The 71053-nt window shown below is 47.0% G+C and overlaps 2 protein-coding genes across 7 annotated transcripts in view; one reads left to right on the top strand and one right to left on the bottom strand.

The window, feature by feature from the left end:
- ELP4 (elongator acetyltransferase complex subunit 4) overlaps nt 1–8286 on the top strand; it is a 230047-nt gene extending 221761 nt beyond the window's left edge. For all 3 annotated transcript variants that reach the window (XM_057750211.1, XM_057750210.1, XM_057750214.1), the window contains one exon: nt 7877–8286. In XM_057750211.1, the coding sequence (XP_057606194.1) occupies nt 7877–8008 (132 nt within the window). In that variant the 3' untranslated portion in view covers nt 8009–8286. The remainder of the gene's footprint in view (nt 1–7876) is intronic.
- Nucleotides 8287–13585: 5299 nt separating this feature from the next.
- Nucleotides 13586–42541, bottom strand: PAX6 (paired box 6). 4 transcript variants are annotated; one of them, XM_057748629.1, is made up of 14 exons: nt 42402–42460; nt 35430–35637; nt 31475–31551; nt 31053–31113; nt 27329–27459; nt 26502–26543; nt 26192–26407; nt 25266–25431; nt 19262–19420; nt 18677–18759; nt 18301–18451; nt 18085–18200; nt 15307–15457; nt 14496–14581 (listed from the first exon to the last, which is right to left on the bottom strand). In XM_057748629.1, exons 4-14 carry the CDS (start codon nt 31060–31062, stop codon nt 14496–14498), a joined length of 1311 nt encoding a protein of 436 aa, XP_057604612.1. In that variant the 5' UTR covers nt 31063–31113; nt 31475–31551; nt 35430–35637; nt 42402–42460. The 4 variants fall into 4 exon arrangements, with proteins under 4 accessions (XP_057604613.1, XP_057604612.1, XP_057604611.1 ...); XM_057748628.1 differs by lacking the exon at nt 42402–42460 and adding an exon at nt 35737–35883; XM_057748630.1 differs by lacking the exon at nt 26502–26543 and having other exon boundaries at nt 13586–14581; nt 42402–42541.
- Nucleotides 42542–71053: the final 28512 nt, after the last annotated feature.

Raw genomic sequence — 71053 nt, 5'->3', positions numbered from 1 at the left:
CAGCCTCTTAATGAGGTATTTCACCAAGGCTTAGGGGCACAGACACCTGTGAAGGTTGCCTGCATCAGCGTGCAGTTGCAGAGATAGCTGGGTTTTTTCAGTCCTCTGAAGCCCCAAATTACCAAGCTTTTAGTCACTTTAGGTTGTGAGCTGCAGGCATGGCACCTCCTTTAATAGAGCTGTAGTCCCTCTACCTCTCCTCGCAAATTCTATAGCTCGAGCCTAAGTTCATTTCTCTTTTGTAAATAACTTTGCTGAAAGTGGCAAGAAGCCACTAACATACCAATATTCTGAACTTCTCTGACATTTCAACTAGAGCCACTGACTAAGAGGTGTGAGATTTGCCTTCCAAGTTATCACAGGCCTAACAAAGGTCATCAGCTTTCCCATCTGTGATACTGACCTCACTGCCCACCTTCCAGTCACTAAGCCAACCTAGATTTTGAGGCTACAACTCGATCCATTTTTCAGGTACCAAATTCTCTATAAACAGGATATGCATTAGGCTGTTATTAAAGAAATTCAAAAAAGCAGTTGCTTAAATAATGTAGAATACATACCACATGAAAGCCCAATTCAGTGACCCAGGGCTCTTTTGGTGGCCAGGTGGCGTCAGGAGACCCTAAACTAATTCTGTGGTTTTGCTATCCCCTGCTCAGCCCATAGCTTCCATTTGATGGCCCAGGATGGCTGCTTCAGCACCTACCCTCAAGTCCATATTCCAGCGTGTGGGAAAAGGGAAGTTTGGCTTGTCCCTAACGTTGTGGATCCTGGAGCAAGAATGCAAATGAAGGACCATATTATTATATGCCTCAATATTTAAACGTTATCAAGCCAACAAATCATTAAATATGCTTTATCCTCCTTCCTTCATACATATACCTTCCCGGAAAGCCAAGTTTAAATTTAGGATCAGGGTTCCACTCCAGAACAAGGAGACATAGGAAGAACTGACCTACAGCCCACCTCCTTTCTCTCCCCACCCCTGCCTCCTTCCCACACACCTCGGGTGATGTAATGTGCTTGGGGACACCCAGCCAGCACGTCCAAACTCTGTCCACACTCCCCACAAGCCTTCCCTTGGCTCCTCCTGGGGCCCCAGGGTGCACACACAGACAACACAGTTCACCCACGAGGAACAGACCTGGGGAAGAGATCTGTGCAGGCTTTGTGGCCATTTGCACAGGGAGTTCTGAGGTTCTGAGTACCTGGAGTGTGTCCTATAAAGAAGGGTACAGGCTCTAGATAGGCACATCCCCTTCGCCCTGTTAATTCCTCACCCCAAGAGGAGGGGTGGGTCAGGGCCCATGGCGGGGGCCCTCTTGCTGGGGTCTAATAGCGATGCCAAGGGAAAAGGGAAGTAATTGGCACCTCCCCCTCTCTACGGATCTGACCTTGAACTTAACCATAGCACTTGTGCTCAAGATGAAGTAACCAGAGCTTAATCACTCAGCCTCATCTATTGGCAAGGGAAGCTGGGAAGCGTGGCCTTTATTCTGGGAGGCCGTGTGTCCCACTAATACTCAGAGATTCTTTTACCCACTGCGAAGAAAGAGAATAGATATTGGGAGTAAGCTCGCAATCTCTGCCACAGACACATGCCTTTTCACAAATCACACTTTTGTTTAGACAAGTGAGTTCTTCACAATCTGCTTTCAGAGAGGTGAGTTTGGAGGCAAGAGAATACTGTCAGTTATAATTGACGGTCAAAATAATTGCACACCTGAGCATTTTTCAATGGGCAGCCAGTGTGCAATGTTCCAGCTCTGAAATTTTGTCTAATTTTCAGATCAATCAAGAAGAACCAAATGAATTTTTTTCAATTCAGATGATATAGTATGATTTTGACATTCAGTCAAACAATCTTAATCCAAAACCCTGAGGATGCATTGGATCTTAAACAAACAAAACTGAAACCTAAAACCTGACCGTGTTCTGCCAGCATTTCTTCCAGAAATATTCGGCCACTATCATATGTACACTTATCAATCCAAAAAGAGCAAAAATATGGTTCTGGCATGATTTTCACTGCGCTATTCATATATAAGAGTAACACAAAATTCACCAAAATTAGGCAAATTCATCTTCCACATTGTAAAATTTTAACCAGATGTAGACGGATTACAATATAACATTGCGCTGTAATAATGTAATGATTATGGAATAATATAAATGTAATAAAAATATAATAATTATATGATGGCATATAACATTGTGGGGTTTTTTGCAAGTTGAAACAACACTCTGAAATCTCGTGAAGAAATAATAGTGATGATAAAGTATATATCAAAGCCTGTTTCATCTGTTTCCTTCCCTCTACCCTCCTCCTAGTGCCCCCAGAAAGAAAGCAGTCTTTCCACAAATATCTTTTTATGATATAAAAGAAACTTTGTGCATTACCCTAACTAACCACTGCCCTCTGGGCTGGCGGGGGCATCAAGTGTGCATTTCCTTGATCAGAAGCTAAGTACGCAGCTCCCGGCCGTCATCAGGAGCTCACACACAGAGTGAATGCTTCTGGAGTGCAATGGTTTTGCTGCAGCCCTTCTCGAAACTGTAGCTGACCAGTATCTGTTTGCTCCTTCTTCCATAGTAATAGATTTGCTGAACATTTTAACCCATTCTAAAACGTTTCCCAGCCTCCTTCACAACCAGGTGTGGCCAAGTCTGTTCTGGATGTGACTGGAAGTGGTGTGTCCAGCTTCCAAGTCTTACCTTCATGGCCTCTGCTTCCCACCAGCTGAGAGAGAGCAAAAACGTCGGCCTTGGAGCCGCAAGTGGGAGCCACTTGTTGAGAACTGGCAGACCAGTCCTTCCAGCTCAGAATTGCCTATTTCTGGCCTGTAAAGTGGGACAGAATAACTTCTGTCTTTTTTCAGCCGTTTTTTCAAGCGGCTCAGATGTCTCTCTATTACAGCTGCTTAGCCTATACTCTCATTCACTCCCTACCATCCAGAGCCGTGCCTCCTAACACAGGATACAGCTACAGAGATCAGCACATCCTGCTCCAGTGGGGACCTCATTCCGCTCTTGGAAGAATCTGGAATGGAGTAGGATGGCAAGTCTTTTGTTTCCTCCCCATTATATAAAAAGGGGAAAATGCTTTTACAACTTGAGTGGAGCAGCTTCCTTTTCTGACATTTCCTTTATTAGTTATTGTGTCAGCATTAAAGACATGTGCAAGATAGTTTTTTAAAAAATAAATGGACCCCAAATTGCCTTCTTAATACAGCCATGCATATTTCCACTGGCCCAGAAGCCATGCACCTGACGTTTTCACTACTGTCTTACTAAGAATGAGGGAAATTGTTTAGACTTTTTAAATCTTTCCAGAAATAAGGACTGTGATTGCGGTTGCCTTTTATATGTATATTTCCTCACAGCATCGCAGTAGAAGACAATGTATAATAAATGCTCAGACGTAGTGATCAGACCTGCTGGCCGAGTCCGATATTCTCTTGCTGTTGTTTATAAATATATGTTTTTCATTAAGTTTGTAGATTCATTTCCTTGCCCTAATACAGGCACTTATTTTTATCTTGTCCCATATGTATTTTTATGAGCCATCTCAAATGCCTTTTTGGAGCAAGAAGAAGTATAAATAGTGTCATAGTTAATAATTCACAAAACACTTCGTATCTCATGTGATCCTGATAACAGTCTTATGAGGGGAGAATTACTCACTTGTGATAGATGAGGATACTGAAGCTAGACAGGTGAAGTGAGGTCACACTGGGAACGAGTGACAGAGGGAGGTGTTAAACTGTCACTGGCTGCCTCTGTGAAGGGACCATATAGAACCTATATGGCCCTAAGGTGTTTACAAGTTTTAATTTAAATTGATTTTGCTCTAAAGAAAAAGGAAAAAGTCTATTAGGAAGTATTTTGAAATATTATCCCCTCTTTCTGTGATTGTGAGTAATGCAAAGTTTGACTTTTCAGGAAATGTCATAAATTTTAAAAGGATTAAAACAAATCTCTATTCATTTGCTAAGGGTTAAAATGTACCACCTCAACTGTTTTCAGAAAACAAAGAGTGCCTGGTGGTTTGGTCTTCGCAAAATATGAAAAATAGAAATTGATTAAACTTATTTTAATGTGTATTTACCTGCAGTTTGTCCCAAATCCAGGTGTAATCTAGATTCATTATCTTGCTCCCTCTGTCTGGGAACTGAGTGCTGAGCACAGGTCTGGCAGTAGGAGAAAAGGAATTAGGAAGAGAACTGTGGAGCCAGGAAACCCAATCCTAGGTATGATCAGTAGAGTAGCTGACTCAAGAAGGAACAAAATACAGTCAGTGGCTCAGCCCAACAAAGGGACAAAGAGGTAGGCAGAGGCGGAAGAATCTCAGTCCGGCTCTCCTTGGTACCCCCTGCAGCCACAGAGCAAAGCACTTCTGCTGCTGCTTCTTTATTATGACCCCAGGCTTCCTGTGGGCCTAAGGGTGCCTCTTGGCAGGAACTCCCCTCATCCGCCGGAGCATTTTGTCAGCTTCACTCTTTCCTACCTTGTAGCACTCAAGAAAAGGGACCCATGAATCCGGTGGGATGAATCGCTGTAAAGCACGCAGGCCTCTGCGGAAACTTGGGAGTTGTCACACCTTTCCCAGACCCCTTTGCCTACATAGAAATCATCACTCTAGACGAGACATTCATGGAAAAAATAGGCAGGCAGCCAGCCAGATAGGCATCTCCTGCCTCAGCGGCACAATCCCTTCCTTCCAGAATCCAGGAAAAGAAAACCAGGTGGAAAAATTTTAGCTCAAGATGTAAGGTATGTTTTTGGCCCTGGCCTCAGAACCCCAGGTATAAAATGAGAAAGATGAATACCTTTATTTGGTTTACAAGGTTGAATCTATACAAGTGTTTTCTTATAGTCTTGATTTTTATTGAAACCATTACTCAGTGAAACTTCAAGGTCTGAAAGTTTATATCCCACCCCCACCCTGCGCCACAGCCTTGCAGCTTTAGTCTAAAGGAGTTCACCATACTGTGTAGAGCATCTTACACACATTTTCTCAGAAGACAGATCTGGGGTACAGCAGCATCTGAACGTTTACATGTCAAGTGTGTAAATGCTTTGGAAGCCTCAAAGGGAAAGTGCCTGACACACCTGGCAAGCCTGGAATCTGATCTCTCCCTCTTCCTTGCAGCTTCACATCGCACTGACATGGTGCACAGGGGGAGGCTTAGAGAGGGAGAAAACAAAACCCACTGCTTGAGAATTTAGGCTGCATGGTTAGCTCGTTCAAGTAATAATCAACAAAAGCTGGCAAAATCACACGTAGATTTACATGTTTCCAAGAGCCATCCTTAGGCTTTTTTCAAAGGGCATGGGTGTGCAACTAGCTTTCACAGTGTAACATTTGGTTAGAAGTATTTAACCACATCACCCCCAATTTTTGTACTCAGAAGTTACACACAAATGGTATTTGACTTTTCTTCAAAGCCATTCAACCTGAAAGATTTCCAAGCATGTCACACGTCACATTTAGCTACTTTTGCTAGGAAGGGCTTTCAGCCAACTGGCTCACGCTCATTGCCTAGAGAAGCAAAGGAAGAGAAATTTTCAGCAAATAGGTGAGCTCCTGAAATAAATTGTATTACGCTGGTGCTGAATAAACGACACTAGTTTCCTCATTTGGATTGTCAGAGCAGTAGGACCCTTCCACCAAATGCATCTTAAAGATGTATCCATTCTACCATTAAGCAAATCATCATTTCAACATGTCAGAATCCAATTCATTATTTAACACCTAGCCCATCTCCGTGAAGCTTTTTCCAGCCCCGCTTCCCCCACCACGACTTCTGCTTTGTCTCTGCCATTCTTGTAGCCATAATTTGGACGGCTGACTATGAGGGTTACCTGTGTGCTTGCCTCATGCCTGGTACTGGATTGCAAGACAGCATGGAGCATGGAGGGTGCTCTGTTCACATATCTTTTCAGAATGCCTTGCTTTGAGTAGATTCTAAATATTTGTTGACTCCAGTTGATTTCCTAAACAGCCTAATCACCATCTGACCTCATCCTTGTGAGGTCGCAACCAAAAGTATACACACACACACACACATACACACACACATGGTTTTTAGTGGTGACTTTTCTTTAAATTTCAGAGAGCCTTCAGGTCACGCATGTCCCCTAGTCATTTTTCCTTTGCTCATTAGCAATAACTGTGAGATCTTAAAGAAAAACTCAGACATGTAATTAAATGTCTCTTCTCCTGCTGCTTCACGTGAACACTGATAGAGTTAACATTACAAAGACATTCGTGGCCTCAGACTTTAGAGCCATGCATGTCTTTTAGATTCCTAAGCCTTTCACACTTTCATTTCTACCTGAAATCCTTTCTGAAACTAAGGTATGAAGAAATGAAAGAATTGTTTAAAACAAAGGAACAAGTATGTCTTTATTTGAGTTCTTTTTTTATTATTTAAGAAAGACATTTAATGACTTAATAAGTGACAGGCTGGGTGCTAAGGATACAGATGAATAATACTATATTTATATTACTGTATGGATATTATAGCTTTTCTGGACCTTTCTGACATCTTTGTTGATCATGTATCTATATAATAGTGTCTTTCATCCTAGATATATTTCTACCAGCAAACAAATCAAGGAAGAATATTTTCATAAATTATTTTTAATGTTTTAATATGTTTTGATCCTTGCACACAGCTTGTGTTTACATAACAATAAACAAGCCTTTTATCGGGAAAGAAACTAGCCAGAACATATGCTGGTGGATCACAATATTTTGACTCCAAAAAATCGTTTTTCCCTTTTTCATCTTGAATTTTCTTTTCATATTGAAGGGCGTTTTCAAACGAAGGGTTTCAGGTAGGTTGTCTACAGGTCATTTCACCTGGTCAAGGCTTTGCTTAGTCATCAGGGGATGATCCCATCCTGCTCTACTTACCTTTAGCCTCCCACGCCCACTCTGCCTCACACAACAAATATGTTCGAGTCTGGATTTTTATGAAACAAATCATGTGGTCTCGGAGCACTGATAGTTGAAGGATTTGATAGAGATCCTTTTGAAAACCAAAAACGTTCTTTTGAAATATTCATATTTCTCCCTAATTACAGTAACTGTTCCCATAATTATGGTTGGTTACTGGGTCCCCTTAAATCAACCTGTATCTGCAGAAAAACAGTTAGGATGGGGAGATGTTCAAAGCTACACTGTACTTTTGAAAACAGGACCCAACATCATGCATAGAAACAAACTTACCAAAACCTATAGCAGATGTTACAGCGGACTTATCTGAGCATTCGAAAAATAGTGACCCTTTGGTATCATTTTTTTTCATTATGTCAGTAAGACATTTGTCTATGAAAACTGTAAGTTCCTTAAAGAAAGTATACCCTCGAAATAAAAATCATTAGGTCAACTTAATAGACAAAGGGAAATAAGCATTTGTGGGAATCCATAAGTGCTGAAAAGCTTCATTCAATTGAAAAATAATACCATCTTGGAGCTCTAGCAAAAAAAAAAAAAAAAAAAAAGCCAAAAAACAACCCTGCCATTATTATGTGATATTTTTCAATTATGCTTTTATTTATGCACTTACATGTTTTCATTTCTACCTAAATAAGAAAAATCTTAATACATTTAGGTTTGGACTCTGGAAATGTGCCACTAAGATTCCTGGTCCAGTTTCTGTAATGGCTACAATTTGTAAAATCTAGTAGGAATAGGATGTGATTATATTGGGCTTCAGTCTGAAGGATTGTTTTAGCAGGAATTTTATATGCAAGACTAAATGCTGATCAACAGAGCATAATATTGTATTCTGAAGTGTGCTGGCAAAAGCAAAATTAATTATTTTTTTTCTTCTTTCTTTCCTTCCCCTGAAATCTTCTGCCATAGCGACTGCATTTGCCTCCAGACTTGTCAGACACAGTGAGCCGCTCAAGCAAACAGGATCTGGCAGAATCCGCCAAGCTGCTGGGTCCAGGCTGTGGCATGACGGCCGGAGGCAAGAAGCACCTGGACTTCTAGTGATTCCTCCTTAGTCATTGCATGCAGAATTATATGACACTCTAATTATGATTGCTAATAGCTTATGTAAATATTTTTCTCAATGATTTGACCCTCCAATCCTTGAAAAACACAGGATTGCAAAATGAGGCCACCATTCTTCATTATTTTAACCAACTTTTTATACAGAAATAGTACAGCAGAAATACTTTGACTTGAAAATTTTGTTTTATGCTATATCTAGAGAAAATAGGTCATTTTATTTTTAAATAAAAGCAAATAAAATGTCCAAACTTCAAGATGCCTTACAGTGGTCATTAGTGTATGTGGATTTAAGGCACTTAGTTCATGGTAAAAGTGCATGTTACAGCAGGTAGCACATAAAACATTACAAAATTCAAAATTGTATATGAAAAATGTATTTTCTCTTCATTTCTGAAAAAGCACCTCCCACCAAAAATGCTAAGGTCTTTTTAAGAAATGAAAAAATTTGTTTGCTAATATATGAAGACTAAAATAAAATGAATTTGTGCTTATGCATCCTGTTATGAAATTGGTGAAGCCAAGGTAATATTTTGGATTAAGACTAAAAAATAGTCTGCCATAGTAGTTAATAAATATAAAGAACCTGAGTGATAGAAAACTTAGACAAAGAAGTAGATGGTCTCTGTTTAAACAATTAAAGTCCACTCTATGAAACTATGTCAGTAGACATAATTCAGGATTGAAATTCAAACTGACAGCTACATTGATGCTAGGATACTGGGGAAAAACATGTATTGAAGCTTGGTGAGAGATTTTTACAAAACACAGGTCTGAGACAAAGTATAAAACTGAAGCTAGCTCAGATTTCCACTGCATCAGGTAAAACCCTTTGTTAATTATGAACATTGGTAGGTGTGTACATTTATAACTATCTAAACATGTCTTTGGGGATATATTGAACTTGTTTTCATATGAAACACTAGTTTTTTGATTCATAGTTCCATATTCTCAAAGCTTTTGACAAAAAGTAGACAAAAAAGTAAAAGTTTAAAAAGCAACTTGCATATGTAAGTAAAGAGTCTCCGTTTTCAAAAAGCTGTTTAACGTCTCTTAGGAGAAACTGAATTTTCAAAATACATTTCCAAATATATTAGACTACCTTGAAGGAGTTATATCTAGCATTTTTAAGCAGTTTGCTTTTAATATACCACAAATTATACTTTATTTGTTCTTGACAACATTGCAGAAAACAAAGACTAGGTTTTTAAAACTGTCTAACCAGTATGATGAATGTCAGTCACTTAAAAAAAACCCACTGTAGCATAAACACATACTGTATACAGCTTTTATTCAGAATTAGAATAATTGAATCAATGACAGTGATTTGCCAGGATGTCAAATCTCTCCATCATATCCTGTCACTACCAGTTTATTTTTTGTGATCGAAATCAAAAAGACAACTATTTTGTCACCCGCTATTTCATTAGTACTAAAAATCAGGTTCCTTCTTCTATTTTTTTAGAATGTCTGGTTTATTTTTTTCACTTCTTTTAATTCGAAAGACACAAATCTTCCCCATTTTCTTTTCAAAATAAAGTTTAAGAATTGATCTGTCAGTTAAAATTAAAGGGCTTTTATATTAAGCAAAGGTGCTTTTAAAATTTAAAGCAACTTCAAAAAAATCAGTTTAGTCCATAGATAATAAATAATATGCAGATACTCCACAAAAGCTTTGCTATGTCCTTTGAAAGCATTATGAACAATCTGAATAAACTCAAGTGAATATTTTAGTCGGGTTATTATTTTAATAAGGCTAACCTTTTTCTTACCGTGTTGTGATTCCTTTTATACAAACACACAACGGAACAATTACATAGCATTTGACTCTGAAAAGGAAATGTGAGGTCATCGGATATGAAAATCGCTTGTCAAAAATACTTAGTAGGTCATTGATTTACTACCCTAGCTACCATGTCTACAAAATTAACAGCCAATTACTAGTTAATATATGCTTTGCAAATAAATACTATAAAAATTGAATGTGCATATTTGATCCCTTATTTTAAACATACAAGAGACTTAAAACTCAGTAAAAGTGCATTTTGAACAATAATAGTACCTGGGCTTTCCAAAAATCAGATCGAAGTGCTTTGTTGTTCTGATTCATTAGGCAAGCTTTGTATAAATAAGCTACTGGAGAGAGATGTATATTTTCATTTTGCTCTGACAAAAACCCACTCAAAAAATGTGTTTTCCTTCCTTCTGGAAACATTAGTTATCCATATGCTAATAACTTACTACATAACAATATTCATCCTCATTAATGCTACTGTAGGTATACAAACCATTTTGGTATATTATGAAATATATACTCTATTAACAGATTTTTTTTTTCAGTTATCAACTTGTCTTAAAGATTTTAAGAAACAATGCCAAACAGTGTTTGAAACGTCCTCATATCTTTTTAATGTTTCTAAAACTTCTAAACCCTCTATGGCATTCATTTCTTACGCTAGATTTGCCTTTCTTTAACATGAGGTAAATATTTTGACTGCTAGAGTCTGCTCAGGTGCTGGGGTTCTAAGACCTTCTGAATTTCTTTTTAGTAGCCACCATTTCCACTGTTCTCTTGCATTTATTCTTTATCTGCACCTCCAGGATCTGCAAATACTGACACTAGACAAAATAAAACTACTTCCAAAGGAAGCAACACTCTGCAATCAATTCCCTGTCTATCTTTTAAAGAATCAGACACGAATGCTCATACAAAGCAAAAGTGGGGGGAGAGCCCTATTCATTTGTTTAAGCCCATTATGAATGTCATTTCTAAAGCATCATGTTAATGCCTTCCAAAGATAGTCACCATCAACACCACCAAATTTAACCCATACTAACCCTAAGTACTTACACTTTGAACTCTAAAACTGAGCTGTGAAGTCATTCAGAACAGAGGAAAAATAATTTTTTTTTAATAAAAAACAGATGAGGCTTATTCTTGAGGAAGAGAAAAGGGAAGAATTTGTGTTTGGCCTTAGTGAGCCAAGCATTATACAAAGAAGAAAACCCTTTTAAAAACAAAAACAAAAAACAAAAAAACACCTCATTAAGGCCCAGAGCAAAAAGAAATAAGCAGAAGAATACGGACACCATCCTAAGATGACAAAAATTCACAAAACAAAGCTGAATCTTAGAATACTACTGTATGAATGGCTCTTAGGAAGCCTAGTTATGATCTTTTTTTAAAAAGGAGGAAGAAATGATTCTGTGAGCCATATCAAGAAGCCAGTTGCTTTCCATTTAAGAGGAGCAGAGCTTCGAGGTGGGGGAGGAGGGATATTCTGGGAATTCATTATAGTAAAAAACCTTTGTCTACCTGGAGTAATTCAAATGTTTCTTAATCAAACATTCAGCTCGAATTCTGTTCACCTGGTCTCTCTCAGTCAAGTTTGGAGAAAAATCATAGGCTGTACGTCTCCTGATTCTACCAAGGACATCACAAATAGATGGCCACCATCCTGGAAGATGGCATCAGAGCATCCCCGAAGAGTTCCCACTCATAAATATATAAATATACCTATCAATCAATAAATAAAAATTATGTCAAGAATGAGTAAAAGGCCACCTCTGGGCACTGCTTCCACACAGTGTCTGCCATGCTGTCCCGGGCCATGCCTGGAGCTCCATTCAAAAGGACAGCTCGTCTCCCTAGGGTGAGGGCAGAAGGCAGAAGGCGAGGCAGCCGACCCGTCCTGCTGGACCGAAGGACATCAGCAGCTGAGCGCCCACTTCGGACTGAACCAGGCTGCTGAGCCACTGCGCCCTGGCAAGCTTGACCCTCAGAGGACACGTATGCGTGCCGAAGTGCACACAGGCAGCTCCCCTGCTCCCACAACACTCCCCTTCTCTCGTCCCCAGCTCCTGCACCCAAACGCCACGCCCCGTTCTCTAGAGTCTCTGCTCTCTGCACAACAGAGCCGTGGACCAGGACTGGCTGCCTGACCCTGGCCCAAATCATAGCCAGTTGGAAACCGTCCCTTGTTGCAGGGAAGAAGTGAGCCAGCCAGCAGCTGCCACACACACTCACACACAGCCTTCCTCTGACAGTTCCCTGGGCACACGTCCCTCAGGGAATGTGGGCTGCACGATGTCAGGAGGCGGAAATATCTGCACGGGCAGCTGTACCAATAGTGCATACGTGTGCACACTCTGCTGCAGAAGTGTGCACGTGTGCAGCACAGGCTGACAGTGCATCAAACTACATGAACACACGTGAAAACTGCAGTGTGTCTCAACGTGCAAGCGACGCCGGTGGGATAAGAGGATTAATACACAGCATGCCAGAGAGAGAAATCACAATTATCAGTTCACAAGTAATTCTTGAACTAGAAAATAGTAGATGTTGAACTCGAAGGTTATTTTTTAAAGCCTCCAATTAACTTCTCTATTTCTGATCATTGGCCTTGGCGATGCCAAACAAAATAAAACAAAAAAGAGCAGAGTACAATTCAGTGGAAGTGTGTCTTTGTCCCCAGAGGGTTTTGCCTGTGCAGGCATTTAATCCAGATTGTCAGCCCCCAGCCTTTGACTGAAGCTTGCAGAAGAAAACTTACCCATATTGACTTATATGTTACACAGAACAGACAGAAATAAGAGTCTCAGACTGGCCTTTTCCACCCAACAAAGGCTTATTTTTTGCCATCCTTTGCTTGGGCTCAAGCACTCCTGCCCTGCGTGCTGCCACTTTAAACATGATCAGATCTGTGCTTCATTGCAAATAACAACTGACCAACAATGGGCCCTGCTTCATAGATTTGGGAATGTTTGGCTTAAGCTGCCAATGACTGAAGGCCTTTAACTCCCACCGGCCAGTCACAGTCCGCTTTGTTGTTGTCTGTTGATGTGTCTGTGCTCATTATTCCTTGACATGCAACATCCCCCTCCACCCTCCAACCATCCACAACCGCACAGAAAGCAAGATTCAAATGGGAACAGCTGTAGTGGTTCAATGGGAAATGATGCCTCTTGTGCAAAGGGGAGGGAGACAGAAAAGGGAGAGGGCCTATTTGAGAAAGGCAACAGCTTTCAGGGAATCTTGTATAAGAAACCTACTTTTGAATATAGTTCAGTGAAATCGCTGTTGAAACAGGCTGACAATGGAAATCTGCCCAGATTGAAAATGCCAGCCCTAATTCAAAAGACAATTCCTAGTTAATAGCTTCTTGCATTTTTAAATTATTTCTAGACTTTGAGCTTTCGAATTACACAGCTAACTGGGAAATGTTACTATTTTGTTTATGTATTGTGGGTATAAATGGACACAGATCTACACGCAGCTTTAGGTAGAATTTTTTTCTAACATTTGCGATTTATGTTACCTCTAAGAATTATTTCTTTAAGGATCATCAGGATGTAAAATAGAGTATGTATGAAAGTAACCATTGGTTTAGTTTGTTAATCCAACATGGAAACAAAATTTGTAACACCACACTATAAGGTTAAAAAGAAAATAGTATAATAAAGGAGATACAAAGGCTTTGGCATGGTTTTTACAATCAACAATGGTTAATTTTGATATGTAGTTGTGAACAACTTCAAAACACTTAAGTTTAAAACTCTTGCAAGCACTTTTAATTGATTAGGAATGAATTCTAGATGCACAAAATGATTGGACTGTGAACAGTAATACAACTATATCTAAGAACAATTAACTTTTGCTGGCCAAAAAAGAAACTTATGATTGCATGAAAATGTGTATAAAACATCTATAGAGTATTCTTGTCAAATATAAATGAAATTAACTTTATTATAGAAATCATTCTGAGGATTTCTAGGGAAGACAAATACTTACATTTTGACATAAAACAAATTGGATTATATCGAAGACACACTCTACCTTTTAGCTATCAACCTTTTTCTTCCTTGAATTTATATCTTACCCTTTTTTTGCACATAAATTTCATCTGTTAACAACCTTTGGAAAACCAACAGATATTTCTTACATAAATCTAGTGCATGTTGTTCCAGGTTTAATTATATGCAAAGGAATGATACAAACATGGAACATCAGTCCATAAACTATGAACAGATGGGTAGAAGTATTCGATATATCTTGATAAAACTCTTAAATTCATGGCAAAGCTTGTTGATCATGATTTCTTTTTTAAACAACTTCATGACCAACAGAGACCAAACATCCATCCAGTCTACGTTGTTCTTTTTTCATTATAACATACAAATGCCCATTTACAAATAATACACCAAAATGAATAAAAGTTTGGATACCAAAATGAAGATTTGTTCCAACTGATATCGTGCCTTCTGTATACAAAGGTCCTTGTTTCAAGTCCATTCCCCAGTGGTGCAACACAGGACACAACTGCAGAACTGAAGTGCTTCTAACAGCCATTTTTCTTTCCTTCCTGAACGCCCAACTGCTGTGTCCACATAGTCACTGACTGAATTAACACAATATATCCTTTCTTTTTGTTTGTTTTCTGATTTTTTTTTTTTTTTTTTTTTTTTTTTACTGTAATCTTGGCCAGTATTGAGACATATCAGGTTCACTTCCAGGAACTTGAACTGGAACTGACACACCAGGGGAAATGAGTCCTAGAAGTGGATGAAAGAAATAGCCATGTAGATATTCCCTTCGAGAGACAGGCATGGAGTATGAATTTATAGGTTAAAAAATTTCTTCTAGTATTTTCTAACATTTTAACTGTATTAAAAAAAAAAACTTTTCAAGTCTTATAAACAAAAGTAGCACCTTCAGAAACCAGAGAACATGCTGACACACATTTACTGAATCCCAACTCCCCCGCCCCCGACGCCCCCTCTCACCCCCCACCCACCCCCACAAAAATAAAAAAAAAAAACCTCCATTTGTTTGTATGTTTGGAACTTTAGCAACAAACCCATCCTGGAACACCACAGTGGTACTTCTTCAGTTGCAATGAAAGGTATAGAGGAACTAGGAGGGAAGTGAGAAGTCTTCCGATAAGCTCAGGGGGCCTTCACTGTTGAACTCTGGCTAATACAATAATCTCTCCTCAGAAAAGTTACATGTTCAGGCCTGGTCTTCATATACAACCTCTGCAACCAAATCAGGGAAAACAACTTCTTTTTTTGTCAGTATGGCATCCAGTTACTAACTAGCTTGACTGAATTCCCTTTTTCATCAGTCTTGCCAGAGAAGCCGGCCACAGAGAGGTAAGCACGCCATCACACGCGGCCAAGGGGTCCTTTTTAGGCAGACTGTGAGTTGAAGGGAGATCACCTGGCAAAAGAAGCTGCAAAGGCCACCTCTGGGCAGCCTGCGGAGAGCAGCGGCTCACCTGTGGAAGTGGTGCCCGAGGCGCCCATCGGCTGACTGTTCATGTGTGTCTGCATATGCGGGGGGGTGTAGGTATCGTAACTCCGCCCGTTCACCGAAGGGCTGGTGGGCAGCATGCAGGAGTACGAGGAGGTCTGGCTGGGGACTGGGGGCTGGGAGGAGAAAGGCAAACCTGTGGTTACTGAGAGACACTTCGCACGGCCACGTCCCCAGGCTCCCTCCTCCCCAGGAACTCTGCCAACAAGTCTCACCATTCAGATCCACTTAGGTAAAGCCCTGGAATTTCATGTGATAACGCTAAGATCGGCCTCCAACCAGTCCTTCTATTGTCCACTGCTACAGTAAAGTTTCCTCAAGCACCAAACTTTGTAAAGTACCAAAAATTCAGGCTGTTGTCCAGCTAGACGGTTGCCACTATCCATAAAATTAGTAGGATTTTTGTCCATTTGCACCTTGGATCTCTGCTGACACCTTTAGAGAAGCTATAACATGAGGACTTCCATAAACACACACCCTCCTCTCGCAAATTCAATCTATTTGGGAATCCAGTGATACCCCCATGCCTCAAATCCTGTATCTCAAGCTTTGGGGCAGAGAACAGTGGGAGGAGCTCACTGTAAAGTTTGGTTTAGAGACCCTGAAAGCCTTTCACGGTTGGACTCACGGATTTAAAGACTCTTGAAGAGGCAGATCAGTAATGATCTCAGGTTAAAGTAGTCAGAAGGGTCAGTGAATACCTAGCCCCATTCTGAGAATTAGCTGTGACTTTCTTACAGACCTCAAAACCGAGATTGGGTTTTATCCGCAAAATTGTGCTGCTACCCTCTACATGTTTAGAATCACGGTACTGAAAAGATAAACCTTTATCCTAACTAAAATACACAAGGCTGAGGCACAAGCCCTCATGAGCTCTCATGGGGCCAAGCTGGGGCAGCAAGCTTGGGATGACTTGATAGAAGTATAATGTCGGGAACAAGGGAGATGATAGAACTGCTCTGATCTGCAAACTCCAGGAATGCTTAACATTTCAAGATCCACACCCTCCGAGTGGGCGACACACCAGAGAAGGCTCCGAGGAGGACACCCACCCTCTGTACAATGGTTGAAGATCTTGGTCAACAGGATAAACTGATGGACAGACAGGACAGCCCTCAGCCCACTCCAAAATTCAAAGAGTAACTTTCTCTGAATAGAATTGTTGATCTTTTCATTTTCTTTATGCTTTATCTATCTATCTATATATGGTTTGAATGATATTATAAGTTACATAATTTTTAAAAGTTAGCATTTGAAATAAACTGACCCACAGCAGTCTAGGTGGAAACAACTCTTAACAGAAGAGCAGCATCTATTTAATTGTTTCTGTTTTCTCATATACACGTTTTTTATCTTCATAGAAACCTAGATGTTGCTACAATTCCCAAGACTGAACAAGACATTCAGTGGCCTTATTAAAGTCAGAGGATGACGGCTAACATCAGGTTCAAAGAGGCAAGCTGGCCTTCAGGGCCCTGCCAGAATTTCAGCTTGCATTTGTTTCTAATTCCTCAAATCACTTCCTCCAGGCAACCCTGACTTCTAGAAAATTCCAAGGCAGTTGTAGCAATCCCAACTAACAGGCTGTTAATCCCTTAATTTACATTAATTGCTCTATGGCCAATAATATCCAGATGCAATAAAAATAGACATGTGACTAATTCCTCTGAAGTTGCTTATCTAGATGCTCCTATATTAGTCTAAAGACTGAAACATTTTGGTGTGATTTGGGTTAGAAATCCAGCAGAACATACTCAGTGGAGAATAAGCGATCTGTGTAACCCCAAATTTGTTTCCATCAGGGGCTTCTGCTGGCCAGTCTCACACTATCTGGCATCTCTAATTACTGCACAAACAGAACAGGAGTCCTGGGGAAGTCACTGCAGAAGGTCCACCAGAAGACCGATTTTTTTCCCCATCAAGAATCCCTTTAGTTCTAAAGTTCCAGTACACCCTACCTGCCTTATACAACTTCCATCATAAAGAGTTAACCTAGTACAGGGCCTAGCACATGTAGGGGCTGATAAATACTTGGGATGGGATTGAGAGTACGGGCAGATTGTTATACCCAGTGAATAGCATGAACCTTTCCAGGCAGCTAGGAATGCCACAAACTCATCACATCATTCACAGCAAAGATATACTAGATTTCTAGCAAATACCTTCTATTCCTCTTTTTGTTCTAAGGATATAGAAGGAAAACTAGCTTTTCCTCTTTGTTAAGTGTATCACACTATGCAAATATAAATTCCAATTCTGATGTTCTTTTTATTCCTCACTAGTTTATCAGAAACATCCTAAATAACATCCAAAATGCATATAAAGACTATATAATTTATTAATATGAACACATGAATATAAACCCAAGCTCTATATATGCTAACCCCTTACTATCTAATAATTTGCCAACATTATTTTCATTTCGTGGTACAAGTTTCTGGCCCCCAAAACATGCTGCATTCTCACCCAACATCATCAAGCTGACATTCCCTAGGACCAAAACGCAGATTAACTTGACTGGACATCAGGTTTTTATTTCATTAAAGGCATGAATCAATCAATTAATCAATCAACTAAAAGCCTGGACTGACTGTTTTCATCTCAGACTTGACTGGTCAAGCCAATCACAGTGCTGAGAAAGGCTCCCAAGGGTACACACAGGGCCAGTGAGATCTGCAGGCGCCAACCCATTCCTCACTCCTCCCAGGGACCCGTTAAGCAGGCAGCCAGCGGCCTCACTTACTTGCATAGGCAGGTTATTCGCCATGGTGAAGCTGGGCATGGGCGGCAGAGCACTGTATGTGTTTGTGAGGGCTGTGTCTGTTCGGCCCAACATGGAGCCAGAGGTGAAGGAGGAAACTGCAGGGAAAGGGACACGACAGACAGTCACGGTGAGAGTCAGAGCTAAGGGCAAACAGGTTGAAACACATTTATTAGTAGTATTAAAATTTCAAATTACCAGGTGTGGTGGGTTGTGGGATTGGTTGGTAGACACTGGTGCTGAAACTACTGCTGATAGGAATATGACTAGGTGTGTTGCTGGCCTGTCTTCTCTGATTCCTCAGCTTTTCTTCTCGTCTCCATTTGGCTCTTCGATTAGAAAACCATACCTGGAAGTCAGATGTAACATGTTACCCCTGTGCCTACTCCCAGCTCCACACCAGCCCTGATGCGTCCACTGTCCTCCTCCCCTAGCCCCCAGTGGCAGCAAAGCATTTAGCAAACCGAATCTGTTGCTATTTATACAAACAAATGGTGTTCCTTAGAAGCACCTGAGTCTCTAGAAAAGGCAAATGGTATGAATCACAAAGCATGAACACGTGGTCCCTGGGTACCTGTATTCTCGCTTCAGGTAGATCTATTTTGGCCGCTAGTCTTTCTCGGGCAAACACATCTGGATAATGGGTTCTCTCAAACTCTGAAAGAGTAAGTTGCATTTTTCTATGTTGTGCCAGAACTACACAAAATGTGTCAACCAAACCCTGGATCAATGTGGTTTCCACTTCCCGACTTCCATCACCTCCAACCAATTCCCTTTAAAATGCTGCTACTATGAGCATTGATTGTACTTGGAAGAACTATCCCATCACAACCAAGTTCTATTTTCTTTGAAATGACATTCATTCAAGGTCTCTTCTGTGGCCTGAATTAGCCACATCATCATTTTTTCTTCATGAGAAGTCAGACTTTTCATCTCTGAATTACTGGTACATGAAAAGAAGAAGGAAACACACACACACACAAACACACATACACACACACACACACACACTGAAAAGATGCCCAGAAAAAAAGACAGAAAGAAAAAAGAAACCTTTTCAGGCCTCTGTGCAAGGGCCCTGGCTAAATTTAGCTCTTTGTACTGAAGATGTGGCATTTACTTTGATTTACTGCTTCTCTACTTTGAAAAACTCCATCACCTTTCTCCAGGGCCTCAATTTGCTCTTGGGTAAAGGATGTTCTATTTCTTTGCAGCTTCCGCTTCAGCTGAAGTCGCATTTGGGCCTCATCTGAATCTTCTCCATTGGAACTGATGGAGTTGGTATTCTCTCCCCCTCCTTCCTGTTGCTGGCAGCCATCTGGAACAAAAAGAACAGGACACTACGAGAATCTGGAATAACTTGGAGTCTCCAAAAGGGGCCTCATTATAGCCATAAACCCCAAGAGAAGTCTATTTTGACAGTATCACCAAAACATTACCAGGGTAACTGTCGGCCTTTAAATGAAAGACGTGAGCGACATATGTTACCTGACCACCATTTTCGTTCTGTTTCTAACCAAGATGAGACTGTACAATTTCGATACTTATAGAATGGCGTTTCTTTGAATGACAAAACACGTGCTGAAGTTTCCAATCGAAATGATCATTCACAACTAACCTGGTCCCGCCAAGGGCCTCGCCCAACTCCCTTCCCTTAGAGAATTTACTTACCTATGGCTGCGTTGGGAAAATACAAGAGTGATGTTCAAGATTTCAGCTGATCTATAATCAGTAATTCCTATCTCATCAATTAGATGTTGATAGGTTTGCAGAAAATGCTATTAAGAAACCAAACCAAGCTTGTAATCTTTAAAAAAAAATATTTATCTAGTTGTTATGTGAATTCTGCACAGTCAATTGCATTTTAAAGGTTGTGAATTTAGACGTGCTCGCATTGTTCTGCAGTTTTATTCAACTATTGTGTGCGTGCGCTTTGCCTTGACACCTATTACGAGCACAGCTGTAATTATATCATCACCAAGAACAGGCTATAATTGCGGAAAATGGAATTTTATATTTAGATAAAAGGACTGTCCATTCTTTGTAATGTGTTGCACCAGAGAAAAGTAAGATTTCTTTTAAATTTTTAACGTGTAATTTTAAAAAAGAAATAGTAGAGAGTTCACTAACTAGCTAAATATGCTACGCTGCAGCTGAATCCCTGGCATATCATTTAAGTGGTACGTTTTTAATTAGGGCATTTCCACCACTTTTGATGTAATTTCTATCATTAAACAGGGGAAAGTTTTATTGTTTTCCTTTGCTGCTTGGAGGGCAAGATGTGCACTTGGGCTAGCTGTCTCCTCTGTGCCTTGCTGGAGAGGCCACAGCCTGTCTGAAGGGAAGGACTCAGCCCTGGCTGGGCCTCGAGGGCCACTGCCTGCTGGGTCCTTGGTCTTGGGTCCTGAGGCCCCCAAGGGATACCAACAGGGGCTGGCCCCCCCATCCTAGAAATCTGGCCAGTGGGGGGAGGGGCCTCTAGAGGCGCCTTGGTGGGAATCGACTTGGCCAGGAATATCATTTATAACCAGGACACAATAGGCAGCGCCTTCAAAGAGTTCAGGGAATTGTGACAGGATCTAGTGGGATCTTTTCAGGAACTTTGAAATGTTTTAAAACCCCAACTTTCTCCCCCATTTAAACAGGCAGATTCATCAGCACTGGCCACCATATGGGCCCTTGGAGATCTATTGAGATGACCACCAACACTTGAATAGCAAGGGGCTGCTTTTCAGCGCTGCACAATGCCCCGAGAGTAAGGGAAACTATTAAACTCCTGGGGCAGGAGCGTTGGCAAACTTTCGTGGGCAGAATTTTGAGGCCACAATGAGCGCGGACAACAAAAGGATTCTCTTGAGGCGTGCAGCGGGCCACATTGTGTTACAAGAAGCCCAGTCAACAGACTTTTCAGTGAAGTGTGTTAACCCCTCTGCTCTGCTATCATTAATCACTGTCCGAAGAGCAGGCGCCTCAAAGCTATTTAGGGCGCTGGGCTGGGGACTGGAGGGTGGATGGGGGAGCCAGGACCGGGGGGGGGGGACACGCAGGGATGGTGGATGAGGACCCAGGCGTGGGGGGAAGTGAGGGGGGTAGACAGGCAGGATGGAGACCATGGAGGAGGGAGACAAGAGGGGAGGGGACGGAGGCCTGGTGGAGGAGTGGCGGGAGTAGGAGAGGAGGGGGTATAGAAAGGTGGAGGAAGAAAGAGGGCTCCAAAGAGACAGAGGCCAGAAAGGTATAAGAAGGACAGAAAAGATTGCTGCGGGGAAACAGACAAGAGAGTCGAAGGAGAGGGGGAGAGATGGAGAAGATGGGAGATGAGGGAGAGAGAGACTGTTAGATGGGCCATGGCTGTACTTTGGGTCGTCTTGCGCTGCATCAGAAAGGGGAGGCTGGGGTCGGGGAGGGCTGCTTAGCTGAGGGAGGGCCACTCACTCACGCGTGCTGCCACCAGCGTCAGGGCTGATTTACGGCCCCAAGTTTCCGGGTGACTTTTCAAAGTGTTTTTCAGGGACCGAAATGAAGAATCCCTTTTATTTTCTGATTCTCGGTCAGCGAGGTAGAATTGGGCCAACTAGAAAGGCCCACCATTTACTGCGTTTGGAAAGCACAAACAAAAACCTGCCATCCTCTGATGTTTAGGGAAGGTAGTACTGAGAACACAATCCCATTTCGCAGAGGTGGTCACTCACGCCTTCCAGGAGGCCCCAGCCCAGTCCTTTTTCTGGCATATTCACTCTCGCCAATTAAACAAAGCTACCTCCGTCTGCCGGAGAAGACCCCTGCAGATAGCACTCTCTGCTCCCCTCTGCTTCTCTGACATTTTCCTAATTTTAAAACATGGACATTTGCACGGGCTCTCCCTCTCCCTTTCTTCCTCCCTCCCCCCACCACACAAACACACACACACACACACACACACACACACACACATTCATTCTCTCTCTCTCTCTCTCTCTCTCTCAGGAATGCAGGCGCAGGGCTGACTTCAGAACTGACATTTAAGGAAAGGAGAGTCAACGCTGATGAGGAGAGCTTGATTTTAAACCTCTTTGGGGGGTGGGGGGGCGGGGACAGCAGTGAAATTGGAGGCGGGTCAGGAGAAACCCGTGCCTGCAGGATCCCTCCTTGACCATGCGGAGTGACCATGCACCACTGAAAGTTTGTTTGCTGCTTTAAAAATAGCAACTGTTCTCAGCCAGGCGGTGCCCGAGAGATCACTCTTACACTGGGTGACCCCCTTTTTTTTTCTTTAGTGGATTTACCTTCCACTCAAAGCTTTTAGCAAAATAAAACTAGAAGTTGGATCTCGAATTCCCCACATGACAAACCTAAGTGGCAGACAATTAAGATACCTTCTTTAAAAGTCGCCCCCTCGGAGCGCAAAGAAGGGGCCTTCAATGGGCGCCGTCCACCTTCCAGCCTAATCCGCGAGAAGGCGAGTGAAAGCGCCTCCCATTATCCCAGCCCCAGGACCATCTGACGCTCGAGATAGGATTTGTTTCCTGGAAGAAGGAGAAGAGAGGCGGGGGGGGGGGGGGGGGGGGGGAAGACGCTGGGAAATAAAATCATTCCTTAGTTTCTTAGTGTCTTAATCAGTGAGGCGGAAAACAAGCAAGAAAAGATAGCAACCCGGTTGCGGCACCTTTTCAGCTCTGGAGCGCGGATCAAAACATTGTAGCATCTGTTGAAAAAGAGACTGACTAAATCCTATAGAGGGCCTGGGTATTACGGGGTGGGGGGGGGGGGGAGAGGAGATAAGAAAAAGTGTCTCCGTGATCCCTAAAACCACCAAATCGCTGGAGAATTGGGGCTGGATAGAGTTGTCTCTTGTTGTTGTCAGCCCACGTCGGCACCGTTTCATTCACCGCCGCGTGGCGTTGATCAGATGGAAACCATATTTGTCTCCCTCTGAGACCTAACCTCGCCTTATGCTTTCGGAGTCATGGACTCTTTAAAACCCAAACCCGGCTTCCTGGGCCGGGAAAGGGGGCGAGGGAGGGAGGGGGGCCTTCTCAGCGCCCAAAGAGCCGAGGAATCGCGGCGCGGCAGCCGCGGCCACCAGCGCCCGGCGGCGCCCACGCCCGGCCCTCCGCGCCACCGCCTTCCCGCCGCAGCGGGGACCAGGCGCGGGCACTGGGTTTTTCCGTGGGGCGGGCCGAGGGACAGGGAGCTGGTGAGCCAGACCGCTCCGGCATCTCGGCGCCTGCAAGGTCAAAGCGCCCGAACGAGCGCCACCTCCCGCCGCAGCCGCCGTCGCCGCCAGGCCCCGGCGGCCGGGCTCTCGCTTCCCGCGACGGAAGGCCGCCCGAATCGGGCACCACCTCTGGCGGCAGCGGCGGGGCTGGCAAAGCTGCGGCCCTCGGCTGGGCTCCGGGCTCCGGGCTCCGGGGAGGAGGAGGTGGGGGGGGGCTTGCTCCAGGCCCCCCGCGCCCGGGGCTCGGCCCTCCCAGGCCCGGCCGCTGGGTCCCGCGCCCTCCCCGAGACCGCTCGGCGGGGTGGGGTCCCCGGGACCGCAGATGGGGGGGGGGGCGGGGGGTGCTGGGGGCGGGCAGTGGGAGGGCGTCACTTGGGTGTGTCCGGCGGGCGCACGTGGGAACCCTACAGCTTCACAGGCCAGGTGAGGGTACGGGGGTCACGCCCTCGTCCTCCCTCCATGGAGGCTGGAGGGGGCCGGGGCGGAGGCAGCGCCTCCTCGGGTGCAGCCCGCCGGACCCCGGGAGGCCGCGGTCCGGCCCGATCCGGCGAGCCGCTGGGCGGGTCGCCCAGGGGAGCCGGGGCCCTGCGCGTCGGGAGGCCTCGACCGGCCGGGGCGGCCGCGCTGGGAAACACGGAGCCAGCGCTTTGCTCCCGATCTTCCCAGTGTCCGTCCTATATTGTTTTCTGCTCTTAAAACTGACATGTCTAATTGGCAATTGGTGCCGAATCGTGTCCAGAGGTCTCTTGTGGAACATTTCTACAGCTGTCTCCTTCAACTAGACGCTTATTCATGTCGCCTTAATGAGAAACAAAACGTTCTCTAATGAGCAATTACAGAGCGACAGGATTGTTCCCATAACAAATTCTTGCGAGTGACAGAAGCATCCTTTGTACCAGATATTTCGCATACTGTTACCGATTTTCCCTTCTCTAGCCCGGCTCGGTGGAGGCGCGGGGCACTCAGAGCGGGTCCGAGAGCGCAGGGACTCGAGGGCAGCCCCATCGGCGTCCCCTCGCTGCCTCCCCCGGCCGGGAGCCCCCAGGCTTCGCAGTGCTCCGGGGAGTGAGACGCCACGTCCCATTATCCCGCATATTATCTCCTTGTCACGAGGACAACAAATACCGATTAATCTTCGCAGTAAACTGTTTCCTATTCTTGACCAAGCTACCTCCGGTGTGTATAGGGGAGGGAGAGAGCCAACCGACCCGACCCCACCCCCATCTGCTCCGTTTCCTCCATCTCTTCTCACAGATCCTGGGACGGTCCAGATCCTATCTTTCCTTCCAGCCCCAGAGTCGCTCCGGGTACACCAAAGTCTGGCTCACAGTATCCTCACCCCACCATAGTTACAGTCGCCACCCACAAAGAGTGAGAACTGGGGACCCAGAGGGGTGGAGGGGGTCAGAATGTAGAGGGTAGGGTTGTTTAGGCTGGGAAACCACCAGTTCCAATGCCCCATCCTCAACTTGGCCCTGCATCTCACTGCTCACCCTCTCATATACACCCTACTCATAGTCACATAATTTGTCAATTAAGGCAAAAAGCAAAACGATACAATTATGTTTACCTTGCAGTCTGTCAGTGTGTTAACTTGTCACACTTCTACAGCAAGGGGGCTCTCTGTGCATTTTAATGGCACATTTGAATAGGGTACCACGCAGCTAGCTCATACATGCATGCCCATACTCCTGCCCATAACACACACGAGCGCGCACGCACACACACACACCCCAGCCATGGTCATACTTCTCCTGACATACACAACCCTCGAATTCCCAGGCCAACCAGATCGTTGAACAAACACCACCTAGATACAGAGCAAGTAAATGTGTCCCAAACCTTTGAAGAGTCTCTCCACTACATTCTCCAAGCATAAAAGCCTGGAGAGGGAAAAGGCTGGAGAAGAACGTGGGCAAGGGACTGTATATATGGAGAGTTTGAGGATGGGTGTCTGGGTTTTTACCTTGCGTAGGTTGCCCTGGCACCGATGTCCCCGGATACCAACCAGGGCGGGTGCCCCAGCTTCCGGTCTGCCCGTTCAACATCCTTAGTTTATCATACATGCCGTCTGCGCCCATCTGTTGCTTTTCGCTAGCCAGGTTGCGAAGAACTCTGTTTATTGATGACACCTGCAAATCAAATCAAGATCAAACCAAATGGTAGAGTCTCCTGAAGACACAGTTGCCCTGTCTTAAGTCCCCATCTCAGCACACCCACCCCTTAAAGAATGACCTCTAATACATTTAAAAAAAAAGAAAAGAAAATCCCAGCCATCCTAAGACAGTGGGTGGATTTGCAGAGACATTGTGAAAAGAATGCCAGCCATCACTTTGGGCATGGAAACTGAGTTGGGTAGAGAGCTGGAAGACTAGGGAGGGGTGCTTCACTGTTGCTCGGTATCTGTGGTAACCTAACTCACTTGGCTGCTTTTTTGTTGCTGTTAAAGATTTCCCCCCAAAAATATTGCGACATGGCTTAGCACTTCCTTTCCCTTTGTTTTACATTAGGGCAGAAATGGATGTTTGATGCCTGAAAGAAGGTTCAAACAGGAAGATGTGGAGGAAGCTTGAATCTGGTTTTCATTTTCATTTTCCTTCTAGATTCCAGTGCTTTTCTCCGGGTGCCTCCACTCTCTACTTTGCCGCATGCAAATAAGGTGAATAACCCCCCCCACACACTTGGCTTCCATTTTCCAGAAGGTCAAAAAAAAGGTCAGGGTGCTCCTCTCAAGACCCCCAGGTACAGAGGAGGCAAACGTGGAGCAGAGAGGAGAGAAAAAGAGAAAGTCATCGGTGGGAAGAAGAGCAGGTGGAGGTAAAGAAAGGGATGGTAAAGAGGGAAGTGCGTAGAACTTGGGGCAGGGAGAGGGAATGTTCTCAGTGAACTTACACTTGGTATGTTATCGTTGGTACAGACCCCCTCGGACAGTAATCTGTCTCGGATTTCCCAAGCAAAGATGGACGGGCACTCCCGCTTATACTGGGCTATTTTGCTTACAACTTCTGGAGTCGCTACTCTCGGTTTACTACCACCGATTGCCCTGGGTCTGATGGAGCCAGTCTCGTAATACCTGCCCAGAATTTTACTCACACATCCGTTGGACACCTGCATAGGGGAAGTGGACAGAAAACCACATTATTAATAATTTCAAGACAAAAATAAAATTGTTTAAGTATGCATTAAACAATGACAAGCTTACGTTTTGATTGTCCAGCACTTGGACTTTTGCATCTGCATGGGTCTATAACACAAAAATATACCTTCAATGGTACGAGAACTTACTGTAGAGAGCTTTTTTTCTTAAAATTACATTTGTAGCCCTAAAAACTACAAATAGGATGATACTTTCAAACAGTTTGAACTAAAAAAAAACTAATTTAAAAGTTTTTAAAACTGTTTTTGTAAATAAACACTGCCTGAAGATGCATCAAAACGAAGTCAGATTGTTTTGTGCTGACCTTGCTTAAAGTGGTGTTATGTTTTAATGGGTGAAGGGGGAAAATAAACTGAATTTTTAGTTATTTTTCCTTTAAAAATATACCCAATTGAGTAAATGTGAGTTAGGGAGGGAGGTAACTAGCATTTGTCTTTAAAAATCAATATGTATTCTTCATGGATATGAAGAAATCAAACAAATATCTCATACTCTGAGATAAGCATGGGATGAGAGGGGAATGAAATTATGTGGATTTATATAAAACTCATTTTATTATAGTTCATAAACTGTTACCACAATGAATTTTTTACCAAATGAAAAGAGAAAGCTTCTTTTTCTTTTAATTCATACACACAATTTTTTTCTTAAGCAGATGAATTATCTTAAGTGACCGACCCAAGTTGAAAGAGATCGGGAAGGATGGTGGAAGGAAAAGGGAAAGCAGAAGGCAAGGGAGCAGGGTGGGGACTGGAGTGTGCGGTGAGGGTGGGGGGGCCATAATTAGCAGCATTTACAGTAAGAAATGAAGAGAGGGCGTTGAGAGTGGAGAGCCGCGGGGGCGGCGAGTGGGGCGGCGCCGGGAGGATCACCTGCAGAATTCGGGAAATGTCGCACGGCCGGGCCCCGCTGTGAGCTAGCTCTACGATCTTCTGCCGGGTGGAGTCCGGCAGTGGCCGCCCGTTGACAAAGACACCACCGAGCTGATTCACTCCGCTGTGACCTGAGGAAAGGGAGAGGAGAGCAGAGCAGAGCGGAGAGGAGAGGAGGAAGAGTAAGGAGAAAGAGGAGGGGGGAGGAGGAGGAGAAGGAGGAAGAGAAGAAGGAGAAGAAGAAAGAAGAGGAAGAAAAGACAACCACAGTGCATCCTCAGCTCCCTGCCAACTCGGGCCAACCTCAGCAATCAGGTCCCTGCTATCGATCAAAAGCGACAACAGGACCTCTCAGCCATTCTGGGCATCGGGCAGCCCAGCCCAAACACAGCCCGAGCTCCTGCCCACCAGACTGCAGACACACGCCAACGAGCAAGAAAACACACATCTCACTACCGCCTTCCCTCCAGCAGAGCCTCCAGCCCACCGCTGCCCTCCACAAACACCCCAGCCAGGCTCTGAACCCGCAAGGTGCAAATAATCAGTTCAAAAATATCCTCCCAAAGATGCCCTCTGAGTGTCAAGGAAAACCACAAGTCCTACAGAACCCACACTGAATCTCCAAGGTCTCTGCATTGTTAGAACTGTGATAGCAAATCCTATAGCTCTTCAGTGCTCCCTCGGACGCCAGAGTCCAGGAACATTTGTTGTCGCACTCCAAACTCTGGTGAAGGCACCGTACAAGCACCGGGATTTAAAAAAAAAACAAAAAACAAAAAACAAAAAAAAAAAAAAAGGAAAGGGAAGGGATAGAGAAGAACCAGAACAGCAAATCTGTGACTAGTGAATCCCAACCTGGGTTTCAGCACCTCCACTGCAGGCTCCCTCAAGCCCCAGAGCCCCAGATCGGCTCCAACCACAAAGTAGTCTAGCTGCTGCAAGTGGGGCGGAGATCTGGGAGTCTGTTCGCACCGGCCACAGCTCCGCTTTACTTCCGCTGCTAAAGTCGGCCCTCCCCGCAGCCAAGGACAGACTTTAGCAAAAATCAAGAAAAGTGAAAAGAGAAGGAAAAGACCACACCACAGTGTCCCCCATCCCTCCTTTATCTGGTTATCTCACGACCTCACCCCGTTGTCTAACCTTAGAGAACAGGGAGAGGGAGTCAGAACCTGTGTAGCCCCCTCCCCAGAAACCACAGGCACACAAATAAAGCCAACTGCCAATTTCCACTTCCTTACAAATCTCCAACCTGCAGCCCCGACTCCAGAGAGCAGCCCTTCCAGGAGAAGATGTGGCTCCCCGCTCAGCTCTCCTCTCCTCTCTTCTCCTTGGAGCCTCTGATAAATTGACTCCAGGAGCCTGAGCTTCTTAGCAATAAATAAGCTCCAAATATAGAAGAGGGGGGAAAATATGATGAGCCTCTCTGACATTTGTCTTTAAAATAAAACTAGCTGCACGTCAAGTTTGAGCTTAATTTCTGGAAATAGGCGGAAGTCGCTCCGGATCATGCATGGAAGGCTAATTGAAAAGATCAGTCGGGGCGCTTGTGGCAGCCTTGTCACTTTGTGACAGTGCTCCGCTCCGGGAAATTGCATCGTCACGACAAACGGGACCGTGATAAAACGACCCTTTCCGTCCCTATTTGTAGATCACTCAGACGAGATTGAACTGCACTCGTTTCCCCTTCGAGGGGAGCTGCGTTTTCAGGGTAGCCGAAGGCTTGGGGCGCAGGGGGGGCCCCGACTGACGGGGGGGTGCTGGAGCCTCAACTCGATGAGAAGTGACAGGCGTTTGGGGTATCTAGGCTCCAGCCGGACCTAGCGCAAGCAGGGACATGGCAGGGACACCGATTCTCCAACAGAGCAAGGCCTAGACCATGCTTCCGGTTTCTCCTAAATTCCCTTTATTGCCTTCCTTTGCCTCGAAAGACCTTCTACTGCTCCCGCTATGGAGCCTCCCCTCTGGGAAAGGGAGCCTTCCAGGAAAAAGAAAGGCTGTCCCAGAGAAAGATGGAGAAAGACTTGCCAAACTTCACGCGCAGCCTGGTTAACTCCCAATCTAGGAATGCCAAAGCGTGTGAGGCCGCCTAATCCTAGACCTCCCTCCTTCTCCCCCGATTGCAAAAAATAACCTGCCCGCCACCTCCACCGCGACCGTCGGCGGGTGCTCGCCCAGGGCCAGGTCGCTTCTGCCAGCATCGAAATGGCAGCGAGGAAGCGCAGCTCTAAGTTCCCCTTAAGAGGTTAAGCCTCAATCATTGTGTCCCTTCCCTAGGGACGGCTGGCGCTCTCGCCCAGTGGCGATGATTATGCGCCTAGAATTCGACCGCGAAGCATCTAATAGGAAAACATATGGTGTCAATTTGGATGCTCTGCGCCTCGCGCACACCCGGGAGCGAGCGGCACAAAGCCCTGCAGGCCGGCCCGCGACCCCGCGCGCCCCTCGGGGCCCGCCAGCCAGGCCGCAGCGGCAAACGCTCAGCGCCGGGCGCCCGGGCCAGCCTGCCCGAGAGCCTGCGGCTGGGGACCCAGTGCTGTAAGGGGAGAACCCCGCAGGCAAGAAGGGTGGACGGAAGCCTAAGCCTCGCCAAGGAGGGCTCCTACCGGGCCAAGTCCCAGGGCCTGGCAGGTTCTGCGCAACCAATCCGCCTTAAAGCTCGCCACCTTTGCGCCCTCTCCTGCGCTTCACGCTCACCAGCCGTGGAAGCACCAGGGGTCGGCTAGCGCTTCCAGGACGTATAGATCAGGCGCGAGGGACCCTCCCCAGTCTGCAGTTCGGCAAGGGAAGGTTTCTGGAAGGCTTGGGACTTCAGGCACTCCATACAGCTGAGCCCTCACACCGCGTCCAGACTCCGCATCTCAACCCGGGCCTAGTTTCGCTGGGCCTTCAGGCTCCCAGGCCCGGTTTCCAGATTCGTCCTGCCACATACTAGCTCCCACGGACCGAGTAGAAAAGTGGGCTGGGGGCCCAAGGGGCCTAGTCAGAGGGAGGATGGGAGGTGCAGGAGCCCGGGAATCAAAGACACAGCGGGCCGTAATGACCAGGACTCACACAGCAGCTACCAGAGCAGGGCTTCTCCAGCTCCTGGGCTCTATCCCCAGTCTTCCCAGACCCAGTAAACCTGCTCTCGCCGGCGCCCTGTAACAGTCCCATGGTTCCAGTGTACCACCTCCACCCCATCGCAGGCCTGGGTGCCCCACTCCACTGGCCTTCCAGGCCCCCAGCCAGGGTGAGGAGGGGAGGAGCTGCCCTTAGAGTGACTGGGGGAGGGGAGCCCCCCACCCCGCCCGGACGGTGGAGACATTCAGTCTTCTCTAAGCCCAAGGGGCCTCCTTCTCGCGCTACGACCCAGAAGCCTCCGCCCCGCCCTGCTCAGCCCAGCCCCCCTCTCCGGGGTCAGAGCCCGGGCAGGGGCGGGGAGGGGGTGTGAGTTACAGGATGGGGGGGGAGGGATGGGGTTTCTCTACCGCAGCTTCACAAACTCTTGCGGGGCTGTTTTGAAGGGCTCAGCCCCTGTTCTTCCAGGAGGGGGAACAGAGCAAACGCCCTCCCCTTTCAGGCTGCCGGGCGCGAAGAGTGGCGCAGCTGCCTCGAGTCCCGGGCCTCTCCCCTTGAGCTCTCGGCCTGGCCAGTGCGGACGCCCTGAGCCTCCGCGCCCTCCCCCCGACCCGCGCGCGGTCCGCGCCTCCCCAGCCCGAAGTCCAAAAAGACCAGAGGCACTTACTGTTCTGCATGCTGGCGCTGGCTGGGGGCCGCGGTATCCCACGGGGCTCGAATATGGGGCTCTGTTAGCAAGAATATAGGCATTAATTGTGGGCCGGCACCAGGTAGGCCTGCCTCCCTGCAGAGGGTGTCCTGAGGCCAGGACAGGAGAAAGTTCCCTCTTTAAGGAAATGATCCACTCATTCAGGTGGGGCAATCGGAAGGTCATCTAGCTCAGCCCTCCAGTGCATGCAAAATCCATCCTTTGGGCCACAAATACTCCAATATTCCCAATCTGTTTCCCCCAGATCTCTTAGTAGTTAACCCTTCAATCAGGAGGATCGATGACCCGATTTTGAATTTTTTCTTCCATCTGAACAACAATGAAGAAGCATTCTGACTCTTTCGGGTTTTGGAACCCAAAGCAGCCAGCATAGAACTTGCCTGAAATCTGGGATGTCTGTCCACTCTTACAATAAAAGGTCTCACACATCTGCGCGCCCCTAATTAAAGTCTTCCCCCTAAGACAAAACAGAAGGGGAGAAAGGTATGTCAAACTGTGGCTCAAAAGCATAGGCCATGGGCTCTCTGATCTACACACTCAGAAAGAAAAATAAAATGCATCTAGGGCTCAAACTGCCATAAATCCCTAAATCCCAGAGTTAGGCCCACATTTCCAGCAACCTGTCCTGCAGAAGTCCCCACGTTTTGGTAGTGGCTGCTCTGGCCTGGCTTGAGAGATTTGGAGAATCTGACAAGTTGGGGCTCCATTTTGCAAAAATATCAAGAACCAGGGAAAGGAAAAGGGGAGAATAAGAGAAAGAGCAGGGTTAGGAGCAGAGGCCAAGAGCTGGAGAGTGAGGATGGGGGTGGAGGCGCCGGAGCAATGGGGCTGGGGGACACTTACACCTGAAGTTTAGAGGCGAGGCAAAGGGGACCTCAGAACTTCAGGGTGCCCGAGCATGAAGGCTGGGGCCAATTGGGAGGGCTTCAGAGCCATTACTCCTTCCTTCAAGAATTTCACCACCCCAGTTGCCCCAAGCCCCCTAGAACCCAACTCTTTTGTTACCCCTTTATCCTTCACTCTCCCCCTCAAAGCTTCCAAGTCAGGCCCCCTCTCTACTCACTTCTCAGCTTCCCTGGAACTTTGAAAGTGGCAAGCCCAACTTTCTCCCCCCCACACCTCACTTATTGTGATTAACTTCTCTTTTGGTGTTTAGATCTTCCCCCCTTTTACTGTACTGTGACACACGCTGTCTATCTCGCCTCACTGCTTTAAAAAGTACGAACAGGAGGGGGTGAGCGTGGTCGACAAAGCCTACAGAGAGGGAACAATGGCTTCTATTCTCCGGCTCTCCCCAAACCCAAAGAGCAAAACCGAGTCTCCCTAACCAGCAACACAGCTTCCAACCAAAGGTACCAACAACCCACCAACTCACAAAGGGAACAGAGGGACACTTCTTGCTTTGTAAGTCCTGACCCAGTGCTAGTCCCCCAAGGTTACCACCTCCTCCACCAACCCCCTCCCTGCCTTCCCTTAAGAAGAAGGTTCTGGGCCGGGGAGAAAATAGAAAAGTAATTTCTTGTTATAAATATCTGGAGGTAATTGTGTTACTGGTGTGAGTTGTTAGGGGCTGTAAAAAGATACAACGGCACCGTGGGGAGCTCAATTGGGAAGAATGAGTTACAATAAAGAACCCATTCAAAAGGTTTGCAGAAAAAAAAAAAGTAAAATAATGAAATAGTCACAGCATCATTTTCCCTGTTAAAAAAAAAACTAAAATATTCATCTTTTTTCCTGTTTTGCCTATTATGATTCTTAATTTTGCCTACCTGCAAGCAAAGAATTCCAAGAAACACATTTTTTTTTTCTCGTCAAGAACGTTCATGGTCTAATTTATTAACTAGCTGGGAGACAGCTTAAATCCATAAAAATAAACCTAAGAGGAGGACTTTACCCAAGCTTCCCGAGGCAGTTTGGTAAATATTGGCGAAGACAGAGGGCTACCTGGTTACCCCTAGGTGGGTTGGCTCCCAAAGCCTCCCTCAGGTTTCTCGATCCCCAAGACCAAGTCAAGCCAAGGACAGGCAGAAAACCCAACTTTGTGCAGAATGCCCAACCCCCCCAACCCAAAGTGGGATTCTGAAACTGCAGATAGCAGCTGCAGTTGGGGGACAGGGGGACTGGAATTCCCCTAGGAGGGAAAAACTTCCTAAACCCATACTGTAACCCACACTGTACTCAGCCACAACCCCATCCATCCCAGCCGGTACCTTCTTGGAGCCATTTTTTAAAAATCACTAGCTGATTCTAGAGAGGCCTAGCCGATTAATTTTCCAAGCAGCTAGGAAGGTGGAAGCATTTCAAATCCCGGTTCTGCTCCTTTCCCACACGCCTCTCAACTAAGAAGCTATCTCATTACTTAAGTAATCGTTAACACTTCGTGCAAAAGCAACCCGGGAAGCCGGGCATCCAACACCCGGAAGCAGTCGCGCGCGGAGAGACTAGACTCCCCCCACCTCAGCTGCAGCCAAAGCCCCCCAGCTCAGCCCAGGGCTTCCTGTGGCACCAGCCGGGTCAGAGACCCACTCTGGAAAGGAAGGAGTCTCCAAACGCCTTGGAGTCGCCCTGTCTTGGTCCACTAGGCCACTGCCTCCCTACCCCTGACCCAAGCCTCAGCTTTTAACGCTGCTGTTGTTTTAATTACTTAATTCTCAAAATTCATCTCCAAACTTCTTAGCTGGGGTGAAGGGGAGAGCTCACTTTCGGCTCTCCCGGCTCCCAGCCAAAGGGTAATTACCAATTAAGATGACAAAGTTTTACTCTCTAGGGCCAAATAAGATAACAACTCATCAAATTGCCTTCAGACACTTGCAAAGGTCACCGACTATAAAAAATGTAATGTCAGCGGCAACAACTATTATTTCTCCTCCGTAAACTCGCCAGGCTTTCAAGCTCTTTGCTTTTCATTTCATTTTCTGCTCCCACCCCCTCCTCCAATCTTCCCAAGTTCGAGTTAAACGTCCAATATGGCTTAGGGAGTTTCGGATCATATGAGAAAAAAAGAAACCACCGTTCACTTTGTTTTTAAACTTTCTAGAAATCACTCATGACTGGAGGGCCGGGTTTTAGCACTCAAAAAAGAAAGCATTTCCACTTGAAATTCAACTCCATTTTCCTCCAATTACACTTGCTAAAATTCAGGGCTATTATGGTGCAGGGAGACTGAGAAAATCTGCACAAGGAAAGAGGCAACAACTTTATGAACTTTGAAAAGACACTTTTCTTCCTGGGGTCTTAGAATCGAAAAGCTCTCAAATTACTCAGACTAATTAGCTGGGAGAGGATGTGATCAGACGAAGGGGAAAGCCAATGCTTTCATATTGATTTTTCTAAAGGCCTCACAAAGGAAAAAAAATCAGAAGCTTTGGATTAAAAAAAAAAAAATCCACCTTTCCACCTCGAAACTTGTTGAAATGGCAACAGCGGGTGCAGCTTTGTCAGAGGAAGGCAAGGAAAACTACCCACCGAGCGCTGGGAGCCGGAGGACGGGGAGGACCCCGACTTTCGCAGGGCGAGGGCGAAGGTTGGGGAAAGCCTGGGGCCAGGCAGTTTTCAAGTTCCGAGCTCTGCGCTCAAGTTGGGGGCCAGAGCCTGGGGGCTTGATGGAAGCTGACAATCCTCCCGCTGGGCTCTGAGCTCCCTCGGAGCGCGCGTTCGGCCGCCTCGGCCTGGCAGCTTCCTTCCCGGCTCCCGCTCCTTCCCTCTTTCTCTCCGCCACCGGCGTGGGGTTGCCGTGCCGACTGACGGCTCGGGCTGGCGGCAGGCGCCGTGGCCCTCGGCGGTCGAGCGCCAGCGGATCCCTCGGTGCCTGGGAGAGCGCCGCACAAAGCCGGAGGGCGGGCGGTGGCGCGGCGCGGCGCGGCGGCTTCCTCGGCGCTCCCTCTGCGCGCGGCTCTCTGCGCGCTCGCTGGGCCTGCGGCTGGACAAAGCGGCCGGAGGCGGCCGGTCTCTGCAGCCGTTCCCGGGCCTGCGGCACCGCAGAGCCTCTTCGTCCTCTCCTGCCGATCGGGAGCATTGGGCGACGCTGTGGCCGGGAGCCGCGGCGGCTGCGGCGCCCGGAGCCTCGGTGCTTGCCGCGAGCCCAACCCGCGCTGGCGCTGGGGTTGAGCCGGCCGGCCGCCCCGAGCCTTGCGCCGCTCCCGCTCGCCCTGCGACGCGGACTTTCGCTGGAAGTAGAAAGTTTGGGCTCCTGCGTGGAAACTTCTCCAGTCCAACTCTCCCGGCGCAGCAGTGGGGGAGGGGACCGGCGAGAGGGAGGAAGGAAGGGGGGAGGAAGGGGGAGACCTGCCTGAATATTGCAATAAAAATGAAGCGAGAAGAAAGAAGCGGACTCACCTTTCTGAGGCATCCTCTCTCGTCAAAGCTCCTGTCAAGAGTTTTGTTTGGTTGGGTTTTGTTTTTCTGTTTTTTGTTTTTTTTTTTTTCTGTTGTTGTTGCTTAAAGACCACAACGGTTTGAAATGACGGTGTTTTAAAGGAGTTGCTGGCGAGAGTTTTCTCCACGGACGCTGCTGGTTTGGTGTGTGAGAGCAATTCTCAGATCCCTGGGAAGGAGACAGAGATTGACAATAAAATGGGCTGTCAGCGGCTGGAGAGTGAGAGATAAAGAGTGTGGGTGAGGGAAGTGGCTGCAGCCAGCACACCTATGCTGATTGGTGATGGCTCAAGTGTGTTAATGTGTGTGTGCCGGCGCCCGGCCTCGCCTCCACCGCTCCTCACTGGCCCATTAGCGAAGCCTGACCTCTGTCATCATCCTCCAGCAAAACACTTCCTCCTGCGCCTGAACCAGAGCGGGAAATGAGGCCGAGCCACGGTTCGCTTTTCAAACCCACTAATCACTCCGCAACATGCAAATGCACCGATCGCTCCCACACAAAATATTGCTTTATGCAAAGCAGCGCTGGGGCCTCGCGCCAGCCGATTGGATGCTCCCTTTCCCCGCCTGGTGCAATTGGTCCGTTTGTTTGAATATGAATACACTTGTTTTCGGCCCCGCCGGTGTGTCCCGGCTGCTCTCCCCGGCGCTGGGCCCCCGCGCCTGGGTTCTGGGGCTGAAGCTCGCGACATCTCTAGGCTCGGAGTGCTCCGGAGATCAGCACGGCCCGCACTGTGGCCGCGAAGTTGAGGGGTCGAGTGAAGGCCGCTGAACTGCGGGGCGCGCCCCCCCCACACCCTTAAGCTGGGCGCGGGACTCTCGGCTCATGGATGGAGCAAGTTTCTGTAGCTCTGCGCATCCCCTTCTTGCCAACTCCAGCGCAGCATGGCCTGCTGCCCCGCCTCCGCCCGCCCCCCCCCCCCCGCCCCTACCCCATCTCCGCCCGGGTGCTGGGACGCGGAATACAGCAGTGGCCGCGCCCTAGCCCACCTGGCCGCCGACAAGAAGAAGGGGGAAAGGGCGTGAGCGTCACTGGGTCCTGGCAGCCACACTCCCGTGGAGGCCGAGGCGAAGCTTAGGCCGAGAGGAGGCCGCCCGGCTGGGAACTTGGCGAGGCCGGGCGGCCTTCCCAGTCCAGGCCTCCCGGGCCTGCGCGTTCCCCCACCCTCGCTCCCCCGGCCCTTTCTTCTGTTCTTTCTTCTTTCGGAAGGCGCGGTGCGCAGTGGAGCGGAGGCACAGCCGGGGCTGGAGAGGCCCGAGCAAACACGCCACTTACTTTGTGTACAGAGGGTTCTTGTGAAAAGCCTGAAGAGTCCTCACCAAACACTCACCAACTTCTCCCACGTGCCATTTGTTGACTAAGTGCGGCTGCTTTTGCACGCGCCCGAGAGGAGGGGACGCGAGGGGGAGATAAGAAGGGGGGGCGGGTGGAGGCCTGGAGTAGAGGGAGACGACCAGTGCTGGGAGTGTGTGTGTGTGTGTGTGTGTGTGTGTGTGCGCGCGCACGCGCGCGTCCATACGCGCGGTCGCCAGAGATGTCGGTGTGTCAGCGTGTATCCATGTGTGCCACCCGTTATCTTGTGTGGTGTGTGAGTCTCTCCACACCAAGATTCCCTCTCCTGGGTCTTCTCAGTCCACGAAGGCAACTCCCCTTCAGCTGTTGCCAGAAAACCAGAGAGGAAAGTAAGTAAATGGCTTTTCTCTTCTGACCACACACCAGAAGTCCATTTGTTGAATGCCGGACGATTAGGACACACCTCAGTACACTCCAAAGGCTCCCCTCGGTGCCCGCAGTTAAGGTGACAGGGGAGGGAGCGGCTGCCTAGTCCTACAAAATGCCGAGCTCTCTCGGAGTCTGCAGGCCGTGAGGCAAGGAAAGGGTAAGGTTTGGGATGGGGCACACACCCCAGGATCCGGCAAAGGAGAATGGAGTTGGAAGAGCTGAGGCAGGAAGGCTGAGAGGAAGCCACCACCGGGTATTCTTGACTCCTTTTGACTTGTGAAAAGTGCTGAAAGTCAAAGCTCATCAGTAAAGTCTGTGCAACCTGAACTCACCGATGACCCGCGGCGTGGCGGCTGCCCCTGGGAGCTGGGACCACGAGGACGCTTCGGGCTGCCTTGGGCCGCCGCCCGGCCTAGCGTGGGTCTCACGCTCTCCTCCCCAATCCAGACCCACTAACGCCGCACCCAAGGAGCTCCGGGGTGAGCGGAGGCCTCCCCTGTCCGGGCCAGGGTTGGGGTAGCACAACCTGATCATCCTCTCGGCCTAAGGAAGACCCTTCCCGCGGCCCAGGAGCACTCAGCGCCGGGAGAAAACCCAGACCAAAGAGACTAAGGAGGCGGTGCCCGGCGCCCGAGTCGGCAACCTCCTGTGCGAGACTTCGTAGGACCGCGACTTTCAGAGGATCCCAGGCAGTGAAGCAGCGGGCCCATCCCAGACCAGCGAGAGCCTGCGTTCTTTTCTTCTCCCCCTTTTACTTCTCGACAATCATTAAAGAAGCTCGAACTCAAGTCCACTGAGCATAAGCGGGGGTGGGGGTGAGGGATCCCACAGACTGTCCGAACTGGAGGCGAATATCATTTTTACAACCTCTCAATTAGCGACCGAGTGGATTAGCACCTTCTTAAGCCTTGCCTCGGAGAGAAGCAGCCGTAATCTTGTTGCTATTTCCCCCCAGGGCACTGGCTCTTTGAATCAGCTCCTTCTCCCACCCACCCCCAACCCCCACCTCACCTCGGAGAAAAGTTTTAACAACAAAAAATCATAAGAGGCGAGGAGAGGGAGTGAATGCCACTGACGTCATTGGGTGAAGGTGGGGGCTCAGAGAAGGACTCTTGGAAACCCCTCTGCACAAACGAGACACAAAAAGGACTTGGCAGCTTCCAATGTGTCAATATTTGGGGGGTGGGGGAGCTCAGCCCGGAGGGAGGCAGAGTTTTCAAAGTTTAAGGAGAGCGGGATGGAGAGCGAGATTTCCTGTTCTCTCTGAGCTAATCTCAAGGAGGGTGGGAGTGCCGTTCCACCTCGTGGGTCGCCTCGCGCCCTCTGCCAAGTACCTGTTTCTGGAGGCCACGCGGCAGGCTGGGGGACTGGGACCGAGGTGCAGCGCACCAGGGCCAGAGGTGTGCGCAAAATTGAGATCATTCGCAGGTCGCCATTTTAATTGCGGCTTCCGACACTACCGAGGCTGCCCTCCGGTTGGGGGGGGGGGGGGTCGCGCCTTCCGTTTCTTTCTCGCCCTTTCCCGCCTCTCCTCAGGTCCACCCCCCCTCTCGTCCCCCCGCCCCTTGGCGCCCGAGGAGGACTTCTCTCCGGCCTGTTCCCGCAGGGGCTGCCCGGGGTCATCCCACCCGGAAGGGGGAGGCAGTCTTTGCCGAAGGAGTCACGCTGGGAGATCGCCGCTCGCCCAGGAGTGCTCGGAGCCTCTGGCCAGTATTGGTGCCTAGTGTGAGGTAGGGCAGCATCTCACCCCCAGCGATCCCTGGCATTCGCCCGTGCCCACTCTCCAGGTTTCCCGCCCGGAGGCGGCCTCTGGCAAGGCAAAGACATGCTCAGCTCTTGGGGGATGTACGTTGGGCTCCCGGCTTTGGAACCAAGAGACCTTCACCTGGCATTGTGACACCTCTGAACTGCAGCTTTGCACCGCCATGCAGAGGAGCGGTGCTGGCGTGCTGGGAAGGGTGGAGACGAGCTTTTCTTTTAAGGAGGAAAGTCTCCGCAAACACCTGCGTCACTTTGCAGAGCCTCAAGCGGCTCTCTCTGCTGGCCCTGCGAAGGTGGGTCCCCTGGATAGTGGAGGTGAGGAAACGGGTCAAACGAGCACCAGAGGCAAAGGCGCCTATCCCTGCTGCCCAGGTCCGGGTGCCTCCTCCACTCCGGGCCTTTCTCCCTCTCTTTCCTCCAGCAGTCTGTGGGTTTCCAGCTCACCCGACAGCCTCGCCGAGCCCAGAGCCACAGGGAAGCCGAGGACAGCCGGGAGCCGGCCGGGTGATGCCTCCAGGCTGCGGCCACGCTAGGCTGAGGAAAGCCGCGGTGCCCTCGCCTTTCCTCGCCTCCTGCCAAATGGCAAGTGTGTCACGGCGCTCTCTGGGTTCGCGTCTCTTCCATTCATATTAGGTGGCAAGCGTCTCTTTCTCTTTCCTCCCTCCCCCCCCCCAAATACTTTTTAAAAAACATTGTCCAACTGTGTCTCTCAGCAAAGAGATCCCTGAAGCCCAGCAGGTCGGACTCTCAAGCCTTTGCTTCCCAGATCCTATATGCTGTTATCCACATAGGAATCAGGTTTAAAACTCTTGATGGTGTAGGACACTTGCAAGTAACAGCACTCTCCAATTTTTGCAAATATGGTTCCTAGGAAAGTTTACTTTACATTTCATCATCCAGGACAGCTCTCCATATCTCATTTCCCTGTAACCTCTGCCCTCAAGAGGCAAGAGTTCAGCTTCAAATGAAAAGCACGGCAAGACCACCTCAGTCCTTTCTCCCTGGAGATCCCCTCTCTAAACAGCTGCCTGTTTTAAAGGCCAGAAACCGAGTCCTGCAATTTGTCCTGGATTGGAGCAGGGAACACGCGGGCTGGGAACTGGGGGCCTTGCGGCAGGGGAAGGAGGAGGGAGCAAATGTCATGGCTGGCTCGCTGAAGCAGCCAGGGAACTGGAGCTAAGTGTATCCTGACGGGCTTTTAAAATGACATTGATTGGGACAAGCTGTTCCCCACCCCAGTAAGAGTTAATCTGCCTGTTAATCAAGGCACCAAGGGGCTCAATGCGAGTTTTATTAGCGATTGGAGAACAGAGGCGACAGCGAGGGATCAAAAGCCGGCATCCACAGATATTTGTCAGCCCGGTCACCAAAAAGGAAAAAATAAATCAAAAGTATTACCAATTAGAAAACAATTCGACGCTTTTCATCACTTCCTAACTCAGTCTCACAGATGATGACTTACAAACCAGACTAACGGGGAAAACCCCGGGAACAGCCAGGAGCGAGAGATGTGGGGAGTGGGGGGGGGAGCTGCGGGTTGGTTCCGCGGAGTTTGGCAGGCGTGAGTTTAAGAATCCTCAGCCTGGGGCCCTGAAGCCTCAGATCCATTCCTCCCGAGAGGGGAGAGAACGATAAATAAAACAAGTAGCACCACCGATATCGACATCCATCCCTCCGGGTCAGCTCCCCACTGCTCTGGCCGGGCTCCTGCGCCGGGTGGCCTCTGGTCCCCGCGCGCCGCAGCGGGGCGGGCCGGAAAGTTGGCTCAGCTAGAGGGACTCTCCTTCCGTCTCTCCCGCGCTGCCCCCTTCCGCCCGGAGGGGCATTCGGCTTTCCTTTCAAATTCTAAAATAAATAAATAAACGTCCAGGCCCTGGGGAAATTTGAACAGTAACTCATTCAATAATCCAAATTATATGAGAGGGTCTGAGAAAGAAGAAAAAAAAAAAAAAAACCCAGCCCTATACGCCCTCCGATCCAGGAAGGCATGGGATTCAGAAGGCCACAGAGGAGGTCCCCGGCTCGCCTTGGGCGCCGGGCGAGGACTCTGGTCAGAGGTAATTATGTCACTGCGTTTTCTCGCCGTGACAGCCGAATAAACACAATCTCCAATAAACATCTCTAATGAGGGAGGAGGCCCGAGGATGGCTGGGTTTGATTTATGACTGAAGGAGAACGTCCACTTCCCACTGCGAAGCAGGCAACCTGCTCGCCGCCCAGCTCTGGAGAAAGGAACCGCGGAGAAGAGGACCCACGCGCAGGTAAGTTGCGCAGCCGCGTGGCCATTGCTCTCCTTCCCCCGCTTTCCTGGCAAGGTGGGCAGGGGTGGCCACTGCTCGGAGTTGGGCAGTGGTCCTGAGCACCTGCCCCAGGTGCCTGAGATTCAAATGTCCTCCGAATGTGCCCCCAGAAGGTTTAGAGAAGGGGCTCCAGGAGCACGAGTGGGAGTGTGGGGCGAGCCTGGGCCTGACCTAGAGGCCTCTCCAACCTCTCAGGCAGGTGTTCCCGTGCCCTGCGTAAGCCTTCCTGGCGTCTCCGGCTGCTTGGGGCTGGACTCCCAGAACTTTCGCCCAGTGGAACCGCGAGGTAGTTTGGGGTCGTCTCTTCCCTGACCCACTTTGGAGAAACTCCTGGCGCCTGGCTTCGGTCGTAAAGGGACATGAGAGTAGCTGGACACTGCTCTCCCCCGCACTCAGAGGCCCGACTACCTTGGCGCCCACAAGCTTCCCACCGAGGCAGCGAGCGCAGCGCCCGCAGTAACCCGAGCCTGCGTTCTAGCTCAGTGAGAATCGCTAATTATTAGGTCTTCCGAAGTGAAGCTCAAATCACACGCTGTGTGCTTTGCGCGCTGCCCAGCTCTGCGGGCAGCATTCTTTCGTCCTCCTCTCCTTTCTGAGAAATGAACTCCTATCTCTAAGACTTTGTTTCAGTGCAACCATCTACACTTTGCAACCGCGGGAAACTTTTGCTGCACTTCGCCCGACCCGCGGTGGGGCGTTTCTACGCGCTCCAGGCTCGGGTGGGGACCTCTGCACGCGTGAATGTCGCGAACTGCTAGTCGGTGGAGTTCCGGGTGCAAACTGCATCACCCCCCGCCCCGCATTTCTCACGATCAAAAGAGGCTTCTGCAGACAGTGGCAGCTGATCCCTGTCTCCCTCTCTCCATCCCCCTCTCACGCCCCTAGCTCAGCACCCAACTGGAAGTCCACTCAGGAGACTGGAACATTTTGCCACTTTTGCAGAAAAGCACGCTCGGCAAAGACAAGACCCCCCCCCCCCCCGCCCCTTATTCTGCCCTCAGTAACTCCCCTCCATCTTTGTCTCTTTTTAAAAGCAAAAATCAAGCCCCTGGGCTACTTGGGCCGGCTTGGTTTGGGGACGCCCGTCGAGAGCAGCGGAGAGGCGGCGCGAGTCCCGAGCCAGGCCGGGGCCGGAGCCCGGGCGGTTACCTGGGAGCGGAGGGCGGGGAGGCAGGTGAGCTTGGCTGCGCTGGTTCCCACACTTCTCGCCGCCGCTCGGCAGGGGAAGTGGCAGATCTGACAGCCGCGTTCTACAAGAGGACCTGCCCCAGAGTTTAAATGTCAATGATAAGAAAAGAGGGTGCTCAGGCAGGCGCTAACTTTCCTTAATATCCATGCCAGCGAGGTCCTCATTGGCTGCCCGACCCGCGTGACGTCACGGCGGCCAGAGTTGGGCTCAGCTCCGCGCAGACTAGCGCTCGCGCCGGGCGGGAGCCTCCCCTCCCCATCCTGAGTCCGGCCAGCTCCGTGCCCTGCCACGGCCTTCTTGGGCCCGGCCCTTGGCTGCCCACGCCCAACGCGTCGTGGTCCGCCCCGCCCTCCTTTAGGCAGTAGAATCAACCCCAAGGAAACTAGTCTTCCTGAGTGAGCTCTTCCTCCCCGCCTGGCACTCGAGTCCCTTTTCCTAGGCTGGGCAGCCGCCTTTCCGGGTGCCCACCCGATCCCCTCTTCAGATCCTCCGAGGAAGTCACTTCATCAGAGGGGCCGGAGGTAGCGCTGGGTTGAGAGGGAGACTTGGCAGGAATCGTTTTCAGGAGGAGTTCGAGGAGCAATGGGTACCCCAACCTGGCCATCGCGCCTGCAAGTCACCAGCTGGGTATAGACGCGGGCTCGGGAAGAGGACGGACAATCCCTTCCCTCAGGCTAAGCCAAAGTCCTCCTCAGGCCCGCTGGGTTCTCAGGAGGAGAGTCCGAAACGGCACCTGCCGCGGGATCCCCTCACCTCCTTGGGTTCCAGTCACGTAGAAAATGTAGGTGATTTTATTAATCTTTGACTTGGGTGTTAACTGTTGACTTTGTGGCCTAGAGGGAGAAAACAGGAAAGTCCCAGATTCTGAAGTCTAGATTCCCCTTTCCGGAGCCGCCGAGGAAACAACAGAAATTGGGGGCGCGGTTGGCAGGATGCTGACCTGGTGGTCTGTGCTTGTTTTCCCTTCGCCGGCTGTGGACCGGGAAACAGCTTAGTCGAGCCGGGCCTGGCTATCTTGTGAAGGGGACTTAGACCTGCGTTGTCATTCTCGTGTCTCCCTCCCTCCTCCCAAACAGGGGAGGGGGCTTCTCAGTGTCCAATCCCTTCCTTTGCTGCTTCCTTCCGGGTCTCGAACTTGGAAGTGACAGAGGTCCGGCCCGGAGGGGCAGGGGGCACTTGAGGAGGTGGCAGCAGGGGAAGTAGTGGGGCGTGGAATCGCCTTTAGGGAGCTCGTGGGAGGCCTAGGCCTGGTAGACCCGGGCTTGTGTGTGTTGAGGCTAGGAGGGGGATGCCTAGGACAGAAGGTGACCCTAGGGCCAGTTCCTGGGCACCTTGCTTGGGTGGGGGCGGCAAAGGGAGAGCGGAGCACAGATGGCGCCTGGACGCTAGAGGTCGAGAGTTTCCCGCTCCCACCCCCAGCACACCTGGATAGGTGTGTGACTTCGCAACAGGCCGGGAGGCTGCTCCAGGCAGCCCGCCTGCCGCCTCCCCTCGATCTGGCCAGCTCCCTGCTGCACCTGATTTCTTCTTTTCTCTTTTCTTTTTGCTCAGTCCGTCGAGGGTAGAGCAGGGATGGAAAAGGGAAATGGGAGCCTGTCAGCCAAGAGGTCTAAGCGTGGTGTTTCACTTACAAAGGCTCTCCACACTCCTCGCCATCCCAACCCCCTGGTCTACCCGTGTCGGGGGCAAGGAGCATCCATCCCAGCACCGGCCACTCTAATCTGGGCCAAGACCCAACTGTGGTCCTGTCTCTTAAGCCCGGCTCGGCTGGGGAGTGGCGCTCAGGGAAGACTTTGCTCTGGTTTCTCCACAGCCATCCACCACTTTCCGAGACCTAGTTTCTAGGTAAGCTAGCCTAGCTCACCTCCAAGATCTGGTCCAGATCCTGGCCCCAGATGTGCTGAGATCTCCCCCGCGCCATGGTCTGCCTTGGAGTTTGGACTGCGGGTAGGCCCTCGGCCTGAGTAGGCCTTCGGAGCTCCTTAGTTTCTGTCCGTGGCTCGCTCCCCACCCGCCCCCTCTGTACGGACCGGAGGCCGCCGGGAAGGCTGCTCCGGGCTTGTTTGGAGTCCGGGCCATTAAGTGTGCGCGGATCCCTGCAACCCAGCAGGGTGCTCGAGAGCGACGCTGGAAACGCCGCGGCCGCCGCCTTCTTATCTGCCTGTCAATAAAGGGCGCGCTCGGGCCGCGCTGGAGCATCGGGAGGTGGAGGCGAGGCCGGACTAGGCCCTTCCGAGCTCCCGGCCAACGCACAAGCCGCTCTCCATTTGCCCCGGGCACAGAAGGCAGGGCGGGAGGAAGCTGGCGCTGAGGTGGCCACCGGGGAGGATGCAAGTTGAGCCGCTGCCGCAGCTCCGTACCCCGGCTAGCTTGTGACCCGGGAGCACTATGGAGATCCTCCCAGAACCCGAGAGCCGGGGCTCCCCTTCAAGCCCGCCACCGGCCTTGTGGGCAGCTCGTCCGGGCGCAGCTCCTCGTGGTGCCCAGTCCGCGAGGCCCGGCCTTGCCCCCCTAGGCAGAGGCAGATTCTGTAGGCCGCACCGGCCAGCGGCGCGGGCAGAAGGGCACCGCGGGCGGCCTGAGGGCGTCATCGACGACTCACAGGCGGGGGATGCCAAGTGCGACCTGAGGCGGGCTGCAGGTGGGGTGCAAAGGGCTAGAAACGGAAAAGGAACCCCTTTCTTTCCAGGCTTCCCCCCAGCTCAGGCTAGCCCTGACTGACATTCTCCGACACCCAGGGCAGTCCCAGGCGCTGATTCTGTGCGGCAGCACCGAGCGAGCTCGGCAGCCGCCGGGTCCGCGGGGGGTTCCCTGGTCACCCCTGGCCTGTGACTGTGGGGAAGCCCAGAACTTCCCTTCCAGCCGAGGTGGGGAGGAGGATGGGTTTAAGGGGCCTGAGATAAAGGGTAGGAGTGGAGGAAGGGAGCGAGAGGAAAGATTATAGAGTGAGGCTTGCTTGGAAGGCGACTGGGGGAGAAGATAGAGAGACCCCAGTTCTTGGCTTGAACTGTAGCTGAAATCTGGTGTTCTTGTCCAAGGTACGTTTCTCTCTCTCTCTTTCACCCCTCCCTTAACTACTTTATGCAAATGAAGCAGCTTCCAGATTGGCAGAGCCCCTCCCGCCTGATCTGTGCTACAGGGTGTTGTGGGCATTGATTATTTTGTCTTTTCACTGAGAATGGGCACTGAGTCTCCTAAACAATTGAAAAGTAGAAATGGATTTTTCCACTTTAGTATTTTAATTTCATGGTAGTATGTCTGGACGATAATGCATCCTGTTGACTTCTGTTTTTAATTATTATTCCTGAGTGGGTGCTAGTTCATAAAGGGGTTTAATAAAGCTTTTCCACATAAAAATTAATAGAGGGAGAGGGGAAAGCCTGACTAATTGAGGAAAAATACTGTGTATAGTGTGTGTCATTTCAAATAGCTGTACAAGCCAGAAATCCATATATTATCTCAGGAATTAAATTTACCGGGTAGTGCATGTGACTCTTGCTTCCCTCCCTTCCACTTCCTCCCCTTTAAATGGAAAGCTTTTAAAACAAAATTTTCATTTTAAATAAAAACTGGGGAATATTTGTGAATCTGAGTGTCAAAAAGGGAAATAGTTGGTACAGATAATATTTGCTATCTCTTTACCCAGATCTAAAAGACTGCATAAAGGGAGTCTTTTATGTGCAGTACTGTGGTTTCTCTGCTGTTTAATTATTTTGCTGCTCTTATTCAAAGAAATACTTAGTTTCGCCTCTCTTCTGTCAGTTCTACCCCACCATAAAGTTTTCTTGAACATTTGAGAAAAATCTCCCAATCCTTCTCGTTTGCTTTCCCACTAAGAAAATCTCTATTATGATGAATTCAAGAAAACTCTGCTTTTCTTTTCATTTTAAACATTTTCATTTTAAGTCAGTCTGTGGCACCACGTTTGATTTCTTTCTCTCCCTTGTCTGGGTGGAGACTGAGACATTAGCTGAATTCCCTGGGGGTGATTGGATGCAATTCGCTGAAAGTAGACAGGCACGTCCTGGATGTTAGAAATTCACTTTTTCTCAACGTGACAAGGCTGCCTTCGATCTACAATTGTATTTGAATGGGCAATGAGCGGAAAGATCTCTCATCATTAAGCCTGCTTCTACTTTAGCAAAATAACAAGAGCCTTCATTTGCACACAAATGCTCATAAACTCAGATTCCCTGCAACTCTTTAATAAAAAGGGATGGCTGCATAATTTAAACTGGAGGTGAGAAGAGAGAGAGAGACAAATAGAGAGAGAGGTTTCAAAGGCATCCCCTCCCTTCCCCCAAAAGGTCCATGTGATTGAGTTGACTTTTTTTTTTAACTTTAAATCTTAAATAAGATGTGAGTTGTAACAAGGGGATTGGCACTTACTCTGTGACCCTTATAATTGGATTAAATATAGACTGAGACATACAAAAACACACCAAGATTGACACCTGCCAACTGGACTTCCTTATGATTGATTGTGATGCTTCGTGCTGGCAACAATAATGAAATAAATTGTACGGATAAAACAGCACATTTGTCATTTCCGTGCCATGAGTGAGGAAGTCAACGAGTTAGGCAAGCTGTTAGCTGACAGGCGCGAGCGGGAGGCAAGCTAAAGAGATAAATAAGGATTCCAGGCATTGACAGGACAAATTATAACTTGTCACAACCTTTTTAAATTCAGAAGTTTTCAATTAACATATATATTGCTGTTACATATAAGATAAGGGGGTGCCGACGTAAACACGCATGATGCTCAAGCCCCCCTCCAGCGACAAGGGCTTGGGCTCCCAGACCTCTCCGACTGTGATCTCGGGTGAGCCCTGGAGGGCACCCTTGGGTCTCGGTGCCCAGCTGGTCCGTGGGCACCGCCAGGCTTGCTAAGGTGGCTGAGGCTATGTTAGGCTGAGGGTGGCTCCTTCTTTTGCTCGGACCCGCAAACTGTGGCTCCAGTACCCTTTCTTCACTGAAGGAGAGCACCCAGCCCAAGAGAGAGCCCAGACAAGGCCTGCATCCAAGTCTGGCAGAATGAGCCCCACTCTCTGCCTTATTTAGTTGCCACGGAGAAAGTAAGAGGTAGAGGGCAGAGATGCCTTCCTCCCTTTCACACTCCAAAGTCTTGCCCTGAGGAGAGAACCAGAGCTCCTGGTCTTGAGGTATCAGCAATGGCCACATCCTGGGGCCAAGCCTAGGCCCCTGAACCCTCGTGTACCCTGAGGGCACTCCTGTGCCCTAGACTCCTGCTTTAATTGCCCGGGCCAGCGCCACCTGGGTGGAGGCCACAAACCCAGCTTTTTTAGTCCTATCCAGGATGAGGGGCTGTTTTCCCCTATTCATCCCTTGACGTTTGTACACAGTTTCAGGAGCTCCTTGTTGGTCCATGAATGGGGAGGAGGCTGGAGGCAGGACCCTGGGGGGGCCTGAGGCTATTCCAGAAGTGAAGTTTAGGAGTAAAGCTCAGGAATTACCGGGAGGGGGCACCTAGTTAGGGACGGCCTTGGGATTTCTGATGGAGTCTAGGGTCTGTGGATGGAGACCAATGTGGGTAAAGTTTGCCGTGAGTTTGACAAGTGTATAGGGGAGTGTAAATTCCTTAACTGTCTCCATCCCAAAGGAGGCTGACTTCTTAGTTTAGAAGATTAGCCCCACCTGAGCTAGAATCTGGACTTTCCGTGTCTATCGGTATTCCCGGAAATTCTCTGCACCTATGTCTCGGCCCCATGCCAAACTCCAGTTGGAACTTCGCAAAGTTAGCGGCAGGAAGTGAGCATCCTCGGGAGCAGAAGAGCGGCCTGGGCGGGAGACTAGGGTACAGAACAGGGCCTCCTCCTCGCCCAGCCCCGGAGCTCGAGGCCGCTGGAAGAGGGGCAGGTCCAGTTCCAGGAGGGCTGGGGAGGCCCAGCCTGGGAGGGCGTCACGCTTCTTCCCCAGGGCGTCTTCCGCCTCCGCTGCCTGCGCTCCGCTCCAGCCGGCGTGTCGCTGCGTGGTGCCCGGAGCCCGCGCCTTCGTCCTGGTCCTCGAGGGCGAAGAGCCCAGCCTTGCAGTCGCGGCCACTACCTGCCATCACAAACACTTTCGGAAAAAGCGCGTCAAGCCCAAGCTCCGGCGCCTGCCACCAAATGAAACGCCGCGAAGCCCTGAATCTTTCCAAAGAAGGAGACCCAGAAGAAGGGGAGGGAGGAAAAGGGAGGCAAAAAAACAAGTTACACGGAATTAGTTGGAAGCCGCCGCATTCCCCAGCGACCGCAGCCATTAACATTATAATCTCAAACGCCATTTTTTATGTAACACTATTGTTAGTAAATCAACTCCTCAGGTCCTGTGAGAGGCTGACCCCTGGCAATTCAGTGAAAGTGTAATTATCTCCCCGAATCTTGGACAGATTTAAGAGATTACATTTCTACTAAATCTATATCAATGCTAATTCCCTCCCCCCACCACCCAGCCTGCAGGTGCTAAGCACGGGAAATGGCGTCAGGCCCCAGCAGAACGCCTCACAAAGAGGAGAGGGCTTGCTGCGTACAGGGCCAAAAGAAATGAAGCCCCACATAAAATTACACCTTTTTTTTTTTTTTTTTTTTTTGCTACAAAACCTGGTTCTTATATAGCAAAGTTAAACAAAGCAGCTATGCTAAATTAGCGTTACATAAAGGCGAGTTTAATGCTCGGTTACAGTCAACTGGTGTATCTCTGATGGCTAATTGTCTATCAAAATTAAAGAGAAAAGAACAAATGATTCGTTATAAGAAGGTGTTAAAAGCTTCAACAAAAGGACATTTCACAAATATAATATCGGCAGCTCAGGGATTGCCCGCGGGGTTGTTCAGGCCCCAGCCCTGCGCAGCTATGAAAAGTGGGGTGCGGGGTGCTATTTGCCTAGCAAGAGCTCATTTCCTCGCAAATGAGTATAATAAAAACCCGAGAGGCTGTATTAGTGTAAAGATCGGGATTAGTCCTAATCGGCGCGATGGACGTGGTCTTCAAAGGCGACCCCTACTCTCTCTGCCCGGGCTAGGGGCGGAGGGCGATTTGCCATCCCCCGAGGACACCACATCCAACTCGCCAATGCCTCACGTTCAGGGACCAGAGAGCGCGAGGACGGGCTCGGGGTAGTTTCAACAAAGGAGAACAGGCTCCGCGGGTCCTGGCTCTTCCCTGCCTTCTCCGGGTTGGGAGACGGTAGCTGGCTCTCCGGGGGAACTACGAGGCATGGGCACGTGCCTTTGTGATGCACAGTGCTGGCCTCCGGGGGCGCGGGTTGCTGCAGCCAGCCCACTCTCCTAGGCTGGGGAGCACACAGAATATAATACAGTGGCCCCCTTCCCCAAGGAGACACCAAATTTAGAGTTCTAGGCATGTTTGTTGTTCAAAGTTAATTAAACCTGAAAGCAACCAAAATGCGCGCGCCGGGCACACTGAGGCCAGCTCCGGACTCGCGGCGTAGTCGGCCCGCAGCGCCGGAGAAGCGGCCAGGGCCGCCCCGACTCGCGCACTCCGCTGGAGTCTCTGTAAGAGAAGCTGAGGCTGGGGAATAAAAGCCGAAACTAAATCAGGCAGCAAGAGCAACAAACCGTCTGGAAAATGGACCCACAGAGCCGCAAGAATCTACTTAAAAAAAAAAAAAATCTTTGACAACTTGTGTCCTAAAGAAAATGTATTGAAGATAATTGAAATGATTACAATTCATTGCTGTCTGACTTTGAATATGAACAGTCACATAACGACATCCCCGCTGTACAACAACAGTTTAATTTCCATTATCCGACCTCGGGATCCTAGCGCCAGCCGCCGGGGCAACGCGGCTCTAAATGCAGAAATCTTGGCTCCTGCCTGCATGATTCATTTCGGGGACGTGGGAGTGGGATAGGGGTGGAGAATGGGTTTGTTCCCTCCTCCCCCCGAAACTTGTTCTGATAATCCCAGGGACTAGTGGACATGGAGGAGCCGACAGCCGAAACAATCGCCGTCAAGGGGCCACCTTTGCCCGAAGGGGCTGCGGGCGATGGCAGGGGGGGTTGTTCCCAGGAGTTCTAGGACCCACACGGAACAGGTCCCCCGGCTCTCACCCTAGCCCCGCCGGGTCTAGGGGGGGCCTAAACTGGGGTCCTCTCTCCACGTTTCCCTCTGGGGGCAGCCTCCTTTCCCCTTCTCCTTCCTTCCAGCCCTAGTGTCCTTTCCTTCTTTCAGCTTCTGAGTTCCCAGGCTCGCGCGCGTGGCCGGGCGGGGCCGGCTCCGGGGACTCCCTCGCAGATTTGGAAGTTGCTTGGGCCTTGAACTTGCCCCAGCTTCCCCCCTAGTCACCCACACCCCACGACCCCAGGGAAAGAGTGGAGGAAGGCAGGGTCTCTTTGCACCTCGGGGACGCTGGCGCTCACCTTGGGGCGCGGCCTTGGCCGAGGCTCTGGGCTAGCGCGGGGAAGAGGGGGTGGGCTCGGGGCCGAGGCCTACGCAGTGCGCAAGCGTCGCTCGGGCACGCCGCCCCCTCCCCAGGCGCGGGGTCCCGGGGACAGACCCCACGGCCCTCTCCGCGGAACTACCGCCTCTAAAAAAAAAAAAAGACCATCTGGTAATTGTCTTTCTTTAGATCTTCCCTTAATTATGCTTTTAATTAAAGATGGTTCAAGGCACCGGACCACATGAAGGGCAGTAATTACAAATTACATTACAAACCCGACAGATGTAGCGGGATCTGCTGGGGAAAAGGTACCGGAATAAAAATTTGACTAAACTTTGGGATAAATTAATCGGCGGCTTGGAGAACAGAAGCATAGTTCTGATTATGTAGGCTCCAGCCAGGATTTAAGTTTTGTGTCGTGGTTGTTTTCATATTTCTTTGACGTCTATTGATTTGGAGGCAGCTGCAAGCCTTTGTCACAGGAGAGAAGAGCAGTCACAATATATTAGCTTGATGGCATAACTCGAACTGGAGAGGCGAGGGGAGCCGGAGTGACGGGGGCGCACGTGACCCCGCCCGGGGCCTCCTGGCCCAGCCCTTACATTAACTTGTTCCAACAGGAATAATGGAGTATTACTACTAATGCTTGGTCAGAAGGTGCTCTGCTGTCTAGAACGCGGGCGGTAGGAGTGGCGCGGCCCGGGCCAGGCAGGCCGGGGTGTCTCCGCGCCCCCTCCCCGCCGCCCGCCGAAGCCCCGCGGCGACGGAGCCAACGCCGGGCTCTGTCCGCGGCGCCTTCACACCCCGAGCTCCCCGCCCACGTCGAAGGGCTCCGGGATGGGAGAAGGTCCGCGGCTCCCGGGCTCGGCCCGGAGGCGCCAGGCCCCCTCCCCATCTCGGCCTCTCCTGGGGGCCTCCTGCAGGCGGCGTCGGGGCAGGAGGACCGTGGGCCGGGAAGGCGACCGCCAGGAGGGTGCCCGGCGCGACCTGGCGGGCGCGGCCGACTGCTCGCCGACCGCGGGCTCGGAGCGTACAGAAGCGTGACGCAGATTGTGAAAACAGAGGGGAGGGAGTTGGGTCATTTCCTTCGCTAATCATTGCCCCCGCCTGCTCCTTCCTCCACTCGCACCCCATCCCCACCGCCGCCCAGCCTCGAACACGCTTCCAGACCAGAGTCTGACTCATTTTGAGCCAGTGGCTGCACTTTATGGGAAAAATATACGTGCCCATCACTCACCCATCTATTTACGGCGCCGGTGCAGTGCCCGGGGGAACACGCACGGACAATTAAACACGCCCACTTACGGCTTTCCATCACCCACTTGCTTTCAGAAATTGATACAACCCTAATTTTGACGCAAAATTCTAATACACCTTGCCAGAGGCGAGCGTTCACTGAAAAGGTGTGTTATCCATGCCTGACTTAAACGAAGAGAACAGGACTGTCGTTGGAGAAGACCCAGCGGCCTGACACTTTTTATCGCTGCGGGGGAAGGAAAGTTTTTCTTTTGATTCGTCCTCTCACTTTGTTTCTCTTTTCCTTGGCGTTACAGTTTCTGAGAGGAATGTAAATATTTTGACTAGACTTCTGCAGGGGCCTTTTAAACACCAGGCACAATCATCTGTGGAATACTGTAGTTCATAGTTTCAAAACTTGGGTGTCAGAGTCTCCCTTGCCCGGGGAAACCCAGAGAAATAGCGGCGACCTCTCGACTCCCTATTTGTATAAAGAAATGAAGTATTCCCTAGTGTTTGTCCAGATTTTAAGGATGTTGCCTATCAATGCTACTTTCCAGTATTTGCAGGGAGGAAAAATCGAGTCTAACAGGACTGATGGGGTTGTGGCAAGGTCAAATTTCACCTTGCTTCACTCTTACCTTTTTTTTAACCTTTCCTGCTGTGGGGCATGTACATGAAGTGTACCAAAATAGAAGGAATTTTTGAAAATAGGAAAGCCCTGTTTAGCTCTTCTGTGTACTTGAAGTGGGGATTTCTTTCTTTTCCTATTTTAGTATTTGATACAAAACAGATATGTTGAAACAGAATGCAAAGTTCAGAGAAGCTAAAATAAGGAGGAAAATAGTGCTAAGGAATTTCTCTAGTTTCTGTATATAATACAAATAATGTAATGAATGTCTTTTCATTTAAAATGAAGCAAAAATTGCCAGGAGGCATAAGGCATTGTGTGTTTTTTCACATGATGTGTTTTCACCAGTGTTTTTCAAAAAAATATATATTCCAGGTATTCCCCAGTATCGATGTACCCATGATTTTATAGTTTGAAAATATTTCTAAGCACAGATATGGTTTAAAAACATAGATTTCAATTCTGTTTTTGTTGTTATTAAAGTTATCTTATTCTTGATTTTTAAATACCTTCACTGTTAATGTCAGTTATGGCCATTTTAGGGCCTGGATGCTCTAGGAAGACAGCCAATAATGTGTTTATTTCTCTATCTATTCTCTTATAGTTTAATGAATATTTATATAAAACATTTTGGGCAAACTTAAGTCCTTTTTAAAATAAAATACTTTGTAACAAATAAAACTGAAAAATTTTGTTTTGTTTATAGCAAATTTATTTTAATGAAATAAAGCATAATACTGAGAATTTAATGTCTTACACAAAGCTGACAAAAATACTTGAAAGCAGAAAAGGATAATGTTGTTAGAACTGCCTATGATACTGCTAGTGGTCCTAGTTTTTTGTGTGTGTATAAGGAATCTGAGTTTTTCAGTGAATAGTATTCTGTTATTTCATTCTATTTTGCCACAAGAATACTTGCCAATGCTCTGTTTGCCTTGCTGTGTTCTCATAGCTTACATGTGCACCGAGAATTTCAATAAATATAAATTACTGCTTAAAAGAGTAAAGAATGGTTACTTTATGTCTCATTGTTCTTTCTTCACAATCTGCTCCAAAGTCTTTTTTTTTTTTTTTTAACAAATCCCGTTGCAGCTATTTCCCCTCAATTCCATTTGAAAGTAAATGGCAAATGCCATTCAATTTAGTGGAACTCAAGCACAGGGAATATAAAGATTTTGTTCAAAGCGTCCCTCAAATCTATTTTTGGACTTGGAAACAGTATTGGGCTGGAGGCAACATCAGAACACATCTCTGACTCCGTATGAGACTACTTGAAGCAGGTGGCTTTGGGGTTCATTTTGGAAACAGAAGACATACATGGAAGCATGTGTTCCTTAGAGACTCAGAAGCTATGGTGGACTTCAGGAGGGATAATAATAATAATAATAATAATAATAATAAAAACCCATGCTCTTACCTGCCTCTGAGTTGCAGGCAAGGAAGAGTTTCCTCTCTTCTTGATTGCATTACTTTTTTGTGTTTGGCAGCTGAACCAGAGAGCAGCCTGCAACATCTTGCCTTTGGGGACTTCCTGTGGCTTTGCCACATTCCCTGGAGAAACTCCGAATCCTGGAATCGATGGAGGGAGGGATTAAACAGAGCCACAGTGATCATTCCGACTCTAATCCATCTGGGGCTGATGCAGTATTGATAACAACCTTTCTGTTGCTTGACAGTTTCAGACCATTCAAATGAGAACAAATAATAGGAATTTGGTAGTGGAGGTGGGGATAAAGTAGAGGCAATTGGTATAGTCTTTGGGGTTGAAAGGATTGGTTTCTATTCCAAAATCATGGACCCAAGTATACAAAATTAAACACTTCCCACTCATTTCTTTCAGAATGATTTCTTCTCTTTCGAATATTGCAGTGTATTTGGATTGGGGCATTGACACATTCATTTACCAAAAAATCTTACATAGTTGCTAGGACAAGACAGTGCTCCGTTGCTGAATTTTGTAGCTTCAGTTTGCTTGCCTCTCCCTGCCTGAAGCTACTCTGTTAGGTAATAAAGAAGCCCATTTGCATTAGATAATAAGAATCGGGGACAAGATAGACACAATGCTGATTAAACAAGGACTCATATCCCACTTTGAAAGCTCCCTGATAACCAAAGCCACAATCACATCAGTAGGTCAAGCAAAAATCTAAAGATAAAATCAATGTCAGTCTTCTGTCTTGGTGACAGGCAGAGAATCACCAAGAATCATATCCAATAAACTGTGTTATCAAGTACCGCACTGTCATCAATGAATTCAGTTATGCTGTGGGTCAGATCGTGCCCCCACCTCCGTGATGATGTTTATAACATCCCTCACATTGACACAGACTTGCACAGAACAATGTGCTAACAATTATAGCTGTCCGACGACTGAAGGGTTCGGCTTTGTTAGGTGAGGTGTGTGGAGACACTGGGAATGTTCAAGTAAGTCTGGGTTGCAATTAAGGTTAAATCAGCATGAACAATGGTTGGGAAAATTGACCTATTCCCCAAACTCCTTTTCGGGGCCAGCTATGTCAGGATCCTTCAAGGAACATTTATTTATCTGCTGGTTAATACATTAAATGGTTTTAATATGATTACTTTTTGAATATGATTATACATTCCTGTGGTTCAGAATTCTAAGGATTCAAAAAATATTTTGTGAAAATTCTCGCCCTTACCCTGTCACCCAGCCACCCAAGTTTTTAACCATTGGAAACAACCAATATTACTAGTTTCTTGTGCATAGGGGAGCTTAAAAACACAGATTCCCAGGGCCTACTTAATGAGACTATGGAAAGAAGGGCCTTACCATCTGTTTTTGTTTGTTTGTTTGTTTTTTGCTGCACCAGCCTTGTGGGATATTAGTTCCCAACCAGGGATTGAACCCTGGCCCCTGGCAATGGAAGTGTGAAGCCCTAACCACTGGACTGCCAAAGAATTCCCATTACTATCTTTTTTTTTTTTAATTAATTTATTTTATTATTTTTGGCTGCATTGGGTCTTTATTGCTGTGCACAGGCGTTCTTTAGTTTTGGCAGGCGGGGGCTACTCTTTGTTGTGGTGCATGGGTTTCCCATTGCAGTGGCTTCTCTTGTTGCAGAGCATGGGATCTAGGCGCTCAGGCTTCAGTAGTTGTGGTGTGTGGGCTCAGTAGTTGTGGCGCATGGGCTTAGTTGCTCTGAGGCATGTGAGATCTTCCTGGACCAGGGATTGAACCCACGTCCCCTGCATTGGCAAGTGGATTCTTAACCAATGCGGCACTAGGGAAGCCACCATCTGTTTTTAAAACCTTTCCAGATAATTCTGTTAGGTTGGGCACAATGGCCTTACTTGATTTCTAGCCTTTATTTTTTTTATTTTTAAAAATTTTTGGCTGCATTGGGTCTTTGTTGCTGCACGTGGGCTATCTCTAGTTGCAGCGAGTGGGGCTACTCTTCGTTGCGGTGTGCGGGCTTTTCATTGTGTGGTGGCTTCTCTTGTGGAGCACGGGCTCTAGGCACATGGGCTTCAGTGGTTGTGGCACACGGGCTCAATAGTTGTGGCTCACAGGCTCAATAGATGTGCCTCTTGGGCTCGAGAGCGCAGGCTCAGTAGCTGTGGTGCACAGGCTTAGTTGCTCTAAGGCATGTGGGATCCTCCCGGACCAGGGCTCAAACCCGTGTCCCCTGCATTGGCAGGCAGATTCTTAACCACTGCGCCACCAGGGAAGTCCCTGAAACCAGTATACTTTTTGATTCTCTTTGCGACTCTGTGAAATAAGCATTATTTTCCCGTTCTCTTCCTATTTTGCTAGAGATAAAAACTGCATCTCAGAGTTTAAGTGACTTGATCAAGGTAACTCTGCTAGTAAATAGCAGTCAGGTAGCATCATTTAAGGCCACTCCAGGATCTATGAACACTTTTGCTTTGAGACCATACCCCACATCATATCAAACAATAAAATATACCCACACTTTAATGTTATTATTTGATATAAACTTTTCTGAAAGACTCTTGAATTTTGTTAGGAATGTATTATATATTTTGTTTTGTTTTCATGATCATATATAACATTATTTGAGTTGCAGCTGGTGTGTTGACATGTGAACAGCTTTAGTTATGTAAACATTTATTAATGCTGACTTTACAGTTTGTTTTTTCATATTTTGGCACTACTAACTTTTTGGAGGAAGAAAGATAAATTCAAACATCTTTTCAAACCCTTGAAAAGCTTGTTCATTTTAGATTCTATACTTAAGGTGTCTGTATTAATTAGGATAAGTGTAAGCTTCTGTAATTCAGAGCATTAAAGAGCATAAAAGTTTATTCCTGTCTCAACTAACAGTTTGAGGTGTATGTTTCAGGACAGCAAGCAGCTCTGCTTTATACGATTATTCAGACTTCTAGGGTCCTCTAACGCGTAGGCCATTGCCTTTGTTTACAGGGTTCACAGGTTTCTTCAGGTTGTGGCTCATGGGAAGTGACAAGAAGATGCAGGAAGCAGGCCATGGTCTGTAGGTCTACCTTGGACGTGGCACACATCCCTTCTTCTTGCATTTCCTTGTCTAGAATTTAGCCACATGTCACAATAAACTCCAGGCAGAACTGGGAAATGTATCAACCCACAGACAAAAAAGGAAAGGATAATGGTTGTGGCAAACAACTAGCAGTATTTACAACAACGCACAGTGTAGTCAGGAAACTGTGACAATTTGATTGGATTCTGGATATACTTAAATCCGCCCCCCCCCCAACCCCGACCCCTGCCCTGATGGATAGGATTGGGTTGTGAAAGAAAGAGGAGTCAAGGTTTCAGCCTGAGAAATTGAAAGAATGGCTTTGCAACTCATAGAGAAGAGGAAGACTGGGGCAGCGGCAGTGGGATGGGGGGTTATGGAGGAAAAATAATTAGGTATTAAGTATATTGAGTTTGAGATGCCTATTAGACATCCAAGTGGTAATGTCACATATAAGTTGGATATATGGACTTCCCTGGTGGTGCAGTGGTTAAGAATCCGCCTGACAATGCAGGGGACATGGGTTTGATCCCTGGTCCAGGAAGATCCCACATGCCGTGGAGCAATTAAGCCCAAGCACGGCAACTACTGAGCCTATGCTCCGCAACTACTGAAGCCTACACGCCTAGAGCCTGTGCCCCACAACAAGAGAAGTCACTGCAATGAGAAGCCCGCGCACCGCAATGAAGAGTAGCCCCTGCTTGCCATAGCTACAGAAAGCCTGCAAGCAGCAACGAAGACCCAGTGCAGCCAAAAAAAAAAAAAAAAAGAGTTGGACTTATGAGTTTGATGATCAGGGGATCTGTCCAGGGTGGTGAATTTGCAGAGAGTTAACAAAGAGACAATTTTTTAAACTGTGAGATTAAATGAAATCAGAGAGAGAGTCAATGCAGGTAGAGAAGAGGTCCAAGAATCTGGGCTGTATCAATGTTTAGAGTTCTGGGAGTTGAGGAGAAATCAGCAAAGGAAATTGAGCAGAGCAGACTGGAAAACAGGAGGAGAATTAAAAAAGAGTGATACACAGGAAGCCAAGTGGAGAAAGCAAGTTGAGAAGGAGGGAGTGATCAGCTGGTGATCAATTACAGAATCAAATGCTATAAATAGGTCAGGCTGGGTAAGGACAGAGAATTGACTGTGGGATTTATCAATGTGGAGGTCACTTGGGGCCTTGTCATGAACTGTTGGGTATTGTGAATAGTGGGAATAAAATCTTGTTGGAGTGAGATCAAAACATAGTGAGAGGAGAGAAATTTGAGGCAGTAGAGTACATACAACTGTTTCTGTGATTTTTGTTGCAAACGGGAGCAGGAAAAAGAGGCAGTAGGTAGAGGTCAAGATCTATGTTTAAGGAGTTCCCTGGTGGCCTAGTGGTCAGGATTCTGGGCTTTTCTGCCAGGGTCCAGGTTCAAGGACAAAAAAAAAAAAAAAAAAAAAAAAAAGATCTATCTTTAAAAATGGGAGAAAATACTTGACATGTTTGCATTCTGATGGGAAATCTTGCACTAGAGAGGGAAAAATCAATGATGCGGAGGAGAGAGAGGAGAATTCTGTTGGTGTCCATGAGAAAGCAAGAAGAAATAGGATATGGTACATAAATGGAGGTGTTGGTCTAGTTGAGAGCATGAATGGTCTATCCATAAAAACTGAGGAAACCAGAGCTGATGGACTCAGAAACAGTGGGGTGGATGTGATGGAGATAGAGCTTGTTCTTGTCTGATTTTCTCAGTGAAAATCAGTGAGTCACATCATCATCTTAGAGCAAGGATGGAGGAGGAGGCATTGTGGGTTGGAGGTACAAGGGGGAAATTCATCTAGAAATGAAAGTCATTTAGAGAAAGGGTGCAAGAAGTGGTTGGAGACTTGTACAAGGTTTCTGGGCATCTCTGGGGGCCTGGTCCACCTCATTGGTGCATATTTTTCCCTAGGCATGGTCAGCCCAGGTGTAGCATAGGCAGAGCTGGATTTGGCTATGGTTGGGCTTTTGCAAGAACAGTGTTACGAACGGAAAGAGAGGGGCAAGGGCATTACTTATGTGTGCAAGGAGGTGATTCCATGGAATCTAAGCTGGGTAGGAAAGGAAATGAAGACCTAAAGGAGTGAAAGGCCAGTGAAGAGGTGATAGGATTAAGGAATTTTAGATCTTAGTGGGTCAATGAATTGTCAAAGTGATGAAGTGGGATGGAAAGGTGGGAAGTGGTGGTTGGAGGATGAGATAAAGTAGAAATGACGGAGGGGTGAAATTAATGTCAACCTCAAGACCACAAGAGTGAGTGACTAGAGCAGAAGAGGTCAAGGAACTGAAAGGCCAGGGCACCAAAAGGATCATAGGTATTGAAATTCTCAAGAATTAGGGTGGGACCAGTACTAGAGAGAAGGGTGGTGAGATAGGAGCTAAAGTCTTCAAGGAATGAGAGGGAGAGAGCTGGGGGTCTATAGACTTCAGCTGCCAGTTCAGGAGAATAGGTGCTATAGTCTGATGGCAGGAGAGTCAAAGAGGAGGAGGGGAACTAATGTGAAAATACCAGAGAGAACAGGTCCTGAGGAGTTAGGGGCATGGAGAGAAACGGCTACCACTTGAGGGAGCTGCAGAGGAGACAAGAATCAGAAGAAGAACATGAAGGGGTCTCTCAGAAAAGAGGATGGAGGTGCTTGTGCCAAGGATAGACCTGAGGGCACAGTGGAAGGAGACAGAGCAAGTTAGGACATGGACTCAATCACATGGGATCCTAAACTTCCTACATCCTAGTCCCTCTGGAAGTGCTGAGACTTTGTGACTTCTAATTTACACCCTCCCTCCAGGAGCTTCCGCTCCTGTTTCTACAGGACCATCCTCTCTGGCCATTCCAAATTCTTCCTGTCCTCCCTGCCTTCTCTTTCATTCACCTTTCAGGCTTTCAACTTACTTTCCCATCTCTTTCCTCCCTGCCTCCATCCCTCCCTAACTCCCTCCCTTCCTTCCTTTCCTTTTTCCTCTCTTGCTCTCTCCTTTTGTTCTCCTTTCTTATTTAGAACATAGGGTGTAAAATAGTAGAAAGAGAAAAAAAAAAGAAATGACATGCGGCTCCGTCAACGGTTGTCACTTGGCAGACACAGGGAGTCGTGTTCCTGAGAGGACTCTGAGAGAGAGGATTTACTGCCTCCTCCTCTGCATCTGTGTTCCTGGACCTTTATGTTCTCCTCATGTTGACAGGACCGAAAGTGGGAGAAAACACTCTCAGGAGTGGCTATCAATGGCCAAGTTTGGTCGAGTATGTTCAGAACTTACTAGACAACCTCCTCTATAGGAGGCCACAGGAGGACGCTCCAGGGGGCACACGAAAGATGCAGAGAGTATACCCTTGTTTCTCAAGAAGACAGAGGAGGAAGGCAGCCTTCAGAAATAGTAGATGGTAGTGTACAGTGCTGCCCAACCAGGGCACAGTTCCCACCATCATCGTCCTCTGACTTCAAAGACACGTTCCAAGTGCTCTGTTCCAGCCAGTCACTTAGTTATCAAAGGTCACCCATAATTCCCAATGTGGAGAGAGTTTTTGGTTTATGGGCTTATCAGCCTTTGTTTATATAGACTATAATTACTGAACGGTAGGCTGACAAGAGACTTTGAGAGCATCATTAGAAGATATATTGTTCAACTAGATACCATGTCATTTTGGCGTTATTTTTACCCCTGAGGGAAACAAAAGTGAGAGCACCTAGAGAGTTGCAGTGATTTTTCTCAAGGCCACCCAGAGAGTAGATAACAGAACTGGCTCTGGGGCCTTCTAACACCACATGCAGCCCACCTTTCTGCACCACAGGCTGCTTCCCCTCAACTGAGGACACTGTAGGAATCAAACAGTTTGAGAAATTTGCTCATAGCTCAGTGGCTAGAGAGGGCTGGAACTTGGATGGAGATCCAGTTTACTGAGGCAATGCCCTCTGCCTTCAGGTCCAGGTAATTCCACCCTTGTATCACAGTCCACTTGGCCCTCGGCTGTGGGCTCAGCCCCACCCCCGCCTTGGGGACCGATTAGGCTCAGAGCCAGAGGAAGCAGAATGTGACTGGGATCCAGGGTTCACAACTCGGCAGCGATCCTGCTGTAGGGTCAGTAACACGTGGCTGCTTCCTTTGCTATGCTGTGACCAAAGCTCGAAGCCCATCATATGACCATCAGAACCTGAGGCGCTACCTTGGCTTCTCCCCAGCACTCATATCCTCAGGGCTGGAAGGAGCTAAGGGAACACAGAGTCGTGTTACTTTGAACAGAATATCAATAGAAACCACCAAGTGAACTGACAGGTTTGGCCCCTTTAAAAAATGTATCGTTAAAGAAATAACAGTAAACATCATAAGGAAAAACTTCAAATTTAAACAACACAGAAATTTATAAAGTAGGAAGTGAGTTTCTTCTTCTTCTATTTCAATCCTAATCACTCCCATTTAAAAAGCAATTTTTGGGAATTCCCTGGCGGTCCAGTGGTTAGGACTCCGTGCTCTCACTGCTGAAGACCTGGATTCAATCCCTGGTCAGAGAACTAAGATCTCACAAGCTGTGTGGAGTGGCCAAAAAAAAAAAGAAAGAATTCTTATTAACTCTTTAATAATCCTTATTAACTATTATATATTCTTTTTAATGCTAGCCAGACATTTAATATACACATATCTGTGTTCATTTGTGGAAATAAAAGATTCCCCCCCCCTCCGCCCCGGTGTGGGGGAATCATTTAACAGGGATATCTTTCCAAGTCATTGCCATAGTATTTCATTTTTAACAGCCACACGATATTCCACAGTTTTACTTAAATGGTCCCACAGTGATGGACATTTAGGCTGTTTGGAACTTTTTGCATTATAAGCAACGCTGCAATATGCTTCCCTACACACACACATATATATCTCCTTGTGCTAGAAGTTTGGAATCTAGACTCCTAGAAACAAAGTTGCCACACTAAACATGCATTCTAAAATTTGACAGACACTGCCAAATCGTCCTTCTCCCCAAATCATGTACCAATCTACACTCTCACCAGCAGTGTGTGTGTGTGTGTTTGTGTGTGTGTGTGTTGTGTGCATGCGTGCATCTTTCCCTACACCCTACCCGGTAATTTGCCTCCTTCTGGAGGTCTGCAAAAAAGCAATCTGTCAGATAGCAGAAGAGGCAAATGAGAATCTGTGTACAATGAATACACCTGACACCTTGTTGAATCCCAGAGCTCGTTCTGCTGATCTGGCTGCCTAAGGGGGGGTCCCCCCTCTCTCTTGGCTCCATGGGGAGCCCAGCTGAGGAATGGCTGATGAGGGGCATTGGGGCACTCTGCTTCACTTTGATTTAAAGTCTGCTCCTCAGTCCACTGCTATTCAGGGACGACATGCTCTGATGGCTGATAATACGCTCTATTTGTATTCTAGCTGGGTATAGTATTAGAGCCAAGTGTTTATTCATTTCCATCAGGCAAAGTCTGCAGGCACCGGGTGCTCACCTTGATCTTTAATTGTAATCACGAAATCAAAGCCCCGCTGTCATCTCAAAGGCTCACTCAGACTCCCAACTTTAGAAGGTCTATTGGCCTTCATTCCAAGTGTGTAGGACAGGTAGATGCCTTCTGTTGCAGGGCCCCCTCCCCATTGCCTTCTCCACTGATTTAAAATAAAGTGCAAAGGAAGAGAAGGCAGCGCTCGCTAAAGCTCAGAACTTTTAAAGCACCAATAATTTGCATGAACATTGATGCCTACATTTTTTTTTAAGACCACTTAATAGACTTCATTTCTTAAACCAAAACCACAGATTAATCTTTCCAGACTGAGTCTTTGGAAGAGAACACCCACAAATTTATTCAGAGGACTTCAAGCAGTAAAAATAATGTGCAATTCATTTTAATGGGTAATAAAAGGCCCCAAGAAAAATGAACCTTTCCATACATGTAGTAGACGCTTTCCAAAGGAGATTCACTTATTCCCTTAAATTTTTTAAAAGAAGAGCCTTTTAGGTTTTGTGAAATTGACATATTTATTGTAAATAATCAAATAATGCAGAAAAATGCAATGAACAAAGTTTAAAAAATAACGTATGAAATCCTACAACACAAAGAGAATCACCTCAACATTTTAGTGAAACCCATTTCTAGAAACAATCTAATTTTATACGGACCATATCCTTTTTTTAAAATAAATTTATTTATTTATTTATTTATTTATTTATTTATTTGGCTGTGTTGGGTCTTTGTTGCTGCATGTGTGGGCTTTCTCTAGTTGTGGCAAGCAGAGGCTACTCTTCTTTGCAGTGCACGGGCTTCTCAGTGCAGTGGCTTCTGTTGCTGCAGAGCACAGGCTCTAGGTGCACAGGCTTCAGTAGTTGTGGCACACGGGCTTAGTTGCTCCATGGCGTGTGGGATCTTCCCGGCCCAGGCATTGAACCCATGTCCCCTGCATTGGCAGGTGGACTCTTAACCACAGGGCCACCAGGGAAACCCTGGACCATATTCTTGTAAACTGCTTTTTTCCACTTAAAAGAATGAATTGCCATTTTCTTGTGTTTATTATTTTGGACATTGATAAACATTTTACTCTATGAATATATCACAATTTACTCAGTCAGTTCTCTAATGATTCCATAGTAAATCATGTTTATTTCCCCACACAGTAGCATACATTGAATAGTAACATTCATGTTTACCTTTGCCAGTGTGATAGGTGAAATGACACATTTTAATTTGCATTACTTTTAAAAAATTGAGGTAAAATTGGCAAAAAAAACATTGTAAGTTTCAGGTGCACAATATTATAATTTGATATTTGAATACACTTCAAAGTGATCACCACCAAAAGTCTAGTTATCATCCATCACCATACCACTGACCCCCTTCATCCATTTTGCCCACCCATCAACCCCCTTCCCCTCTGGTAACCACCAATCTGTTCTCTGTACCTATGAGTTTGCTCTTGTTTTGTTTGCTTTGTTTTTTATAGGTTCCACATACAAATAAAATCATATGGTATTTGTCTTTCTCCATCCATCTTTCTCCATCTGACTTACTTCACTTAGCATGATACCCTCAAGGTCCACTTGTGTCGTCACAAATGGCAAGATTTTCTTCTTTTTTATGGCTGTGTAGTATTCCATTGTGTGTGTGTGTGTGTGTGTGTGTGTGTGTGTGTATACACATTTTCTTTATCCATTCACCCAGCAATGGACACTTAGATTGTTCCCATATCTGGGCTATGGTAAACAATGCTTCAATGAACATAGGGGTGCATATATCTTTTCCAATGAGTGTTTTCATATTCTTTGGGTAAATACCCAGAAGTAGAATAGCTGCATCATATGGTAGTTCTGTTTTTAATTTTTTGAGGGATCTCCATACTGTTTTCTATAGTGACTGCATCAATTTACATTCCCACCAACAGTGTATGAGTGCTCCCTTTTCTCCACATCCTTTCCGGCACTTGTTATTTCTTGTCTTTCTGTTAATAGCCATTCTAACAGGTGTGAGGTGATATCTTATTGTGGTTTTGATTTGTATTTCCCTGATGATTAGTGATGTTGAACATCTTTTCATATCTCTGTTGGCCATCTGAATGTCATCTTTGCAAAAATGTCTGTGCAGATCCTCTGTCCATTTTTAAATCAGGTTATTTATGTTATTTTGTTGTTGAGTTGAATTTGTATTTCATTATTAATGAAGTCTGACACTTTTTCACATATTTAATGACTAGTTTGTATTCTGTGCTCACTAAAAAGTGGAGTATTTGTCAAGAATAGTAACCATGTCACATGTGTTGCATATGTTTTCCCTTTAGTTCTATCATTTTGTTTTTATTTTAATTACATTTGATTAATTATATATGTGCATTTCCCTTTAAAAGTGAAAAAAGCACTTTTAAAAGGGAAACAATACATGTATCATAATGATACCAAGAGATTTGACTGAAGGAAATGTGTGGGTAGGTGGCATTCTTGATGGAGGATGCAGAAGGACTCACTTGGCAGTTACTCTGCCAGAGGCTTTAAAGATATTCTAACACTATCTGCTTATGCATTTTCCAAAAGTAAGGAAAGAAAACTCAGTTGGAAAAAAAGCTAAGTATGACATAAACTTATTTTTCATTTCTTTTCCCAAAGTTTCACTAATTGCTCAGACCACTTAAGACTGCGCTTGTTTTGAGGGAAAGTTTGGGTGATTATAGCATTAGGGCTGCCAAAATTAAAACATGATTGGATGGGTTCTCTTTTACTATCACTTGGTTTCTTCTTTCCTTTTTCCCTCAAAAGGCTTCATATCTAAAATCTGCCTAAAGATCAAATGTGTGGTCCTTTGTATAAGGAATTGACCTAGATTTAGCTACACTTGACAATAGGAGATTAAAGACAAGGAACCAAACCAAAAATAAAACAGTGTTGGAAAATATTATCTCAGATTCTGAAGTGCTCACTTTGCAGTACTTAATGGATAGTGGGGTCTGAAAAGGACATCTTTACCCATTTGGGCTCAAATTACTTTCAAAATTATAGGGAAGATATGTTGCCTACTCAAAAGAATGCTCTACTTTCAAGGATCTTGACAATTTGATTTTCTAGAAACAAATAAATATTGTATAACTCTAGAGGGACATTTACTATGGGACAGTGTTCTTAATGGTTTACAAGAAAGTATGGATCTATATATCTTAAAAATAATTTTTAATTGAAATATAGTTGATTTATGATGTTGTGTTAGTTTCTGGTGTGCAGCAAAGTGATACAGATATATAGCAATATATTCTTTTTACAGATTCTTTTTCATTATATTTTATTTATTTTTTGGCTGCATTGGGTCTTCGTTGCCACAGGGGCTTTATCTAGTTGCTGCAAGCGTGGGCTACTCATCATTGTGGTGCTTGGGCTTCTCATTGTGGTGGCTTCTCTTATTGTGGAGCACAGGCTCTAGGCATGCAGGCTTCAGTAGTTGTGGTGTGTGGGCTCAGTAGTTGTGGCACACAGGCTTAGTTGTTCTGTGGCATGTGGGATCTTCCCGGACCAGGGATCAAACCCATGTCCCCTGCATTGGCAGGCAGATTCTTAACCACTGTGCTACCAGAGAAGTCCCTCATTATAGTTTATTATGAGATATTGAATATAGTTCTCTGTGCCATACAGTAGGACCTTGTTGTTTACCTATTTTATATGTAGAAGCTTGTATCTGCTAATCCCAAATCTCTAATTTTTCCCTTCTCCTGCCTTTCCTCTTTGGTAACCATAAGCTCGTTTTCTATGTATGTGAGTCTGTTTCTGTTTTATAAGTTCATTTGTATCATTTTTCTTAGACTCCACATATAAGCGATATCATATGATATTTGTCTCTGTCTGACTTACTTCACTTAGTATGATAATCTCTAAGTCCATCCGTGTTGCTGCAAATAGCATTATTTCACTCTTTTTTTTATGACTGAGCAATAGTTCAGTGTGTGTGTGTGTGTGTGTGTGATCTTCTTTATCCACTCATTTGTTGATGGATACTTAGATTGCTTCTATGTCTTGGCCATTGTAGTGCTGCTATGAACACTGAGGTGCATGTATCTTTTCTAATTAGAGTTTTCATCTTTTCTGGATATATACCCAGGAGTGGGATTGCAGGATCACATGGTAACTCTATATCTTTATATCTATATCTATGCTTAATTTACTTGATATGCCCTGCTTCCTCCTGAAATTGTCCCATTCCTCCCCCTGCCCCAGGCTTGAAAGAGCAAACTGAAGAAATTTTAGAGTAGTCTGGGAGTTTCTTGTCAGGAGAGTTATGACCATTTGTGTAAATACTTCAAGCTCTTCTCAGGAGGGTTGGAATGAACCAGGAGAATATAAGGCATGAATCACCCTAACTATATGGGAATCAATGAAAGGGATTTCTCTCCTTCAGTCAATATCAAAGCAAGATTCTGCTCTTAATTCTTAATCTTATTCATTTAAGAAAAAAAACTAGTTAAAAGACATTACTTTTATTTTTTAATAAGTAATCCATGCACATAGTAGAAAATGTACAATGTACCAAATGGCGTGAAAAATACTGAAAAATGTTTCCTCTCCTTCCCTGTACCACTCAGTTCCCCACCCATGAGGCAACCATCATTGTCCTGCATATCTATCTGGAGATTTTGTATGCAGTCATACAATTACACATGCACACACACGTGTTCTCTCTGCACCCCTTCCTCATGGAAATGTAAACACACCAGAGTACTATCTTGCTTCTTCACTTAATGCTGTATCTTGGAGACACATTATCCAATCCACTGTATTGATGTACCAAATGTATTTAATCAGTTAAAAATAGTCTTTTTCTATTACAAACCAAAGTAGTAATGAATGTCGTTAAATATACATCATTTAGCATGAGTGTGGGTGTATTTGTTGGACAAATTGTCAAGAAATGGAATTGCCAGGTCACAGGCCTTATGCATTTTTTAAGTTTGAAAGATTATCATGTGTGATTAAGCAGAACTATTTAGTAATTCTTATTTAATAAGATCATCCTGCTACATATAAATTAGTGTCTAGGTCAGAAGGGACATTAACGTTCCTTTCTGGGAATGTCTCAATTAGGTGCAAACTACAAATCTCTGGAACGTATGAAAAAGATATGAGTAGGGCCCACCTGCCCAAAGCAATGTCAAGGTAGACCCATGGAGCCCTGCAGATCCTGATGGGCAATAGTAAGTTGACCTTGGGGGCTTTGAAGTGTGACTTAGGGGGGTTGCCAATGTTGCACACTGTAGGTGGTGCTGCCTGCTATTAATTAGGCTGAGCCAGATGAAATTATAGATGTTAGGCCATTTTTAATCTACAAAATTTGTAACTGTCATTTTTACTTCATTAGCAGCTCAACTAATATTAAGTTTATTTTTTGGTATCTTAGGGAAAATTCCTGGGGAACTGGGGAAGATTTCACAGGGAAGGTGGATTTTGGAGCCTGGGGAGCAGAAAGATAGGAGTGAGGGTCAAGAAAGTAGACAAGAATGCCACAAATTGAGAGTATCGGAGACCCCCAAGAATGAGCCTGTATAGAAGATAACAGTGTGACTCAAAGGACTGATGTCCTTTTCTGCAAATTTTCATGAACTGAAGCGGATGTCCCAAGTCCCTGCGTAAAGCAGAAAACTGTAGTGCAGCAAGAACAATGGGGTCAGGGCAGCAGTGGCTCCCATCCCTACCCTAAATATGTGCATCTGGATTAGGGTTTTAACCTCACAATAGAAGCTGCTGGGGATTGAAATTTTGGCCCATTTTGGGATTTGGTCTGAAAACTTCCGTTTAACATCACAGTCAATATCTGCCCTGCCAGCATTGGCTTAAAAGTGGCCCTGAAGTTCATTATCTTAAATGGTTGCTAAGGGAATGATTATAGGGATTTCCCCACACTTGGAGAAGCGTCATCCTGGAGCACTGGGATAAACATATGGTGAGGGGGTGCCGTGTTTCCTTTCACAATTATAGATACAATATAACAATGTTAGAACGAGTTTAGCAACTGAGGGGGAAACCCCACCTATACTCACCACCTTAACAAACCAGCTCTGAACATTTATGTAATTCTTCCAACTCCTTGACCATTTGCTTTCATATTTTCACACCGTTGCAATCACAAGCTTTTCTCATTTAACACCTAGGTTTTGCTAATTATTGTTTTAAATGGTTGCATACTAGTCCCTGGAGTGGTCGTACTGTAATTTGCCTATTCAGTCCCCCATTTTCAAACATTACAGATTGCTTTCCAATTTCTTGCTATTAGGGAAAAGCACCTTTTTAATCTCGTGGCCTGAAAAAAGATTTCTGTCTGTATTTTAGTTTCTTCTTATTAAAGTAAATGATTCTGCCATATGGCTCCCCTCTGTCAGCAGAGAAATCTGTTTCTCTATTTTACTGGTATTAAAAGAGATAACGGGTATAGCAAAGCACTTAGCACAGTGCTTGGCAAATAATGAGTCCTATATAAATGTGAACTCTGATGATTACTAGTCAATGTCTTTTGTCATCAATATCAGAAAAAGACCTGCAAATAAAGAAATTATTGGGAAGATATTGGATCACCCACAGAGAATTAGGATCAACAAATGGAGAGGAGCCAAGGGGAGGCTGGCCGCAGAACCAGAGTCCATGTCATGCCACAGGACCTGTCTGGTTTCTGGACATCTCTGCTGGTACTGCCACGACCAATGCCCCTTGACCTGGTTGCCAGTACTTCATCCCTGGGAAGAATTCTAGATGACCCTTGCTTTTTTGCATCATCTACTTAAGATTCAAAGACCTGGATGGGGAGATGCAGATAGCCAAGCCTAAGTCATGGGCATCTGTAGCGGGAGGTAGGGCCCTGCCTTCCACCAAGGCTCTGACAATGGAGAGAGTACCCCAATGGAAGGCCATCTGAGTGCTGGGGAGCCACCTGGAAAATATCTTTGCTTGCTCAGAGACTCCTCCTCATCCACAATATGGCTCAGTCAATAGAGGAGATTTCAACTCCATTTGTTGCCGGAAGGTAGAGATGGGGTCAGGGTGAAAAATGACATGTTTCTTAGGAAAAGTCACTAATACTTAGGAAGTTCAAATCATTATCAAACATGAACAATACTGAAATACACAAGTTAAGAGAAACAGATTGCAAAAATATGATTACATAATTTACTTAAAACACTCTGGTGGTTACCTATTACTTTAGGATGAAGTCCAAAATCCTTTCCCGGCCTGTAAGACCTTGAATGATCTAGCCCCTGTCTTCATAGCTAGATGCCTCTTTCTCCCTTTAACTCCACTTCTTGGCTTTCTTTTTGATCCCTCATTTCTTGCTTGTCATGCTACTCCTTTTGCCTCAAAGGGTGTCCTTTCTGTCCAAACAGCTCCCACCCCATCTAACTATGCTTCTAGTCTCAGCTAAAACATTCTCAGCTTTAGGGAAGCCTTCCCTAGCCCTCAGAAGAGGATGGGACCCTGTTATATGTACCCAGAGCAGCCTGTCTGTTGTATCACATATACCTGTTACACCTGTTAAGTTCCATGAGTATGTGCACCTCATTCATTTAGCTCTGTTTCTCCAGTGCCTAAAACAGTGCAGAAACTTGACAGTAAATGTATGTAGAATGTTAACATCTTACATAGCCATAGCACATCTATGGAAACAGAAGTTAACATTGATACTATACTAGTAACTGAACTACAGGCTTTATTCAGATTTCACCAGTTTTTCCATTAATGTCCTTTTCTCTTTCAGACTCCAATCCAGAATACCATATTACATTTGATTATCATGTCTTCTTGGTCTCCCTCTATCTAGGATTTTTTTCCTCTTTTCTTTTTTCTTGTCTTTTGTGACTTTGACACTTTTGAGATGTAGTGGTCAGCTATTTTGCAGAATGTCCCTCAATTTGGCTTTATCCGATATTTTTTCATGATTTCTAGAGTTACAGATTTGGGGAAGTGATGTACGTTTTCATCCCATCATATTAGGGGGATACAAAATGTTGATATTTCTTATTACAGAAATGTTAACCTTGATCACTTAGTTAAGGTGATGTCTCTGCAAAGTTACCATGTAAAGTTACAGTTTTTTCCTTTCCATTCAGTAGAGGCAAGTCATGAAGTTGAGCTCTTATCCAAAGGGAGAGGAGTGAAGTTCTACCTCCCAGAGCCAAAAGGATCAAATAACTTGTGGGCACGTTAAAACCACCACAGTAATTTATTTGGGGGGAGATACTTTGAGTCTATGATACTATTCAGTTTCTTTTAAAAACTTCACCCACTAAGTGTAGCTTTTATCAGGGATCTTGCCTGCCTTGTAGCAATTATTGCTGTGGTGTTCCTAGATTCCTTTTTCGTACAAAGAATGCAAATCTTTGCCCATAAACTCATTTGAAATTTG

The sequence above is a fragment of the Hippopotamus amphibius genome, chromosome 9 (assembly GCF_030028045.1).
Source record: "Hippopotamus amphibius kiboko isolate mHipAmp2 chromosome 9, mHipAmp2.hap2, whole genome shotgun sequence".
Lineage (NCBI taxonomy): Eukaryota > Metazoa > Chordata > Mammalia > Artiodactyla > Hippopotamidae > Hippopotamus > Hippopotamus amphibius.
Note: the sequence above shows the minus strand (reverse complement) of the source record. Positions and strands in the feature narration are given on the sequence as shown.

What these genes read in the sequence shown, in the direction of transcription:
- PAX6 (XM_057748629.1), bottom strand. An exon ending in ACATTTCCCGAATTCTGCAG is followed by an intron (nt 26,544 to 27,328) that starts GTGATCCTCCCG and finishes TTTGTGTTATAG; the next exon opens with ACCCATGCAGATGCAAAAGT. An exon ending in AAGTGCTGGACAATCAAAAC is followed by an intron (nt 26,408 to 26,501) that starts GTAAGCTTGTCA and finishes TCCCCTATGCAG; the next exon opens with GTGTCCAACGGATGTGTGAG.